Source organism: Drosophila santomea, chromosome 2L (genome assembly GCF_016746245.2).
Source record: "Drosophila santomea strain STO CAGO 1482 chromosome 2L, Prin_Dsan_1.1, whole genome shotgun sequence".
Lineage (NCBI taxonomy): Eukaryota > Metazoa > Arthropoda > Insecta > Diptera > Drosophilidae > Drosophila > Drosophila santomea.
Window position 1 is genome coordinate 15131969 of NC_053016.2, and position 70757 is coordinate 15202725.

The 70757-nt window shown below is 40.7% G+C and overlaps 5 protein-coding genes across 10 annotated transcripts; 1 reads left to right on the top strand and 4 right to left on the bottom strand.

Annotated features, from left to right (window-relative positions):
* Positions 1 to 10956: 10956 nt before the first annotated feature.
* On the top strand, positions 10957 to 12095 carry LOC120443691. Its single transcript, XM_039622931.2, has 2 exons — positions 10957 to 11071; positions 11317 to 12095. Exons 1-2 carry the CDS (start codon positions 10996 to 10998, stop codon positions 11904 to 11906), a joined length of 666 nt encoding a protein of 221 aa, XP_039478865.1. The 5' UTR covers positions 10957 to 10995; the 3' UTR covers positions 11907 to 12095.
* A 1694-nt stretch (positions 12096 to 13789) lies between these two features.
* LOC120458115 (sodium-dependent nutrient amino acid transporter 1) lies at positions 13790 to 20640 on the bottom strand. 2 transcript variants are annotated; one of them, XM_039645648.1, is made up of 7 exons: positions 20105 to 20640; positions 17862 to 17964; positions 17497 to 17800; positions 15620 to 15887; positions 14562 to 15303; positions 14224 to 14500; positions 13790 to 14157 (listed from the first exon to the last, which is right to left on the bottom strand). In XM_039645648.1, exons 2-7 carry the CDS (start codon positions 17943 to 17945, stop codon positions 13913 to 13915), a joined length of 1920 nt encoding a protein of 639 aa, XP_039501582.1. In that variant the 5' UTR covers positions 17946 to 17964; positions 20105 to 20640; the 3' UTR covers positions 13790 to 13912. The 2 variants fall into 2 exon arrangements, with proteins under 2 accessions (XP_039501582.1, XP_039501583.1); XM_039645649.1 differs by lacking the exons at positions 15620 to 15887; positions 20105 to 20640 and adding an exon at positions 16862 to 17108 and having other exon boundaries at positions 17862 to 18013.
* A 17052-nt stretch (positions 20641 to 37692) lies between these two features.
* On the bottom strand, positions 37693 to 41765 carry LOC120458817 (protein rolling stone). 3 transcript variants are annotated; one of them, XR_005617227.2, is made up of 5 exons: positions 41567 to 41765; positions 41296 to 41509; positions 40928 to 41231; positions 40596 to 40875; positions 37693 to 37838 (listed from the first exon to the last, which is right to left on the bottom strand). XR_005617227.2 is itself a non-coding variant. In XM_039646626.2 (4 exons), the coding sequence occupies exons 1-4, from the start codon at positions 41702 to 41704 to the stop codon at positions 40710 to 40712; spliced, it is 822 nt and encodes a 273-aa protein (XP_039502560.1). In that variant the 5' UTR covers positions 41705 to 41765; the 3' UTR covers positions 40354 to 40709. The 3 variants fall into 3 exon arrangements, 1 of the variants encoding a protein (XP_039502560.1); XR_005617228.2 differs by lacking the exon at positions 37693 to 37838 and adding an exon at positions 40354 to 40535; XM_039646626.2 differs by lacking the exon at positions 37693 to 37838 and having other exon boundaries at positions 40354 to 40875.
* Positions 41766 to 45548: 3783 nt separating this feature from the next.
* Positions 45549 to 46633, bottom strand: LOC120451943. Of its 3 annotated transcripts, none has more exons than XM_039635966.2 (5): positions 46461 to 46632; positions 46306 to 46402; positions 46055 to 46245; positions 45804 to 45995; positions 45549 to 45722 (listed from the first exon to the last, which is right to left on the bottom strand). In XM_039635966.2, the coding sequence occupies exons 1-5, from the start codon at positions 46524 to 46526 to the stop codon at positions 45690 to 45692; spliced, it is 579 nt and encodes a 192-aa protein (XP_039491900.1). In that variant the 5' UTR covers positions 46527 to 46632; the 3' UTR covers positions 45549 to 45689. The 3 variants fall into 3 exon arrangements, with proteins under 3 accessions (XP_039491900.1, XP_039491908.1, XP_039491915.1); XM_039635974.2 differs by having other exon boundaries at positions 45549 to 45727; positions 46461 to 46630; XM_039635981.1 differs by lacking the exon at positions 45549 to 45722 and having other exon boundaries at positions 45864 to 45995; positions 46048 to 46245; positions 46461 to 46633.
* A 2749-nt stretch (positions 46634 to 49382) lies between these two features.
* LOC120458709 (protamine-like protein 99C) lies at positions 49383 to 52190 on the bottom strand. Its single transcript, XM_039646455.1, has 3 exons — positions 52038 to 52190; positions 49595 to 50247; positions 49383 to 49534 (listed from the first exon to the last, which is right to left on the bottom strand). Exons 2-3 carry the CDS (start codon positions 50186 to 50188, stop codon positions 49475 to 49477), a joined length of 654 nt encoding a protein of 217 aa, XP_039502389.1. The 5' UTR covers positions 50189 to 50247; positions 52038 to 52190; the 3' UTR covers positions 49383 to 49474.
* Positions 52191 to 70757: the final 18567 nt, after the last annotated feature.

Genomic DNA, 70757 nt, shown 5'->3' on the forward strand with positions numbered 1-70757 from the left:
TGCACCAAATACTGAATTATTGTCTAACGCGTGGATTAGGAATCGATAACTATTCATAAAAATGATCTTAAATACTGCATCCCGTAGTTCATAACTTGTTTACTGTGTTTCTGGCTTTTAGTTCAACTGTATGCAGACACATTCGGAAGAAGTAGTGACACTCAATCGTATACATAGTATGTCCAATCACTTTGGTGACCTCTCAAGCGACACTTTCACCCCGAGACAAGAGTTGATCCTGGCCGAGGCACTCGATTATTCCCAGTGAGTACTTCACGCAGGAAACACATAACCTCCGAGGCAGAGAGCAGCCACTAAATCGTTTCGGACACTTTAACCATCCGCTGGGATGACCCCCAAAAAATTCTCCGGAAGAAGGAAGAAGGAAGGTGAAGTCGTGCGCTCTGTACGTATTAATACGATGGTGAAGGGGATGTTTAGGTGGGGGTGCTGGTCGCAATTCCACGTATCCGATTCTCCAATTCTATTCCATATGTTTGCACAGACAAGTCGGACGAGTGAGCCTGGCAGAAGAGAGGGGATGATGTCCTGCAAATTCGATACCCCCGAAATTGAAACCGGGGAGACTAGTTGGAACTTTTTTCTCCACCCAACCATCTAACACTCTCTGCCAAATAAACTACTTGTTTAGAAGCACGTGGATGCAATGCAAGCCTTGCGGTTCGACTGCAAATGTACTTAAAATCGGTAAAATGTTATACAAGTAAAAAACTTAAATTGTGTGACCACAAAAAATATTCCTTTACAATAGAAAACATCCAGAGGGTAATTATGACTTTCTAAAAGCTTTCAAAATACGGACCTATTATACATATTTTGTAATGAAAAGTGTAAAATTTTTATGTATCTAAAGCCCCACGGCTTATATATTATTTTCCTTGCGACACAATAGCTCATATACCCTCGTTGGATACAAAAAACGCTACAAGAACAGGCATACAGATGGCTGCTATTTTCATTTGACCAAAACGTGTTCGGAAAATTAAAACTTTCTCTTAAGGGGATGATAGTGGGGGTATTGAAAATGAAAGTACAGCAACTTTTTGCTGTCTCGGGTTGGGTTACGTTGCCGAAATAAATATTTCGGTTTGGGGTTTCTGTGAATGCAACTCGTATTGTTTGTTTATCATAAGCAATAAAACTTATTTGACAAGTTTGAAAAATGAAACCAGAGCAAGAACAAGACGGTACTCAAAAGAACGCAACTTGAACTTGTTACTTTCATTAGTTGGTTTGTTTCCGGACCGCTTTCAATAATATCACGCATACGACTAGTTGAACGTGAGTGTGTTTGGGACGGGCATAAAAGTTTCATAATTTGCATGACATGCATGCTGGCGCCATCTGCCGTCGCCGTTTGTCATAATGCTGCTGTCCAAACAACTCCAAAGTGCCGACCGTGATTAATTTTGCATCGTGAAGCAGCGAAACAGATGGTCCATCGTCAGCAAGACAAAAATAAACCAGGGACAAAACAAAAACTAATATTTAACTTGCTGCTCTTCTACAAGTTCTATTATTTCAAAATCTATTATTTTTCCTTTGGACTCAATTTGATATATTGACATATAAAGCAGGAAACCCGGTTTTTCACAACGTGATAACTTTACAAAATGTAGATATTTAATAACCCTTGCATATCATGGTGACTAAAATCTTGTCATAAATGACAGTAAGATGCTAACTAGTAGGCTTTCATTTCCTTACAAATTACTATATCTTAGCCAGTAAAAAATGCATTCCAAAAATAGTTTTTATCACCTTGCCCTAAAAGAACAAAAAGTAACATAGAATGCAGAATAATATTTTCATTAACAGGTCCCTTTACTTTTGCATTCATTCCCCCATTCTCCCCTTCGAGCACTGCTCCCTTTGAGGGCAATTTGTGGAGCCCTCCCAGTATTTTTTCGCCATATTTGCGAAGTGGGAAAGGACCTGGCATGGGCACGTTGGCGACTCAACGACCACTCAGTGAGAGAATTATTCACGCAATGCACGCGGGTCCTCCGCCTCGTAAATTTTTTAGGCAAATATTGAATGGATGTCGCGGAGCAAAAAATGTATAAAGAACGACTGTTTTTTGGTGGGCATGTAAGAGAAAGTGTGCAATACAAAAGCTGGTTATATTTAATATTTTACTTTGGGCTGTGAATACCCTAACCGTAGGTGTTTGGTAACTTAGTTGTGATGTAGTCATAACCCGTTTTGATATTAGTTATCTATCTGTTTCAATTTGTTAACTAGCATGATAAATTTAAAGTTTAACCCTAAATTTAAAAATTTACATTTATCGTAAGAAAGGATAGGCCTCGAAAAAAGGGCATATTATATGCATTCATCATCGAATTCAAACCTCTTTTATTATTATAAATTCGGTTAAAAAAATGTTTGTTGTGCACTTTTTTCGCACATTTTTTTATTACGAAGTTGCAAGTATAATTAATAGCGCCAGCTGGCTACGGCTACGAACATATACGAGTAGTAAATAATATAAAAATTGTTCTACTCTTTAAAGGTTCAACAATATTGATCCTCCTGCCCTCAGCTCTCAATGTGCGAACCGTTCATTTATGGCATCTTTTCACGCTCGATAAATGCATTTGTGCATATAAATTGCTTATTTATTGTTTGGCGACAGCGAATTTTCCCAATACCGCCCAACGATCAGAAGGGGCAGCCATTTTTTTTAATTGCCCTGGAAAATGGCGCCGAATAGAGCGTCGATTCGAATGAAACCTGGATGGCTTAGGCTCGGAGTCACGCAGTCACAGGAAATTGTATCTAAATTCAATTTGTGACTACCCCACGCACATGTGTGTCAGTGTGCCGTTGGTACTGGATTCTCTGCTCAGCGTCCTGGATGCTCGCTCCTGGGTCCTGGGTCCTGGGTCCTCAAACTGGGGTCCTGGCATTAGGCGGCGAGTGCCGAGGGCATAGAGCCCCACATTAAAAGTACGTGTCAAATTAAATTCTCCGGCTGCAAAAACAATTGAATATCGTGCCGGGTTCCGTCATCAGAGGTTTTCCCAGCCCTCGAACACACACAATCCGTAACGTTTAGACGGTTAGTGGGCTTGTGTGCTGCTGCATGATTTTATTTTAGCCCGAGCTAAATGCCAGAGATTTATGTTTACGGTTGCGGCACGTCAGTTTCTGCTCCTCCCATGTGCGTGGATGTATTTACTTTCGATGTGGGTGACGGAGCAAAACTCCTGGGTCTGTCATATTCAATTCCCATTTGGTCGCAATTTTCCTCGAAAACATGCTGCATAATACCAATTAATTTTATTTGAATGGTTTAAAGCGAACATTTTGAAATATTAAGTTATAATGATTAAGATAATTTGTTTATAATATATTGAACCAAGCTTTATGCAAATAAACAAGCCTATACCAGCCGTGCCAGTATCGGAGAATATTTATGGGTATCATTAAAGAGATAATATCTCACAGGATGGTTAAGAATCACACGTGTGTACTTTAATGTCCCAAAACGTTGAATGCTTCTCAAGCTGACCTCCGAACTGTCCTCCGAACGTTTTCAAATTTGATTTCCAATTTAAAGGGCAGGCACTTGAGATGTCGCAACCCTTGAGTCTCCCAACATTTTCGAATCTCAGCCGGGTACTCTCTTTAAGCGATCTGAAGTGGCCAAAGTGAATGTATTTTTGACAAGTTCTTGCTGCAGAATACGTTGGCCGATTCCCGATTGTATGGAAGGACGGGGTTTTTGCCTGCACCTCCTCGCAGCCTGTCACTCCGTCTGCGGCGTACGTGCCCAACTTTTGTTCGAGAAGTTGTTGATAGATAGTAAACGGGGCCAAGGGTCAGCAGTCGGGAGTCGGGAGTCGGGAGTCGGCGGCGCCACACCAGGGGACATGGGTAATTATCGAGACAATGCTCGCGTCCTTTCTCCACCTTCCCAGATCCGCTCCCCGTTCCCTGGGCTCCCAGATGGAGCCTTCTGGCTCTGGTGTACGATGTTTTTTTCTGTTTGCCCGGGCCAGGAAGTGCAGTAAATTGTGCGACACAAAAATAGTACCTCCAGCAGGACAATGGCGTCGCAAAATGCGCCATGCAGTGCAGTGGGTGGGGTGGAGCTGGTGGCTCTAGTGGGAGTTTAATGGTCAGGAGCCGGAGGGAGCGCCAAGGAGATGTCCTGGAAAGGAGGCCAGAGGACATTCAATATGGGGTGTACTGTGCACAACAGACGCTTGTCAACAGCAGACGTGACTAGACGACAACAACAACGGCGACAAGAACAACAGGAACAGCAAGACAAAACCCACATATGTGGACAACGGGACATGGGCGGGAGCTATGAGATGGCATGGTTAGGGGGGCCTTCATGGGTTAAGCCAGGGCAATTGCGCATTAAAGGGCTCTAATTTTGAATCAAAGAGAGCTCAACATTATTTTTTATTTAGCTAAGAGCAAACTTCACTATTAAAACGATTTTTAAGATGGAAAAAAGTTAAGAGCTTCTAAGGTCACGATTTAAAATGGTAACTTAATGGGTTTAAAAGAAATGTTGGAGACCTTTTCTTTCATTTGGCATCATAAAGATTAACATGAAAAAAATTCAAGTTATGAGTAGATTTAAGTTCTAATTTAATTAATATATTTATGCTTTATACAAGCGTACTACTTACATTACATTTTACACAAGACATCTCTTGGTTCTTCAGTAAGAAATTAAACAAATTCCATGCTCTTCTTCATTACGTAAAATTAAATAAAAGTTAATTAATGTGTATGTACTAAACAAATAACTTGACAAATTGGATGTGAACTATAGTTATATTTACAAATTTAATTAAGACTAAAATATCACCGCTTAGGACACAACTATGCCTAATTAATCCGAGTTCAACTCCAATTTGACTTTACTAACCTGCCTTTCTGTCTTACCTAGTGCAGCTCAATTTGATAATTTTCTCTGAAAGTGGGAATGTAGGTAGGGGTGGCATTGCAATGTAATTAAAGACAAATGCTGAAACTGAAAGAAAATATTTAATTAGTTTGAATGGGGGATGAAAGGATAATACAAATGAAGTAAGAGTTGAACAAAGTAATTACTTAGAAGCGTTCAATTACAAGAAGCCCTAAACTAGTTGTAAACTAAACTGGGCTCAAAATCAGTCATTCATAAGTTAAAACCTCTTAAAGCCAACGAAAGTAATTGAATCCATTAAAGTTCGTTAATGCAGCAATCATAAATCCTTGTAGGAGAATTGGTTATCAATAAATTTCTAATAATCAAATAACTGAAGCATGAATAATGCATTCGTTTGGGATACTGAATGGCTTGTTGTTTCAATGGGGCGGGAAGGGCGATTCCGGCTTTTATGTTAGCGCGTTGATGCAGAAGATGAAGAAAGACAAATAGTCCGGATTTGGCTAGTTCTTTCGCGAATTTTCTTGATTTTTCATTAAAGTTGATTGTCATAATTTAATCTTTATTTTGCATATCAAAGTACAGCTAGAAAAATGCATTATTGGCGCTATAAGTAGTTCGAAATATTACTTGTTCGACTTTCTAGATCATTAATATATCTCGTACTGATTATTAAATAAAGGTCCGTAAAAAACGCAAATAAATTTAAAACAAGGCTTCGGTATTTCAAGGATGTTTATACTGTATGTACTTAGTACACATATTTTAAATTGATTGCGTAGGAAAACGAATTTAAGCTTGTTCGTGTACTGGTATTTCTCCGATGTGCCCATATCAAAATCGTAAGCCGATTATAAAGGCAATTGCTATATCATACACGTGTCCCTGTGGAGTATGTGCTTATATACATATATGTATGTTTATGTTGTGTGTTGGCTTTCACGTATGAACTCTGCCTGCTGTCAATTTGATTTTATTATTTTTGAATGCGGCATGCGACCAATGGTGAATGCATAGCTTCAAGCTCTTTAGTTGCCTTGTTAACATGCTAAATACTTTTTAATGCCAATTTATGAACCATTGGAAAATAGATTGAAGAAATGTCACTTATTGTTAGATAGGTACTTCATAAGTTCAGGGACTTAGGAAAAACGAAACAAAATTTTTCTTTTACAGGATTCATTTCCTGTATTAACTTGCAGCCTTTCTCCTTTAACGAGTAAAATAGAAATTTCTTACAAGAACAAGCCATTTGATGGTTTAGCTTAAAAACGTATTTAGATTATGAACAATGTATGCACTGTACAATGTATTCATAATTACAGAGATCCCAAAATATGACAAATAGCTCTCTTTGCGTATAACTCCTCCAGAAAATTTCGCTGTTGGCTATGTCAATGGCACCACAAATTTTGCAGTTTGGACTGATAAGCGGCGAAAATACCGAAAAGACGACTTCTGGACTACAAGCAGTGAAGGAACTAGGACGAGGACCATTTATAACAAAGCAAGCTGACAGAAAGTGTGTGAGGCAGAGGAGCCTTCCTCCTCCCATTCTCATGCTGCTATTGTGATGCAAGAATTAATGCACCAGACGTGTCGCAGCAGGGGAAGAAGGATGAAGGGCTGAATTGGAGCTCCTGTCACACACAAAGGACACTGGCTGGCGGAGGAGTGGGGCTGCTCACACAAAACAAACGATGTGGTTGCAAATTAGTAGTAAACCACCAACTACATCAAGCGTGAGAGATCCAGGGCTGCAGTGGCTCGGATCCCAGGATTCCAGGATTCCAGGATCCCAGGAGGGAAGTGGAATAAGTCAGGCAGCCAGGCAGTCAGCCAGTCGGACGGGGGGAACAGTGCAACTGGGATCATCAGCGCCCACGCCCGTTGAAAGCACGCATACCCAGGACCAAAGGATGCCAGGACCAGGACCAGGACGTCGGGTAGGGGGCCCGCACACACAAATGGAATTATTCCGTGCGTCCTGCAAACGGATGCATGACAGACAAGAGACGAGGAGCGGCTCCAGCAGCTAACTTCAAGAAGTAAGCCGTAAATATCAAATCGCACTTAGCAAGTCTCACCTTATACACTCTTTTTGTAAGACTTGGAACATGTAAACAGATCTGATATATCCATCCTGATATATGCTTACCTTCCTGATTCTTATATTTTCATACAGCATGAAAAATAAGAAACATTCATTAGTTACGTGCAAAAGTAAAGAATCAGCTGCTCATAAATATAAAAACGTTAATCTATTATAGCGGACCGTGCATCAATTAGTTAGTTTTAAATTACTTCATCCTGCAAGACGTTAGGGCATCCCAAACTGCATAAGTAGGCCAGACTCTTGGTTCCCAGTAAAGTGAGATGGCTGGTGTTCGACGGCCGCATTCACGAGAGAGTAGTTGGTGGGCAGGATAACGTGTGACAAGGCCGCAGGAACGCTGTGGCCCAGTATCCTTGCTCAGTGAGTGCGACGGAGGCAGAACAGTGCGGAGTGTGCAGAACAGGAAGTACCGGATGTCACCGGATGTGGACCTAGCTGCATGTGTGTGTGAGTTCCATGTCGTGTGACTTTGGTCATGGTTATGACTCCTGACTCCTTCTCAGGTGTGTGCCTCCGGTCTCCTGCCCTTCACCTCTCCCTACTCTTCTCCCATTACATCCTATTCCCACACTCGGCTCACATCGGCCACGCATTGTCCCTTTGTTCAGCCGCGCTGTCAGTTAAACAGTCAGCAGGATGTGCGAAAGTATCATAATTTGTAAACTTAGTTCACTTATATTGTAGCTGATATTTATTTATTTATTTCGAACGAATTATTTTAAACTACACGTTAATCCCAGCATTCAAATTTTGAAGAGCTTATAGAGCACCTCTACGATCACATTTTTTACGTCGCATAAATCGTATACTGTTTAAAGGCAATCAGCACGACTCAAAGCAATAATTAATTTATTGCAGGAAATGAAATGCCGCAAAGTTTCTCACCTAGCGAGCGAATTTCGAAAATTCCAATTTCCCACGCCCCGCAAAAATTTTGGGCAAATTGCCAAGTGCCACCTGTGTGGCATCTCCGACTGCTCCCCAGCTTTCTCTATTCTCTATTATTTTGTCAAACGTATATTTATTACCGGAAATGTAAAACAACATGGTCGGGCGGATGGGGAAGGGTATCGGGAAGTTTCAGTGGCGGAGACACGTGAATTGCGACCAAAATGACAACGGTGCCAAATGAGCTGGGCTGCTCGGCTGGTGGCTCTATCTGCAGGATAACCAGTCCTGCCACCCACTGGTGGATGAGCGTCCTGCCCTGCAATGGACAATTTTAATGGGAAATGAATTTAATTGATTTTCGCGTGGCATTTTGTTATTACAACCTAAATGAGATTTCCGTCTCTGAACAAATAAATGTCCTTGTATTCAATGGCTTCAAATATTAAAAAATGTATGCGCTTAAATTGGATTGGGTGAGAAAAAATGTTCTGATTTTTTTGTTCTGATTGAAAAAAAAACACACACTTAAAGCTAAAATAACTTTACCACGATTGAGATAAGGCATGCGTAATAAAGCTTGTTCTTTAATTTAATTCTGTATTTCTAAAATGTTTTCAATGCTTTCAAACAGGCAAGCGAAATTTTTGTATTTTTATTTTTTGTGTGTATTCTAACTACCTAATATTGGTTTGTCCTTTTAAAATGAAAGTGTGCTTTAGGGTCTGTCTCCTGAAATTTGAGAACAGTTTCAAAATGAGCGCGGTGCGGAAAGCGCCGAATTACATTTCCGTGTTCTGCTTATTTGTTCAAACAGATGTTGCAGTAAACCAGTTGCCGATTGTTGCTGGCCCCATTATATGTTTCACTGTGGTCGCCATTGGATTGCTTTAGTTTTGTTGTGAAATGCTTATTTCGCCGAAGTTTCTGATTGTGTAGTCTGGTGGTCCATTTCGAAGCAAACGGGCAACTCAGAGAATATTATTCAATATTATTGAACATTAATCAGTGATGGTTTTAATTTTAAATTAAAAGTAGTTCTTGGGCAGGAATTTATGTACATTCTCTGAATATATAATAATGTTGTAGATAGAAACGTATCCCAGTATATCTAAAATTATGTGATATTCGAATTTTTAAAATTGCACTCTACATTAATAAGTTGCCATTTTAGTAAAATTTACCTTAATGTGGTATGCGAATAAGAGAACATATGCAAACTATGTGTAACTAAAACCAAACAATTTGGAATAAATGAACACTCAACCACGAGAGACTCACCACTGCCAAAAGTGGTTTATGCGCCACCGAATGGAGCTGCTATCACTGTTAAATTTCGACGGCTACCGCAGCCTATTTATAAACATTTACCCCAGTTTAACGCACATCCTGCGAGGCAAGGGATATAAATGTGTATGTGTGCGGAGTGAAATGGCTATTGGCATTTTGGCCAAAGGCCGCATATCCGCTTGTGGTGGACCACAAACGCTGCGGCTTCTTGGTAGTGCCGCGAATTTCTACCACACCAGCGGCAATACAGCTAGATTGTCATTGTCATTGTTCCCTGCTGGGGTCACCAAAAAACAAAGAAAAACGTAAATGTCAATAATCACGTGAGTGACATTTAAAACCATCATTTTTACAGGCTTCCTGCTGTTTGTTGCGTAATTAAAAGTTGGTTAATCCCGTATAGAAAAGCGGCTTAAATGTCACTTCAATCAGTTAACCATGCTGAAAGTTAAAACAAAGAAATAAAAAATTACCACCGCGTAATTTTGGTCTTGTACTTTTTCATATATATAATATTACCGTTGATTGTATAAGCGCTCCCACAATCGAATTTAGTTAACTAGTTTTATCAGGGCATTTTGTTGTTTCAATAAGACAATCAGCGCATTAAAAGTAGCAAGTGCCGTCCACGTGCAGACAACAACCGAGGCTGCAAGTTTGGTGTGCTCTGAGCACAATGAAAATTCAATTACTTTATTTTTCTGTATCCTCATCCGGTTTTCTCCACCCGCCCATATGTTTCATCGCCATGTGCCGGCCACAAAACAAACACACCCCCACGTTTTCCACCTCCGCCCACCGGACAAACACACAAACGCGATGCACCTGTCAGTTACTCTAAACACCAAACATTTTCCACCCTTTTTTACTCGCGAAATTACATAGAAATTTTCACCCGAATCCGGCAAAAAGTGCATTTGAAAAAGCCAGAAAAAAAGGGGAAAAGGATGCCCCTCTGGCCCACCTCTCAGTTTGTGCCCACTGCACACATTTGCGGCTCTTCGCATGAGCGAGCAACTTTACTTGCCAAATCTCCAAAGAACACACCGAACTTCTTCCAGTATCCTTTTTTTTCGCTCTGCTCCTCTTTTCTCTATTTCTATGCTGGCTTTCTTTTGGCTAGGCTATTTTTTTGGCCACGTTATCTGCGAGCTGGAGTGCGAATGAGTTGGAGATGTGAGCGTGACTGCAAGTATTATTATTATTACTTACCGATTTTGCTGGCCAAATTACATTCATATATTTCTTAATCTGGAAAGGGTGTAACAAACTGAATAACTTGACATTTTATAATATCAAAATATATTTAAAAGAAGCTTTCAGCATTCATCGTTCTATGCCATCGCTAATAGGTGATTAGTTTTTGGATCCCGAATCTCCCTTTTCCAGCATGTCTGCGGGTTTTTGGGCAAGACAGATGCATTTGTGAGCGTAGGCAAGGAAATTTTAGTTTGCGGACTGGCTTCTGTCGGTGCATTTTAGCTTTTAGTTAAATAGCACTCCGTTTTGTGTCTGCCATGCTGCTACTATGTACCATTCTGCGAATAGTAGTCTTAGTCTGCAGTTTGCCCAAGTTTTTGGCACTCGGTTTGATTGGCAACATGTCAGTCCTCGGATCGCAACTAAACAAGATGGGGCTACTGTGGCAAAGAAAGACATTCGGAAATCGTTTCGACTTGGTGCGGAATTGGCTTAACTAATTGCATTTGAACGGAAAAGACTTTTACAATTTCCACACATTTTTATTTTCATTGGTGGATTGGCACATCTGCATTGCACAGTTATGCTTGATGACATGTTCCTAGTGTTAATAATTCTTCGTCTGATGATTTTTGCGGAAGCGAATAACCTTGATCCAAGTAAGTCGAAGCTATTGTATAAAATACATAGCTCCCGCCCATTAACAACCTTTTAGTTGGAAGTCTTCTGCCATGCTAATTGAATATAAATATGAAAGGAAAATGATATTCTCAAAAAGTACCATTTAAAATAAAAAATGATTTATTGCACATCTTAAACATTCAAATGAATTAATTTTGATACTTGTAAATGAGGCTGATAAATGTAATAAAATATATTATTAAAGCTATATCAATTTTTTTAGGTTATTGCAATAGACGTTTTAATGTCGATTGCAAAATACGAAAACTGAAATGGTTTCATAACCCAAGGATGGGGGTTTGTCTGCGCAAACTGACTTGTCACAGCGGATTTGAATATCGAGCCGACTGCGCACGCACTTGCATTATCTCTGCAAAAAAGAAGCAAAACGAGTCAGCTAAAATTCTTGATTTGATAAACAGAATGTTGATTAAATACAGGGAAAGTGAATGGAAAAAAAAGCAGAAAGTAACGAAGCCTTCAAAGCCAGTCACTACGGAAATACCGCCCTTGCCGACTACATCAATGGTTACATCGTCTGCTTTATTATCAGTAACCATTCCAGAAACTACTTCTGCCGGTGAGGATGAGCCAGATCTGGAAACCACTACCCCATATCCGGAGGATCTTACGGTAGACGACACTTTTGAAAAATATTCGAACACTACAGCACTAACAAAGAGAACAACACAAATGAGGACTACAACACGCAGTACTACCACTACAAAGAAGAAAATTGGTAAAATTGTCTTGGGGACAGTGAAAGTTGGTTTAATTTCTAAAATAATAGGATGGGGTAAAGGAAAGGGATAAACTATTCATTTATTAAAAGTCATCTCGCGTGTTCTCTTTATGGATTGCAAACGTATATTTTATTGTATTGCTTTATTTCATCAACTAGAGCATCTTAGGCCTTACGGACTGTTAGTTAATCACTTGTATTTCTAGAAAAACTACTTTGCATACAATACGTACAAAGGTAATAAAGAAATAAGAAAATGACTTATTTTCTCGTTTTGAAGAGCCACAAAAACTTAATTATGAAGCATTTATAGCGGGAAATAAACCTCCTGTTGCCTCTCAGGATAATTACGGAACACGAAACAACAACAACATTATGAACAAAACAACACAGGGAACAAAAAATGTCACCCAACAACAACAAATAACCGCAACTACTTAGCAACATTATACACTTCCGTGCCAGCATCAGGATCTGCAAGCCCCACCCCAAACGTAATTATTGTTGCGGTAAATGCCACACCCCCACACCCACGCCCCCCGCCGGCGACCTGGTCGACCACAGAACAGGCTTTTAAATTTTTCTATATACAAGAAGAAAATAGTTTTTAGACTATTTAATACCGCAAACTTAAAGATACTTATTCCCTGTATAAAGTAATGTAGAATGTAATGTAAAATTTAATGTAGGATGTAAGGTAAGATAATGAAATAAGAGGGAACTACTTTCTAAGATAACGCATGGATGTTTTGACACTCCAAGTAAAAATAGCTTAATAGCATAGCATGATTGGAAATTACAAGAGGTATGAACGACCAGCTATCGCAGAACGCATATACCCCAACAGTAAGCGGTACGAAAGAAGAGTCGGAAAAACAAACGGACAGAGTGGGTGCTAAAGAGTGAGCGCGAAAGAGAGGTATATATGTCAGCGTGCCGCGAAAATTAATCCATTTGCTGTGACAATGACTTTTATGCGGTTTCCAGAAACGCGACGGTGGCCACCACCATCCGGAATCGCCGACGCTGGCCAGGAAGCCACTGCGCCCAGTCCGTTGGCAAAGTCAAGCCGCGGCCGATGCGGGTGAAGCCAGGGTGAAACTTGGTGGAAATAGGCAAAGGTAGCCTGGGAAAAATTCGACTGGGCGGCTTCCCAAAGCTGCGACATGTAAATATTTGGCGACATTTATAAAAAATGTTTTTGGACAGCCCCGAGCTCCTTTTTTCGACCGAACGCGAAGCCTTATCAAAGCAATTATCTCTAAGATGCCTCGTCGGCGACCTGCCCGCCCATTCTGGTTAGCAAAAGAGAGAGCTCTAGCGCACAGTGGAACAAAGTCGTATCCAACAGATACGCTCTATTTAAAGTCTTACAGTCTATTCTCAGGAAAACACATTAATATAACGTTTTATCATTAAACCTAAAAAAACACTTCTGGGTGTTAACTGAGATGCCTGTTTGGTATCCATTTGGTATCTATTTTCTTTAATCAAATGTTACCTTTCTGAAACCACTGTGATTCGCTGACAATGACAGTGACCGTCGTCTGCTTTTGTGAATTGGACCCTCCGGTTGCCTTTGCCGCCTTTGTTTGATTTGGAACAGTAACGGAGACAAAGTACACAACATTTCTCTTGATTTGCTCTATCTCTTTCCCGGACCACCATTTTTGCGGCGGATTTGGCAAATGCCGAAAATTGTCAAATGTTGCGGTCAATTTGTGGGGTCAATGGGAAGTGGAGCGAGGCGAGGTTATTTAATGGCCTTTAAAGGAGACCAGGAAAACCAATTCCCTACTCTTCGGGATAGCTCACACTACGCTTGAGCTGGGTTAGAAGTTAATCAAGGTGATAAGATAGGTAACTAGCGTTTAATTTATTGGATTACAAAAATGAAAAGACAACTTATAAAAAATAGCATTGCGGAGCGGTTGCTTCAAAAGACACCACACAATTTGCTACATACTTATCAAGTTTATTGGCAGACTTAAGATTTATACAAGATCTTTTAAATTCTTTTCTCTTAAAATGCGATTATTTACATGAGCGGTTATTGTTTGTCCTCTCTGATGATGGATCAACCAAAGATGTTTTGCTTGATGGCAGCCCAAATTCCCTGACCCCGTTTCGGGGTCAACTCGTTCTCGATTTCCTTGTGATACTGTTCCCGGAGAAGGGGGTCACTGGGTCCCCAATTCTTCTTCGGCGTAAAGGCTCCACGGATTTTGGCACCCAAAGTCTGACCTGGATCTCGAACAATGGCCACAATCATCCATATGGGCAGCTGAAGAATTCCGAAGGCCGTTATCAGCCAGCCAATAGCTAAAGAAAAAGTGTATTAATTATTAATTAATATTAATATGTATTCAATGAACAACCACTACTTACTGTAAGCCCAATTTGGATAGATAATATTGTTGTAAGTTAGAGGTTGGTAGGTCGCATAGAAGTAGATGAGAATAACAGTCATGATCAAGGGAGTAATGATGCTCCAGCAGAGCCTCCAGTACAGGCCCACTTTGCGACCCAGCATGAACTCAATGTCCTTGCACAGGCGGTCTGTGCCATAGATCCATCCAATGGTGTACAGCTCGGCGATTCCCAGTACCAGAGCAATCATCGAGGCGCCAAAGAAGTCCACAAGAGTCAGCATATATTGACCGCCCTGAAATACACAGGAAATATTTATACAACTTGATACAAATACTCATGTATTTAGTACTTACCGGTGTTATATACAACAATCCAATAAAGAAGCTGACAACCGCTATGAGCAGCGAGCACTGCCACTGCCCAAAGTTGGGAAACCGATCCCGAATGGCGGTCACCGAGCAGGAGGTCATGGCAATATTCGATCCTATGCCCAAAACGAAGAGCATGAGGAAGAACAGCACTGAGAAGATCTGTGGCAGCTGCTTGAACTTGGCAATGGCATCGGGATATGAGATGAAGGCCAATCCGGCACCACCCTTCACCACTGAACCGATGTCATCGGTTCCGATTTCGTGGGCCAGATGACCGAGGATACCGAAAATCGTGAATCCAGCCAACAGAGAGGTCATGGTGTCCAGACCCGTCACAATCGCCGCGTCCCTATGTACGTTGTGGCCGAACTTGTTGAACGAGGAGTACATGATGATGTTGCCAAAACAAACGGACAGCGAGTAGAAACACTGGGTTACAGCTGCATACCAGACCTTGGGGTCCAAAATCTTTCCCCATTGCGGCTTAATGAAGTAGTATATACCGTCTATAGATCCGGGCAGAGTTACAGCTCGCACCAAAAGGACACCCATGATGACGTACGGGAAGAGGGCCAGGAAGTAGGATGCCTTTCCAGAACTCTTCACTCCGCGACGAATAATGCAGAATACACAGGCCCAGGCGATGAAGAGCCCAATGACCAACTCCCAGTTTGGCAGGCCAATTCCATCCTCGATATTTGGCTTCTCGTGGAGCACTTCCGTACTACAGGGAATAGTATTTAGTCAGCGCAAATGTCATTAAATTTGGACCACCACCAAGTATTAAAATTTAAAAAAAAAAAACATTAACATTAAACTAGTATTTGCATGCGGCTATTATGCTTTACTCAAAGTTCACTAAATGACCATCACTTGTGTGGGTAACCTAAAATTATACCCTTTTTTAAAGAAGTTTTTGAAAGCTGATTATCCAAAGTAGAATGTTTTAAGCTATAGTAAACTGGGAAGAGGATATTAGTCATAGAAATAGTCACTTTGTGAATTTCTAAACCGTATTGTCCCCGACACTTAGAACTTACACAAAGTACCATTCCGAACTGGTGATGACCCGATCGTTCAGTGATTTCATTGTGTAATTTTGTGGGCTCTGATCATCGCCTTCCACTCGAGACCAATTACTCGCATCGGGGGCTGAGTTAATGCAGTGGACACCCCATTCCGCACGGCATGTGGACCAGGGCAATGGGTTGCGAAATGATTCAATGAAATATCGGCCAATTATCGCTACCAGGGCGGCATAGTAAGTGCTGAGCATGAACACCTGGAAAGCCTGGCCAGCTCCGACACCTTTATCCATTTGATTACAAACGAGTTACGAAACGAAAAGAAAGAGTTTAAACACAAGTCAAATGGGATAGAAGAGAGTTTTGGGTGCATTTGGACTCGGGTGTGATGGTTAAATGATTAGGAAAAGAAGCTTAATACATAAATGAGTTAGTGAGGAGCAGCCATTGTTTTCTTCCATGGCAAGGGTTCTCTGTCATAGTTAAGAGTCAGTTTTCGTTATTCCCTTAGTACAATATTAAATACAATACTAACAATAGGGATTATATACTCAAATGTCCTTATGATCAGCTTAGTAAGTTAAGAAATTGTCTTGAGCATTAGAACATTTAAATGTTAAAGATTTCTCCTTTTAATTAATATCGTAGTTAATGTAAAAATATCTTTTTGTCGTTCCAATTATGTGCTTATTACACTTAAAAATATAGTTCAAGTATTTATGTTAGGATCGCGACTTTTGAGAGAGTTCAAGGAGCGGGGAATTGTATCCCATCGCGTGTTTATAATATTTCAAGTTTGGGTCACGGCCATACATTGTTGTGATTGAGTTATTCAATCTGAAATTGGATGCATATCTGATGCAGATATTGTCGATAGTGATGGCCGTCAATTGAACTGCCAGTGGATGGTATCGCAGTCTGTTTGGCTGTTGCAATCGCATCGGTCTATTGCAGAGCCAGTGCAGCACAATTGATGGCAATGGGTGCCATAATTGTCGCCAGAGGGATGCGGGTACTCATTCAATTAGTCGCGTAATAAAGCGGACATTCCGCGCCTTTGTCGGCCGGACCATAAACTTGAGTATGCCGTTGTGATTGCGAGTTCCGAGCCGCGATAAGATTACCCACAGTGCACAGTCACCCACACATACCCGTAACACCATCGAAAAACATGCCACTGCAACACCACCAACCAATCCACAATGACACAGGCAATCGGAGGGCAACAACCACAGGGAGAGAGAACAAACCACTTACAGAAAATACAGCTCCGCGGATGCCACGGGCTGCTGCTGGGGCAACCTATCCATGTCCATGGGGCTGGCCAGCTGGGAGGTGTTACCCAGACTGGACGCCACGCAGAAGGATTCCCATTCCGGTCGGCACTCAGACCAGGGCAACGGCGACCGGAACGATTCGTACAGATAGCGCAGGGTTATGCCCATTATGGCCACATAGTAGGTGGTCACCATGGATATAGATATCACCTGGCCGATTCCGACACCTATAGATGTGGTCGCGTATTTGGGACACGAGCGGGCGAGTTGATGAACAGAATGACGATGTTTTTTCTGTAGTTCTCTATTGTCATGCTCTTGCTTATGAGGGGTAGTTTTAAATTCGCACATTTATATTTTAATTTAATGGTTCATATAGAGCTTTTCATATTTTTAAGAAAATTTGTGATATTAAGATAACGAGTTTTTGAGAAAAAATATATATGGAAACAAATTACAATTATATATTCGACTTTTCAATGCATACATTTAACCGATTCTTAACGAGCTTGCCTTGACTTTAAACAGGTTTTCAATTGAATTTTTCCGGAATTGTGTATCCCCACAAGAGTATGACATCTTCGAACTGACTGCACTGAAATATGGTACGCTTACCTTTCATCGCCGGGCACAAATCGAACACTTTAACCGAACCGCGACTGGAAAACTGGCCAATTACCATTTCCAGATAGTAAATCGGTTTGCCAATCAGGAACAGGACAATGAGATATGGTATGAGGAAGGCGCCGCCGCCATTATCGAGGGCAGTGAATGGGAATCGCCACACATTTCCCAGACCCACGGACATGGCGATGCAGGACATCAGGAACTCCACGCCTTTGCCCCAGGTGGCACGCTCCTCTGGCACTTTGGCTGCCTCCTGGTCATCGGAATTAATGCGCAGGGCTGGACTGTTGGTCTATAGAACGATGATTAGTTGGCTCGTGGATTATGTTCCAACCGTTTCACGGGAAGCCTACCGAAATCTCCACTGTGCTGGCCGTACTGCGTCCGTCGTCGCCCACGAAGCCTTGATTTTGGTGGTTCCTTTGCGACGTATCCATATTGCAAGTGGAAATCTAACTGAAATTATTCGCTCCGTTAGCAACGAGATGTGGACTAGAACTAAGGTAGATCGTTTTCGGGATGTTCTTTGTTGAAGCTGTATAACTGACAATCAGATTAACCCACTGATCTTGTAGATTAGATATGATGTCACTGTCACGAGCCAGATAAACTTAGATGGTTAATAGGATACAAAGAAAGACCCGCTGCATTGCCCTTTAGATACTGAGTTATGGCACTTGTCTGGCCGTGATAAGACATTTAAGAAGTTAATCTTCTGAAAAGTTTACAAATTCTAAACGAGATTTCAAAAAATGTCGATTGGATATCGGCCTCTTCAGTTATAAATGTTTTCCCTTAAGGTCACATAAATTACTTAGCTATACTTATCATTTCATTACAACTCGTGTAAGTTATGGGCAACAATAAAATTATATGGCATTTTAGGCAATTGAAGTATTCTAAATGTGTAGTAAATTTGCTATTTTTCGGAGGTAATCAATCAGTTTGGACATTTGCTAAATATTGCGTTTGTTTAATAAATAAATATTTATAATGCCTAGTGGCAGAGCTTGAACAATTTTGTATACGAACTAAAGATAACGTCTTTTATTTACCGAATCACTTAAGCAATTTACACCTTGCTGGATTTACGACAGGAATCTGTTAATTGGTGTGGGAGATATACAAATTTATATGCATTTGTATGCACACAAAATATAGGTATAGTTGACTTGATGAACCGGTTGACTGTTGCAAAAATATTGACACGTATTGTTTGCATTAATTTACAATTATTAATTTGCCGTAAAGGAGCACGTTTTTTAATTGAAATTTCGCATGATAATTAAAGTTTATTTTATTGTACTCAATATTGTGTCGGAATTGTTCAATTCTCTAGGGATTTTGTAAAGAATGTTAATGTAAACGTTTGTTCTGCGTAAGTAAACGAAGAATATGAAAGTTTAAATTATTTATTATATAGTTCCGATGCATTGAGAACATAAAAAAAATTTTTAGATATTGTGAAAAGGCTGGAATGACATTATGGTACGCAAATGTATATATATACATATATGTATATTAGTCTAATATAACAGGTTGTTACCATAACGATAAATTACGAGCTTTTGTAAATTAAATCAAGCAAAAGTTACTAAAACAACTTTTGTATAAATTATAAATTGAAAGAATATCAATTAAACCTTAAAAGCAGACAATTTGGTAAGGGGTCAGAAACCTTACACGTCTATTTTCAATACTTATTTGCACACACTGAGAACCTGGACCAATTATTTATGATTGACGTCTAAATCCGCAATAAAACATTTGCATTTTTTATTTTTGTTGGTCTCATTATAAAACTAGTTTTGAATTCTGCTTAAAAATGTTTACTTCTAAGTGGTCGACGTCGCGACAAAAAGTGATTTCCCCGCGTCGTGAGTCAGAGCCATCAGAAGTATATTTTTTTTGTTATTTTTGTTCTTTGTATAAAATTTAGAGAATGGGTAAAGTGACGTCATTAATTTCAGCGAATCGTGACCGGTGGTAAGAAGCAGTTATTTCTGGTTTGATCTTAAATCAAGAGTTTTAAGGCAAACTACAGAGCTTTAAGGAAATGAAATGCTTACATAAATGCCAAAATGTTTCGGTTATTTTCCTCTAAACAAGCTACCATTTCATTTTATTTATTTCTTTGTATTTTCCTGCATTGCAAACTGTTTTACACCTACATATATTCAAATGAATGGTTCAATAAAACGCATTCAAATTTGCTCAGTTTGGATTCCAAACACTTCAATCGGCTACCGTCTGGGCATTAGCATGCAAAAACGTGTTTTTGTATGGGCAACTTGTTGCGCTCAGTTCCAAAACAAACGGATGATAACGACTTATAGACGAACCACTATTTATTACGAATGCATTCAGTGCTATGATTTTGTTACCCACGTTGCGTATACGTCACTCTCGTCATTATTTCCTAAGTGGTAACGGTGGAAAAGGTCAAATCATACTGAACGATTCGAAATACGCAAGCAAGTATACGGTGCAAAACCTTTTTTGAAAATACAGATGTCTTACAATTCACGTTTAACTGTCCGAGGGCGTCTTAATTTTGAACTATGTATAAAACTTGTAATTAGTAGGAAGTACTTACTCCTAAATCCCGAGCCTCAAGGACACGCCTGGTGCAGCTTGATTCGATCTGTGCTTTCTTGAGCTGATTTATGGGGTCTTACCCGGTTTGTTTTAGCCACTTCTTACACTCGATATTCTTTGTGCACTATAGGTAATTACACCTTCACTTCGGCTCAATTCGCAGTGCGACAATTGGGCTTATGCTGATTTGCAGGTGTTGTTGCCTGTAGTAGTTGTTAATGTAGGTAAGGTACCAGTACCAGTTGGTGTAAACAGCTTTGAACCGGCTGAAGTTTTGTTCACTTAAAACTCTTTGCCCAAGCCAAGGCTACAAGATTTAAAAATCTTTAAAGTTATATTGCTTTTAATGTTATTGTTTTGATGATTGCAGGGTTTAAGTGATTGGCACACACGATATTGGCTATTTTAGAAAAGCTTCCGAATCGAGAGTGTCGCATCCGAGAAACCCGTTATTATTGCAAGAGCCTTTGCCGCGAAACGCGTTTTCCGATCACGTGAATCGAAAAGTTAAAAAGCCAAAAAGCCAAGCCGAGCGCCAGCAGCCAACTGAATGAGCCAGGGCAAGGTTTCCGTGGTTTTATTGTGAACTTGACTCTAGAGCCGTCGTTCGAGCCATCGTTACTGCCAGTAATATAGGTGAAAGCTCAACCTACAGTTTGATGGTTACTGGGTTGGTGTCTATGACGACTGATCTTCTTCACGTTGGTGGATAACTTGGCTAACTGCCGTATAAGATACTTGATCTATGCTAGAATGTGTAACTAAGAATATACTTTGCTATATTTAAACAGTTTATAAATATTATTATTAAATATATATTATAAATTATAAATATATATTTATTATAATATTGAGATTTAATTTTTGAGCCATCATTTATGTTAAATTGTTACTTACCTGAAGAGAGATAAATTCTTAGTTTCAAATCGTTTTGATTAAAAGTACCAAATTGGTTTATTTTTGGGGGACTTTATGCTAGACCTAAAGTTGAATGCTTAAAGTGACGGGCTGTAGCTTGCCTAGAGCTCTGGGCTATGCACTTACACTTTTCTCATTACGCACACCAAATACACACATAGACCCATTGTTCTCGTTTGGGCAGCCGGAGCACGAGGAGCAGTAGCTAAGCAAAACAACACAAATTGTTATGATAAAAGTTTTTATCAAGTTTCGCTTCGTTTTTGTGTGTCGTCATCATCTTGAAATTGGTCTAGCTCCGCCGTAGATTTCCCCCATAAGATAGCAAAAACGCCGGAGAGCGAGCAAGTTCTTCGTCGGCTAGCTGGAAAAAGCATAAAACAAAGACCTCAGGGCATTTGGTCCGAGAAAGTGGTGTGTGTTGCTTGTGGGGTGGTTTGTCTCATAAAATGTTAACTACTTGCAAAAATACTGCTAACTGGTAAAACTTTAAGCCAAAAATCATTAAGTCTGCACAGAGCATTTTGCCGATGTTCTCGAGACCGAGACTATGGCCAAGGACAACGTGTTGGGGGTAAGGACTTGGCTTGTTTTATGCCAGAGAATCGGTTGCATGGCCATTTTGCGGTCCACTCCAAGCCACCGGGGATTTTCCAGACGCCCTTCTCAAATGCAACATTCAGGGTTCATCCTATATTGCCATTTCAGTGGGTCTCGGCTTTTGTCATTATGACTGGGACCTTCGGGGTGACAAAACTGGACCAACCGGCCAAACTGTGCACTTCTCAGAGCGCAGCCCTATGTGTGAGCTCCCTCCATCGCTCCCTGGTACACAACTTTTTGATTGCAATTAAAAACTAAGCAAAACTCTTGGTCAAGAAATTTTTAACTCCTCGGCTTAGTTGCTGGTGCGCTTACTGTTGTTGCTCTCAAATTAAATGACGCTTGCTGAGACCGAAGAAGTTACAGATTGCAATTTTTCCCCCACTTTACTTTAAATATTGCAGAGCCGATAAAGGTTGGTTTCAAGATGAGGTAAAGTTGTACATAGCCAAGCTGGTGAGATTAGCAGATAGCTCAAAAATGCCTCTATCTGTATGTGCGTTTTAAATGAACAAAACAAATTCAAAGGCGTACATTTGTTAAACAACATTACTTACAGAAATTACCCAAAATGTGGTGGCGATCGAGCAAGTCACGGCGAGGCTACGAACTATAATACAACTTTATATCATTTCATTCAAGCATGCTCGAGTAGATCCTTTTAGACCTCAATGTGGTTAAGGTTTAGTAGAAAAAAGGGGAATATAAGAAAATGTAGTTCAAAATTTTTGCGCATATATAAATGCCTATTCTATGAATGTGCCGCTTCAACTGTTCAACTTTCTTTTGCCAGGAGAAGCTGCAGAGTCCAGTATATCCATGTCCTGACCGCCTCAAAGGATCCCTTGGCTTTTGTGGCCAGGCCAGAAATCATTTCAGACCTTGCCCAATCCCTCTCCATCTCCGAATCCCCGAATCTCCGACTCGACTCCGGCTACTCACATGTTATGTGCACGGTAATCTCCTTTATTACTGCGGCAACTTTTGCGAGGAGCTGGGGAAGAGGCGTCGGGCATAAAACAGGATATCCAGGAGCTATGCCGGAGGACTCTTCGCCGTCCTTGTCGTTTACAACTTTTGCATAAAAGGCAATGGGACAAACTGTGAGCATTACGCAAATGTTTATTTGCGGGTTCAAAAAGCCACGGAACCATAAAACAAAGTTTTCCTCAAATTATATATTTGACAAATCCCATAAATGTTCCAAGCTGAGCGCTAATTGAAAATGATTCTGGGCCACTTATTTGTGTTTTTTTTTCTGGTGCCTAGTAAACGTAGATAACCGCACGGGGTATGATGGTTTCGTATATTGTTATAAATATTTCGGTAGATAAATCATCTGATCAAGAGGAAGAAAAGCACAATTCTGTCTGCCAAACAGGGAATCTATTTAGAGCAACATTCTTTATTGACTAATTTCTGGGGTTTCCTCAAGTCTTCTTTTATATATGGTTTTTTTTTACTTTTACCGGCATATCCTTTTTCCACCTCTTTGTGGGCAAATTCCAAATGGGTATTAGTAGTAATTCATTTTTTTGTATTTGTATTTTGTCAGAGGTATTAAAAAATTATTAAATTAATATGTAGTCACCGAATTCGCCGGAAACAATGTCATATTTCAGACAGCCCTGGCCAGTTTAGTACAAAGAAAATATTACAGAATAATAAGAGCTGCATTAAAAGCGCCCTCGGCATCCGGAGGAGCAGTAAAATTTGCAGGAGGAGATGCAGCAGAAAGCCGCCATTTTTCTGGCTTGTTTGACAATTGTTGTGGTTGGTGCATGGAGCATGGAACTTGGAACATGGCCGCTATTCATCGTCCGTTCGTGCGGAGCGCCGGCCGGAAGCAGCACCAGATGCTGAACGTGACCATGACAACGATTCCTCTCGTACACTGATGAAAAATAATTTTCAACTTTGAATTTTTACCATTTTAGTGATACTCTCATTTTTCCCTCTTAATCATTTTTTAGTTCATGTCATGTCCTTAGGAACTTAAGCATAAACGTTTTAAGCTTTTGATTCATATGCTATTAATCATACGAACTGTTGTCCTTAGTACGTTACCTGGTTTTATAAATTATGTTTTTTTAAAAATGTTTGGCCAACATGATTATGCAAAATATGATAATGCTAAAGGAGAAAGACGGTAACTTTCTCCAATAATAATGGAAAGTCCCTCAGTGCAACGGTGAATGGATACAGGACCCGCCGAACCACTAATGCTGTGCTAGTTGTGTTGGCTGTTGTTCGACTCAAAGAGCCATGCAATGCAAGTTGTTATAGTTAGCTGACTCTTGTGGTGCGTGCAGTTCGCAAGTTTCCCGCTGCAAGTTGGGTGTTCTTCAAATTCTTGGACAGTGGCTCTATCAAACGAATTGGCCCGACTTCTAGGCGATTTCTAGACGAAAGTGCAAACTTGGATATCGAGAAATTTCGGAGTATACACACCAATAACTTGCTGCGTCGTTAAGGCCCTTACCTTTCGTCGATCCCTCGGCACTGAAAGGGAGAAGTATTCCCTAAGACAAAGCCATCGTTTTTTTGTTGTATTCTTTTGACTGCTTCCTTTTTAAGGCTTCTTTGCGCTTAATTGTTTTCGGCACGTTGAGTGTGAAAATGGAAATGTGTCTGAAAGGCGTTCAAGTTGTCAAGGGTTAAGGCGCTGGGCGAAATCCGAGCTCGCTTCGATGCATCGCCAGACTTTTGTCTTCTGCTGTCTTTGATGGGGCGCGCCTAATTAGCAACGGGCCGAAACAAATTGCTTGTTAATTAAATAACGCCAAAACATGAAAAGGATTTCGCCTTTTTGTCGTTTCTTTCATGCAAACTGCTTCAAGTGGCATCGAACCCATTGACAGGCACTTTAGAGTCCGTTGGAGAGGGCATGAAATCAGGTTGAAGCAGTCGAAATGATTGGAATCCGTCTTAAGAATGTCGTAATGAAAAGGAGAAAAAAGTTAAATAGGTTACCTTAAGTTATTTTTAGGATTCTTCGAATTCTGAAAGAGAAAAAGAGAACGGAAGAAATCAACCATTAATGTCATACCACACCCTTGCAATATTAGCCACACAAAAATCAAGTATACCATACGTTTTGTGAACTTGAAAGACTGTCCTGTTTCACGATACTTATCCTCGTGCAGAACTAAAAATAGCTATGAAAACTTAAACTGAGGAATAAAGAGACTTTACTTAAGGGGTTCTAATTATATTTTCACCAAGTTGAGCTCAAAACTTTTGCCACTCGACTGAAAAAGACACCGACGTCTGCGTTTGAGTGACCAACTTCCGCTGCCCCCATAGAAAATTAGAACTGCGAACCGATAAACTGCAATGACCGTCTGTATACTGGCTTTTGAATGCGCCATCGAGTGGCTTGGTGTTTTGCCCGTACTGCGATGGCAATTTTATGTCAGCTGCAGTGCAATATGCAAAAGGAGGCGGTGGCCCGAAATTTCGTAAGCGTCCATTGTCGCGGGTCATTAGAGACACGCGATGCCTGCAACTAGTGCGAGAAAATCGTAGAATCGGAACCAAAAAGGGACTGGCTGGCGGGAACGTGAACAAGGGCCAAATTGGAGCACAATGCGAAAAGCAAACCGCAATTGATGGTCAGGAAAGTGCGTAGGAAAAGCTGAAGTGAGGGCGAACCGAAAATCGTTGTTCAAGTGCCACGAACTGAAGTCAAACATTAAACGCGCTGAATATGGTACTTCATACGGTATTTCCCTATTCTTAATGCGCAATTTTCATCGAATCACAATTTATGTTATTAAGTTCTGCCTTCCGTGGCTTATTGTTATTATAAACATTCGATCTCATTTCTATGACCCGAGAAAACTGCATTTCTTGAACCCCAATATAAGATTCCACCTTTGTAGTCCTATACCATTGTTATGACCACATCTGTCGTCGTCGCTGTCGATGTCGCTGTTGCTGTTGCTGTTGCTGTCGTTGCCATGAGGTCCTTTCTGTTATTGCCATTTGTGATGTTGTGGCTGTGAAGCAGCAGGTGCACGGATCTAAACGGTTTCCTATTCGCTTTGGCCTAATGCGTGCATGAATGTGTGTGGCGGGTGAACTCAATTCAAAAATACTTAACAAACATTTATTTGAATTTTTCCCTCCCCATCTTCTTTTATTATTTGCAGCTCCAACTGCGCTCGCAGTTGTTGTAATAAAAATGCAAATAACTCGAGCTCGAATGGGTTTTGGCTAGTCGTATGCAAAGTGCCAAAAGCTTCGCCCAAAAATATCTCCCTTATTTTTCTGTATATTTTCTCTTTCCTTCATAGCATGCATACGAGCATGCACATAATTTTAATGCCAATTCAATTTAATGGTTCATTTCATATGAAAATTGTAAAAAGTCATTGCTGCTGCGGCCGAGGAAAGGGGAGAATCCAGTTCAAAATTTCTTCGAAAACTTGGTTGCTGCTGCTGTAAATATCGTTGTTGGGGGCTCTTTGGCATTTTGTCATGCGTGATTTTAGGTAAGGGGTTTTTTTGGGGCGTAGTTTCTCTATTGTGTTGGTGCAACCTACGGCAGCAAGGGGTCCTTGCTTTCAAATATATTTTTCCTATTTATTTTTATTTAACTTATATTTTTGTGCGCTTGCTAGGGTGCAGTTGGGTACGAAGGTCGAAAGGATTTATAGATTAAAGACAGATTAAGACAAAATAAGTTGTGTTCAATGCAACTGGGAATACGGCGTATAAACAAATAACCAAAGCAAAATATTTTATATACAACTTAAACATTCAGGGTAGGTAATATTTCGATTCAGAAAATCGTGTTCCCTACTTTTTTATCGGTCACGTAATAAATATGCGGAAATGCATTTGCATTCTGATTTTCCCACAGCATACATATACACTGATGGTCTTTACATTGTGTAAATATAGCCCTTGTTATATAGATGTGAAATCACTTATTTCTAAATACATGGATGAATGAAAATTTCCCACCCATCTACATTTTTCTGCTGCTTTTTGACATATTTGATTTATTTTTTGCATTTATTTGATTTCCATACCAAATTATATTCAATTATTGTTGCCATGGCTGCATTCTTGACTCTGACATGTCAAACAGTTCTTGCTGCCGATGGGGAGCAACATGAGTAGCAAGGGGCATATATGTTTCTAGGCCTTTATGCAAATATTTATATGTCAATTATATGCCAAAAGACATAATACAAATATACACAATATGTACAACGTTAAATTAAAAAGAAAACTTTATACTTTGTAATTATTTTTGATATAAAAGGTTTGGATTGTCATTATTAAATAATATTGATAACTTCTTTTTTGTCTTAAAACTTTTCATCTTACCACAAATCTACTCCCTTGGTTTGTCGGCACTTAATTTCCCTTGAAAAAATAATTTATAAAATAATTTCTTTACATGAAACCATGTTGGGTTGAATTTTCCAATTTGTTGCAGCCAAACAAGCGTTACTTACTTTTACTCGCATTCAACCACCCAACGCATGTTTTCCCAACGTTCTATTTTTTGTAAAGTCCCGGAATAATCCTGTTTCTGGAAGTCAGCACCGTAACTGCCGTTGCTGAGGTTTCTCGGCAATTTGTTCGTTGCATTCTTTTCGCTTTTTCTACTTGTGGGTCACGGGGAGCCCAGATCAAAGCCGCTGGCAACTACATTCCGCTAGTTTGATTGGAGCATCAGGTCTCGATTTCGTTCCCGATATGTCAAATTCGTCCAATCAAAATGACAAGTGAAGCCCGTTCGAGATGTTGTTTGATCTTCCTACTTCTCACATAATGTCCTATAGCGACCTACAGTTTTATTCTAATTTAAGTTTCTTTGTTGGGTTTCTGCCAACTGCGAACTACTTTAATAATCGAAATTTTATTTCATGAACATGACAGAAAAGTCTGCCTTTCAGAACAGGTACTGTACCTCATTGTACCTCTTTCAAGAGTTTCCCTCAATTAATTGATACTCTACCCCAAGGGCTTTAATCGCCAACATTTCAAATCCTTTTCATTTTCAGTTCGCTACACGAAATCCGATGCTCTGTTGCGGCCTTAAAACTTTAAATGGCCTAAGTAGGGAATGGCTGGGAAATATGCGCTTGGCTAATGGATTCTTTTTTTTATTTTCTTTTTTTTGGGCTAGCGGTATTGGGAGCTCGTTGTTGCTGTGGACTAATGGAAGCGCCGACGACGACCTTAAAAATGTAAATAAATGTTTCTCTCGTTTTGTTGTTCACGAGTTGGCTACCTTGTGCTTAACCCCTTGAAGCCCTCCAACACGTACACACACTTCTATTCGTTTTAACCCTGGGGGCGCTGGTAGTGGGTTTCGTTTGGCCGCTTTTAATGCCGCGTAAATTTTGCAGGATAATCCAATAAAGAGATTTTCGTTGTGGCTGTTGCCGTGGGGTGCACACACCCGGAACTCACTCAAAAATTGGGAAAACATTTTCGCTGGGACACCACATCCAAAAAAATCGCGTTTCTTTTTGTGGAAACAATTGATGTGACCCCCAACGACGGAATTTAGAAATGCTGGAGAAAGGCTGAAACACTATTCGCTAATATTATAAAAACTAATATTATAAAACTAACGAACGTTGACTTGATATGCTTTAATGTTAAATAACTCATCAATGTGCTTTAAAGCAGATATTTAAAAAAAAAAAATGTATTGAAATGACGCTTTAAGGTTTCAATTTTAAAATTGTCCTGAAAAGGCCCGTAAGTGTACTTCACGTCCACTCGAAACCCATATACTGCTAAAAACTGCTTTTAAAGTCCATATGTATAGCTAACCATGCATAAAACCATGGAACAACGAAAAAACGTATATAAAAAGCGAAAACATTTTCACACAAATTAATTACAACTGAAATCCATTAATGTGTAAGAATGCCAATATACATGTTACTCAGTTAAGAATAGACAAACTACTCAGCTTAGTTGTAAGCTTAGCTTAAAATATTGTAATTAGAAACCTCTGTTTTGCTGTTAGTTTTAATACTTAAAGATATTTCACTGACTCCGGTTTCCTTAATTAACGAAAATGGCCCTTAAATTAAACTTATTATTACATCTAATTTATATTTTTCCGGTCGTGTGTGTATTGGCTTCAAGGTAACTGACAGTCACAAATTGCACCAAGGCTGCTGCTCAGTCACACCTAAACTAAAGTCAAACGCCAAAAGCAAAACTCACTCGCTTTTTCCATTACATTTCAAATTTCCTCTGGCTGAAGGATTCGTACAGTTGCCGATTTCCAAGACAAAACAAATAGCAAACGAAGCGTGTTGAGCGAAAATTCCTAGCGTTCTCCAAGGGTAGAGCGAAAGAAATCAATAAATTTCAAAGGAAATAATTAAGCAAGTAATTGACTTGGATTTCTTTTAGGAATTCCTCCATAAATCTCCTCCAGCTAAGCTAGCTCAGAGCGTATAGAACCTAAAATACGAGAAGGGAGCCATCCTCGCCGACGTCTCCTCCTTGTTAGTTATATGGTGTTTGTGTGAGCAGGCCAAAAAGGATTTCCAGATTAAGTATGTGGGAGAGTGGTACACTATGTTTCAGCAGCATAAGAATCTTTCAAATCTTTTTCAAATGAAATCAAGAACAAAGGATAATTAATTTGCTAGCACTACAACTTATGTATATGTGTAACTTGTTTTAGCAAATTAACGTTCTCTTGCTTTACGAAATTGTATGAAAAAGGGGAAACTGAAGCTATTTCTACTCTGACACAATTAAAAATGTATTCACACAGTTGAAGAGATTGTTATTATTTTAATGCTGAACTTCAATTAACCAGATTTCGTACTTGGTATTATGAAACGCACTGTAATTATCTGACGCCGTTCGTATATAACCAGCTGCAATTGCATCTTGGGTGGGCGGCGGAAACGGGGATGGCAGCATCTATTTTACAGTTTCAACACGCCCGGAATGCGCCACACTTACACTTGCCACTAGCTGCTGGCATTCCTCGTGTATCTGTGTGTGGGATCTGTGTCTGGGATGCGGGAAATAGGATACATATGGGCGGGAACTTGGGATATAAATAGACAGAATAAGACCAGCGCCTCCAATGCCAAAGACGTCGCCCGAAATTAAAGCCAAAGGCATTTCGGATTTCGGCAAATATGTTTGTTTGGTCAAAGCCGAAAGCCATGGAATATTTGCACACACTTGCCTTCGAACGGGCGAGTGTAACAGTTCCTGACAAGTGTTGATTGTTTGGTCAGAAAGAATTTCCGCTGCAGTCACCGAAAGCGTTTGACTTTCTTGATCGTGCTTTAATTGCCACAATTAAGTTTTCCAGGGAAAAACACAAGGCAGTTTAATCCATTTTACAATTCGAATTGTACACTAGAAAATTGCAAGCTTGGGATGTCTATCTTTTTAACCTTGTTAATATAAAATTACTTTATTAAATATGAATCAAATCACGTTAACTAATGACAATAACCGAACTCCTGGCCGTAATTAACCTATTACAATTAACTTTAACACTTGTTATTCCAAAAGGCTTCAAAAATGAAAATGTTCCGGTGTTTGTTTGAGTTATTCCTCTCCACTTATCGCCGACACAAGTGCACTATAAATATTTCAAGTCTGACAAAGGCTAAGTGGCTTTATAGTATGCCATATTTATATGTATATGCTTTATTTATATTTTTTAGTTTTAAAGCCTTTAAAAGGTGCGCAAGCTTTGCAATATAATTATACTGCGTTTAATTGCGCTCATAAAAGCTTATGACTGCGATGGGCAACCCGCATGAATACAGCCCTGCGCGACTCGTTCCCATATCTTGGCTTCTCTGTCAAATTGTAATTTATACTGGAGCACAGCACATGCCCCGCCGTCTGGAGCTTAACTTTTACAGTACATCAATAAATTACATTATCCTTAATTTCCCGCGTTTTTCCTGGTCAACACAGCACAAGCGACAGCCACGACATTCAACCCGCCCGCAGCCTTCTGGTCAATGGCTCCTCCTGCTGAGCCAGCAGATTGCAGCCACCTCGGGTGTGGGAGAAATGGGTCCTTAGGGGAGTTGAAAAATCAACGAAAATAGGTTTTATTTAACAGAAATTTAAGGAATATAATTGCGAATGATGAAAATTCAATTGGAGAAAGAAAATATTCATTAAAGGCCTGAAACAAATTGGGATTGTACTGAAGAATTCGCGGCAAGAAGAAAACACTTCAATTTTTGTTAAATATAAATATACGAGTATGTAACTTGTGTATTTCGGCCTGAATTTGGATTGTTGATCTCATTTGGCTAGTGGCAAACATGTCTGCGAACACGAGGATGTGTGCATAAGTCCGTTCAATTGAATTGGGGATTCCGGACGAATAGTGCGGATTGAGGTGCATGAAGGGAGGATAGACTAACAAGCCTTAATTAAGCAACGATGAATTGCGATTATCTGATATTGAGCTGGCCAGTGGCCACTCACTCAGTGGAGCAATATTGAATACTCAAGCAGTTTAGTAATCCCTTGAACACTACGACTTCACCCGCTTTAATAAGGTAAGGTCTGGTTTGTGTAATTCAGCTCATGTTTGCTAACCTGTATTCACGAAGTGGTCCATGCGATTGCAACCAAATTTAAGCTCATCTGTAGTGTGGTTCACACAAATCTATACCTGCAACCAGGTGTAAAGCTTAAATTGGAAACAGTGTAATACGTAGAGTTATGTTACAAATAGTTATAGCTTAGACGAATTATACTATTAAAATGTTGCCTTTATTCAAGCTGTTCATTATATATTTTTCGTGTATTGTATTTACCGACACGGCCTTCTAATAGTTGGTTTTCCTGCAAATTGTTTAATGTCACGCAAAACTAAAATTAATACCCCCGCTTTGTATTGGTAGCTTGTTATTGAAAATTCCTTTTCTAAATATAGAGAGCCAAGACAAAGTTAACTATTTTGTTTGCAGTTTTTGCGTACAGCAGTGTAGTTGAGAGGTATTATTTCGGCGAAAAGTACAGTAAAGTTATATTGCTTTCTTGAATGCTTTCTGGGTAAAGGAAAAGGCTTGATTGTGTCCTTTGTCCCCGTGAATTTGATTTTTTTTCTTAATGTCCACAGCGAAATCAAAATCAACTTGTTGTCGATGTCCGCTGTTGGGGCTCATTTCTTGAGGGTGGGCTGGATGGAATTGTTTGTGAGTTTGTCGTCCTTTCTGTCGTTGTCATTCGTCAACGTTTCGCGTGGTTGAGTTTTCGGGTTAAATTAATTAAGCGTGTGCGTTTTTATTGTTGATTGAATACACCGACGTGGGCGAGGTCATTTAAACCGGCCTGAACGATAAGCTGTTTGTATTTTTATGTACCAAATGTATTGACTATTTCACTAAGTTGCCTACAATTTGGCGGGATTTTGGGCGATGCTTCATTCATTCAATGCTTATTATAAAATGGGTAAATGATTATTATTTTGTGTATAATAAAGTGTGAAATATATATCGCATTCTTTAGTATTAAATATGTAATACAATCTTCGTTACATAGGTTACTAGTAACTTTTCCATTCAACGTGCCATGCCATCTCTATATGTTAGTTTAGAATTAATAAAATTACCCTAAACAGAACAGTATCGGCTCACAGCCGAAAATGGGAAATACAACAAAACCACACCGAACTGCAAATTGCGAAATTAAAACAAGAGAGAACGCTATAGTCGAGTTCCCCGACTATATGATACCCGTTACTCAGCTAGTGTAAGTGCGAAGGACAGTTTTTGGCGGTTTGTGGGCGTTAGAGTGGGCGTGGCCAAAAGTTTTTTGGCAAATAGATAGAAATTTACAAGACTAATACAAAACTGAAAAAATATCAAAACATTTTTCAAAAGTGTGGGCGTGGCAGCTTGGGGCGGTTTGTGGGCGTTAGAGTGGGCGTGGCCAAAAGTTTTTTGGCAAATAAATAGAAATTTACAAGTCTAATACAAAACTGAAAAAATATCAAAACATTTTTCAAAAGTGTGGGCGTGGCAGCTTTGGGCGGTTTGTGGGCGTTAGAGTGGGCGTGGCCAAAAGTTTTTTGGCAAATAGATAGAAATTTACAACACCAATACAAAAATGAAAAAATATCAAAACATTTTTCAAAAGTGTGGGCGTGGCAGCTTTGGGCGGTTTGTGGGCGTTAGAGTGGGCGTGGCAAAAAGTTTTTTTGCAAATCGATAGAAATTTACAAGACCAATACAAAAATGAAAAAATATTAAAACATTTTTCAAAAATGTGGGCGTGGCAGTTTTGGGCGGTTTGTGGGCGTAAGAGTGGGCGTGGCAACCTGAATCGACAAACTTGCGCTGCGTCTATGTCCCTGGAGTCTGTATACTTAATCTCAACTTTCTAGCTTGTGTACTTCCTGAGATCTCGACGTTCATACGGACAGACGGACAGACGGACAGACGGACAGACGGACAGACGGACAGACGGACAGACAGACGGACGGACAGACGGACATGGCCAGATCGACTCGGCTACTGATCCTGATCAAGAATATATATACTTTATATGGTCGGAAACGCTTCCTTCTGCCTGTTACATACTTTTCAACGAATCTAGTATACCCTTTTACTCTACGAGTAACGGGTATAACTACCGCATCGCAGGCGGAAAGGACAGCCGAACTGCGTTGGCGTTTGTTTTTCAGTACGAATATTTTGACTGCAGCAGAAGTTTGGCATAAAATTTACTAATTTTATAATGTGGCAGGCAGACATTTATTTCGACGCTAATTACAAACATTTAAACTTTTAATTAGTTTTCAAACAAGCAGCGCAAAAATGCAAAACGAACGCAGCGAAGGGGCTTGGCTAAAGAAAATTCACCATCGAAAGCGGAAAGAGGTATTATATACATACTCGTATATACATATACATATGCAAGCGAAGTTCTGCAGATCTCTGAACTTATTATGGTTGTTGCTTGTGATTGGGGAACGTGGGGTATGCAAATTGCAATGTATTTCTATGGCAAATGGAGAGCCAGTTCACTGCTCATTTATGGTAGCACGAGCAAAACAAACAAATAAAGGGAAGATAATGGAAATAAAAATAAGCATGAAAATACCATAAACAAATCCCAGCTCAAATTGCCACTCAAACTAACATGGAAATTGGCTACAAGCAAATGGCCATAAGCAGCTTCCAAAATGTTGAAGAGATCCCAGGCAAATGGAGCAATGAAATATAGGGGGGAGTGCGATAGCAAAACTTTTGAATTTTTTAGCCGTCAAAAGTCAAAGTATCTGATTCCCCATTTGCTGCTGGCTCAGCTCCCCTATTTCCCACTGCCCATCAAACTAATTGAACATGTAAATTGATACAGATGTCAAATTAGTTTCTAAAATAAAGCCCGTATTGGGGAAATGGACTCTTTCCTGTGAATGCAGGAAGGATTTACTACTGACCAAATTCTTTAAAAATGTTCTAAACAGACGATCCATGAATTGCAATAAAACAGTTGTGAGTAGACGTACAGTTTGGCACCAGTTAATCTGAGTAAAGGATAATTGAACAAAAGTTACATTTGTAATGTACTTCATTAAATTACCAAAATTAATTTCTAATTTAATATCCCCTCAGTTCATTACACATGCTGGCCAATTACACGTATAAATTCAAGTGAACCTGCGCAAAATCTCGAATGAAATGGATATGAATATTTCATGGGGATATTTGGTGGCACCACCTGACCGCAGATTCCCAGGGCCACAAGTCATAAAAGTATTAATGCCGTTTTAAGTACTTCCGTACCGAGCACTAAATACACCACGCCACATACAGAATGTACATAGTACATACATATGCATATGCATATGGATGTGAACAAGTAAGCGAGATAGCGAAAAATGCAAAGCGCACTAATTCTAACTGCAGCATAAATTAAAGCTCTCATGAATAATAATTCAAGGCAGTCGGGCAAGGGAAATACCCTGCAACAACAACAGCAGTAGCAGCAGCAAAAACAACTGGAAAAGCAGACGCACAGTATCAAAGAGCCACTTGAGTAAATGCGTTAGTTGTGCGTTCTCGAATCTGTAATTCGACCCCAAAACTCATTAATTCGCAGCAGAAAGGGGTCTTATAAATTAAATTACTTTCCAATCAATGCAATATTAAAAACGCTCTACTCAAAACTATTTCCAAATGTATACATGGATGGATTTTATTATCTGGAATACGTGATTGTGAAAAATTACATTCCGAAATAGTTTGTAATTGTACATTCTTTGGATATCCGAAAATGTAATTGGAAAGCATATTAGATTCGATTTTCCTCTAACTTTGAAGTGTACTTGATGGTCATGTGCTAAATTTTGTATATGCAATTCCAGTTTCAGGAACATTGCTCACTTTTGCCACTCTGCTTGTGTCGCAAAAAGCCAACAAAATTTTATAGCTGTTGTCATTATTTCATGTGCAGAGCCACATAGTCACGCCCCGCCACAACCCTTACCGCCCACTTTTCGTCCTGCCAGAAGCACCCACACAGCCACACACACCCACACACACCCACACACACGTTGATCATACGCAGCGTTGTGCTTAAAAATTTCAAATGCATGGCACTTTGCTTCAGAGACAGCCGCATCGCATCTCGTGCTCCCTCAGACAGCAAGTGGAAAAACATTAACAACACCAACAAGGACAATTTTTCGTGTCTGCAGCTATTGTTGGTGTTGGTGTTGGTGTTGGTGCTGCTGTTGGTTTTCCTATGCGATTTTCATTTTCATATTTATTTATATGTTTTTACGCTGGCTAAACTATGAGTACAAGTGCACACTTGTCTGGCGCCAAAAACGGCTCCTGTGTCCCCAACCTTTTTGTGCGGGTTGAGGTGGAATTGGGTTTAACGCTCCGCTTGCAACTGGCTTCGGGCACTAGTGCCAGTAACCCCAATCTCCGCCAGCTCTCTGGCTAAAAACGCTCTGCGATTGTCTGTGCATTAATTTAAATGCACTGTTTGGCTAGCCAATTTAATGGCAAGTCATTAGTTCCTGTCTGCAGCCAGTTGGGCTCTGGATAAAATGTTTTAAAACCAAACTAATGTCCTTTTAAGAGGTGCTTTATTCATGCAGCATGACTGAGGGAATTATTTAAAGTGTCACAAAAATGTATATTTTACTTCAAAATTCGTTATTCTTTTGGTAAGTAACATTTCTTAAAATTTATATGATAACTTCAATGAATTTATTGAAATACTTACTTTAAACAATTAGCGTTGCTGAGAAGCACAATTCGAACTGAATCCAGTGGACGTGAAAGCTTTTATCTGCCATTGTTCCCTCTTCCAGCCGTAAACTTAATCATACGGCTCTTAAAATTACAAATCACCGCCATCAGCGAGGCGCCAAGGACACTGCGAGGCTGGGCGGCTGGGCGGCTAGGCGGCTGCAAGGATAATAACAGACAACCTGCTGCACAAGATTGAATTCCCTCTTTTGCCGCGCAAGTGTCCTTAACAGTGACCATTTAACGGTAATTATTGCAACACTGTGGCACATTTTAAGTGCTCTCCCAGCGAACTTTTCGTTCGGCCCTTCCAATTTGATGGTCAACACCTGGCCAACAGTCAATTGGCCCACCTGGGCTGCATAAATTTCCGGCTCAGCATTTTACTTAATCCCGTCTATTTTGCGAAAGGATTATCAAGCAACTTTTTAATTCGCCGGCCAAGTGGACGGGCAACATCGCCGCCGTGATCACATCGGCAGTGATGTCAGCAGTTTTGTGCGGTGGCCTTTTAATGGGCCTTCGACTCCCATACCCTTCCATCCATCACCAGCCGGATTTGCAGGTAGATGGTAGAATCGCCAGGGCTCCTTTTAATGCCCATTGAGGGGCCCATTTGATGCGTGGCCAACTGAGCGTGCTCGGGAAGTTGCCAACTTGGCCAGCAGGCGAGAAGATAATAATTTGAAATGATGGATTAAAGTAGCCGTTAAATTGAAGGAGGTGAGCTAAACAGAAGGGGACTTTTGCGGTGCTTTGCAATTGAAAAGCGTGAATAACGGCGAAAATGGTATGACTTGTATGTGTTTTATAATATTTATATTTATTTAAAATATTCAAGCAAATATTCAAGCGCCAGCTGACGAGGTGCTGAAGTATTTGTCAGCAATCTTCAGTGGCGAAATTCTTTCAGGAGAATTTAATGAATGGTCTAACAATCCATCTTTGGTATGCCATTTAAAGGACATACCGTCATCCTCGAGCACTTGCCAAGGAAACAAATAAAAAAATGACAAATATTTGCACACATATCTGCATCGCAATTGACTTCAGCCCGAATTCCTCTCGGTATACAGCATTATTCAAAATGATGGACTTAAGTAGCCGTTAAATTGAAGTGGGTAAGAGAAAATAACAAAAATAACAAAGCCAAAAGGGGGAAAGATAAATGTTTGCTTATGCCAGCGCGTGTGTTTGTGTGGCTTAAGTTTAATACGCCATTCAATCAATTTCTGCACCGCAACCCCGATCCACTGAAGCCTGTGTGCCGAGTAGCCGGGCAGCCGGGCAGCCTGTCGATGTCCTTCCTTTTCAATATTGTAGTTTGCATTTGCAGGGGAAGAGAATCCAGCGGAAAACGAACGCGTCATTATCCTTTCAAGCAAACAAAAGCGTGGCTGCTGCCCAGGACCTCATTCTCGCACTTCTTCAGTCGTCGTGATTCACATTCTGCATCTTGGATAGCCGTATCCTGGCCAGCCACTCCTCCTTTTAAGTCTTTTGTCTGGCCATTTATTTATTTATTTATTTATTGTCATGCTTGTTTATTGTTTCGCCTGTGATTGCCTTTGGCTTCGCTCCTTGATTTCTAGCCGCACACTCCAGTTTCCTTATTTCAGACCGTTCATATGCATACGCTGCGACTTTACGAAGTTTATTAGCTTTGTGGCAAATGAGTGTCATTTCGAGATAAGGACGAACTCATTTCTTTGACTGCAAAAGCAAAAACAAAAACCTGAAAGGGCAAATGACCGCATGTAATAAAAGATATTTACCAATAATTTTGGCCTGAAACAAGTCCCAGTTAACTGCATTACAGCGTAATTTGTGTAAATTTCCGAATTTTAACTTTGTGCTTTCCTTAAAGGATTCTGATTTTTGCCTTTTCCAAACTTATGCTCAAACAATTGTTAATTGCAATTTCAACTAAGCCCCTCTAGCGCTGATATATGACTAAAATAATGAATCCAAAATGAAAATCACGCAAAAGATGAATGTTTTATAACATAAACTCTTCAGAAGAACTAATTTGATTAGATAATTTCCTTAGTTAATTATTTGTACATTTTCCAGACTGCACAAAATTCTTTTGAATTTAAAACAAATTTGTATACAACTCCGGAAATCACATATTTCCGGTGAGCTCTCGGCCATTCGACGTGCTTTTAATGAGCAGCACAATTAAATTTCACTCTCAAAATTACTCAAAAGGATGAACAACAATAGTACATTTGGAAAGTTGACTAGTCAATGCTCTTTTTGTAATTTTAAATAATACAAATAAGTATAGCAATTTGTTACACATTTTCCGGTTAGTTTTGATGGATATTTTCAATTTATACCTTTCTAAATTTACAAATATTATCTTTTTGAATTTACGAATTGCCCCTGCAATACCACTCATTGTGTATACATTAAATGAAAGTTATGCAAAATTGGGAATGTACCTATGTGAGCGGATGTTTGTCTGTGTGTGAGTGTGTGTGTTGTCCTTTATTTTCCCATGGCATAATATAAAACATCCTGTTGTTGGCCCTCACATGCCTATTGTCATAAATAACCCGTCCTGAAGGTATGTTTATGTTTGCGTTTGACAGTGTGTGAGCTTGTCTGAGTGGGTTTTGTACATTTTTGTGACTGGCTTAAATTTGTTGCGTTATTTGCGTCATTTCCGAAGCAAATCAAAAAAGGGGTGAAATGCGAGGGCCAGACAATGTGCGGCAGAAAATAAATAATGGCAGGATAAAAAATACCTACTATGTGCGGGAGGTTTGTGTAAAGTGTGTGCTTAATCAGCCAATCAATTTCATATACATATTTTAACACTCCAATGCGTTGGTAAAGAATAAAATTCCGATGCCGCTTGAGTTGAGCCTCGGGCCACAACAAAATGCCTACTGAAACATTCCAGAGAATTCAATACGCACAATGCAAAATAGTTCAGCATTATATTGCTATTTGGCCAGGCAATTGTGTTGAATATTTACGTTTTAATTTTTAATTATCGGCAAGAAAAATAGTGCTTTCATAACTAAATGGGACTGCACACTTGGTAGCTTTTTCCAAACTAATTGGTATTCAACAATAATGGGAACGCAAACTCTACAGTTTTATATTCTGAACACACATTTGATATTTTGAAGTTTCTCATAGACTTTGATGGAGGCATTACTTCACTTAAACTGTCGGGCAACAAATCACCAAGGAGAATTGCAAAATCTTCCGTGACATCATCGAGTCACTTAAATAATTTCACGTCCTGGAAGTTCACAGTGTTTCGCAGCAATCTAATGCACCTATAGAGTTATTGGTACCCACACAAGTGAGCAGTAAAAAAGCACATCCCCATAAAGTCTCCTTGCTTAGTGGCATGTCGAAAGGACCCTGTGGGAACTGCTAAAGTGCAGCCACTTAGCAGGGCTCTGTAGTTGCAGCTGGCATCGCCTAACACATCGAACGTTAACGTATTTATGGCTGCACTCAGCCTGACATCCACCAACTGCATTGGCATACAAAGTGGGTGGCGATGGCAGTTTGGGGCAACATAACTTAAACGGACGACCGACTTAAATTTCACGTCACCATAGCATCCATTTGGGGCAATTATAACGTTTCCTGACTTTGCAGCCAACAAGGCGAAAATACATTTGTATTCAATGTTTGTTTCTTTCGCCCGCTCTTTTTTTTTTCCATCTTTTTTTTTCACAATTTTCGTAACATTTCCGCCTTTTTGCATTCAATTTAATTTAACATAAACATGTATATGCTTATGTTATTATCCAACGCACACGCTGGCAGCGCAGCTGCTGTTGTGCACTGTGCAGAAGGGTTTCATGCTTCAAGTGAGCATACGTAGCGTATACGTAATGTGCAATTTTGTAACGGACTGAAGGGGTTAATGCAGTTAAAGGGGTGGCCCCAGTTTATGAGGGGAAAAGTATTCACTATAAATTTTGTGTGCGCACCGCTTGCAACAACAACGGGCGACGGGAACGAGGACGGGAACAACTGCAACAACAACTTAAATCTTAAGTAGCTCAACTTGTTTATTTATCGAAGCAGAAGTTAATGCGATGGTGGTGCGAGCGGGTGGCACGTTGGTCGGTTGGTCGCTTGGTTGGATGAAAAATGCTGCAATGAGTCAACTCATTGTTGCTGTCGTGCCCACATTATTTACAACTGTAATTGCAGGTGCAGTTCGTAGGTAGGCATGGGTTGGCTGTACACTTAAACGGCACAGGGTATTTGTTTCTTATTTAAAGGCAACTTTGCCGCACTTAGTTCAAATACAAAATTAATTTAAAGAAAAATGTAGCGACTACCATTAACATAAATCCATAAGCTGCAGACGAATGCGGTACCACATTCGAGATAGATACAAGCAGATACAGACACAGATACAAACACAGATAAAGATACTGATACGGGGACATGCTGTGGCCAACTCATGGGAATAAAAGGATAGATGCAGCAGCAGAAGCAGAGCTTTTAATTTTCCAGACACGTGCAAGCGGCGTAAACAACAAAACAAGTCCGACATATCAGAGGACAAATAAGCAAAATTTGTTTTGATATCTCCGCTTGTTCTGTGGTTCGCATAGTACCCAGTGCCAGTGGGCAAGCGAAGTATATAAGTATATTGTCTTTAGGCTAGAGTAGTTGTATATAAAGATTATTTTTTAGAAATACAATACTTCTTTAAGGGGGTACCTCATTGTCGGAGCTTTTAATATTCTCTGCACACCAGCTATTTGTCTGTCTGCTTATTTCTAAAGATTCGGCACGCATCACTTTAATGCAGTTTCGGGAAGAGCAGCATAACCATCACAAAAGTTTGCCCAGCTTGCGTGCTATGAAATTGCGTAGTCGATAGACTCCATACTGCAGACTGGACAGGGACACCAACATTATACTGAGCCATGATACGGTTCTCAAAACTATCTTTGGCTTAGCAAAATTTAAAAAAGGATATATATAGTGTTTTCCGTCTCTGAAAGAACAGTAATAAATAAAAGAAGGTGAATGCCTAATACGTCTCTTACAAATTACGACCGCCCCGGGCATAAAATATTATTGCAAAAATTCCGTACAAATGAAGGAATGCCAGTGGATAGACAAAGTGAAGAAGACGGGCTGGTTGCGCCACCAGAAAGTTATCGATGGTGAAGAAAATAGGTGGCAGCAAGTGAGTCCATATGTTAAACAAATCTGAAACCCGAGTCGGATTAGTTATCACACGATCCTTGGGATATATGGCTGTCCAATAGACAACTGCGATCAAGCACGCCAATGAGATGTTGATCCAATAGCAGGCCCAATAGATCTTTATCCAGCAAGACGGGGGAACTAAGAACAATGATGTATTAATAATTAGCTATTATTTAATAAATGAATTCATGTAATTTCTTACCCCAGCTTTCCGGCTTGTAGTGATAGATTGTCACAAGTATGGCTCCGGCAATACTGGTAATGCCGCACAATACGAATCCCCAGTTGGTCAAAAAAATAAAAAAGTTTCCGTGTTGGTAGTACTGATAGATACAACTGACCACGCCCGTGCCAAAGAATCCGCCTAAAAGCCATCTATAAACCAGGAAAATAGAAGACTTTGGCCCACGCTGCCACTAGAAGTACAACATAGAACGTGTAGATGTCGATGGAAAAATTTAAGGAGAACCAACTTGCGATCGCAGGAAGTCCGTAGGCATATGATGGTGTAAGCCCAGTCCACTGAAGCGGAGCTCATCCCGTAAACTTAAGGGCTCTTGGAGATGGCCGGATGATGATTCTGGCTCAGTTCCGGACAGCAAACGAAACATTTACGTACACTAATAATTTGTTTATATGTTTCGAATCGTCTGTAAATCAGCAGAGAAGTGACTTTAAGTTCAAGGCCCGCATGGCATCGACTTCTCGGCACCAATTATCCCATCGCATATTCCCAGGACTCCTTATCTCATGGAGCACGCGGCCTGCCCTGCATAATTAACAGATACATGCGATTCAGTTGGGGTCTACAGTGCGTGCGATTCGGCCGGGGTTCCGTGGTTCGTGGAATCCCGCACCTCTCGTTCCACGCGAATTACGACATGTGGCTGACATCATTTTCCTTCCTCAGCCATTCAAAGATTACGGTGGGCGGAAGTGGATGGAAGTGGGTGGAAGTGGGCGGAAGTGGGCGGAAGTGGGCGGAAGTGGGCGGAAGTGGGCTCCGAGAAGAATGGGACAGGATGTCGTTTTGAGCCAGGCAGACACTTTTAATTGAGAGACACTTGGCTGAGCTGTAACGTGCAATTAAAATGCCATTACATGTCAAAATAAAGCATCACCTGCACAGTGGTCCAGAATGCTCTAAAGCCCATTATTTATTTTAAAAAAAATATCACAGCCACTTACTGAATTCAAATTTGAACCAAAAAAATATATATCTATTTTTAATAGTAATTAAAATAGGCATCTTAAGTTTTGTGTCACCTATGCACCACAGTGCCACTTTTCCCAGTAAGTTCCGATAGGAATGTCTTACAATTCTTTCCAGCTTCTGGCGTTGTTGGTCCCCGGGTGATTCTCGTGTGTGAAAAAACTTGGTTTGCCAGAAAGTCTAAGTACTTAACACCCCTGGAGATTCCTGGAGGCGAAATCCTTCTTGCTGTCCTTCAGACTCTTTGCTCAACTCTTTTATTCTCTACAATGCTTCCTCGTACACTAGTCTGCATATTCCAAACAATTCACGTCCAGTCACATAGTTGAAGGTATTGGAATAAACATCTAACGTCCTTGTCCACCTTGGGATCATTTAATATGCAAATTTGTTCCCAACATTCACTCGGTTGATTTTGCCGGAATATTACATTGTTTACGTCCTTAGCTGCGCTGTGAATTTATTTTCCTAGTTTTCGTTTTTCCAATTGATTGGCTGATTTTTACATCAATCAAAAAATATATTTTTTTATGTGGCAGGAAGTTTTACCAGATCAAAGACAAGTTTAAATTCGACAATTGCTGCGGAAATTATTGAGTGGTCTGGAATTTTACAGACGCTTTGATAGTTGAAATTGTATTGATATTGCACAAAAAGTATGCAAAGTGCAATCAAATTTAATTAAGTACCCACGGTTATTTTATAACTATGTCGACGCTGCAAGCTATTGGGGTGGAAAAAGTACTGAGATTTCGATCGAGAACTTATTCAGTTCAAACTGGGGAAGTGAGGGTTCAACTGAGCCCCGTGAGCCTGGGGAAAAATTAAATTTGCCAGCGGCAAGCCCATTGGCGTGCCCTACTTTCTCCCGCCCAAGGAAGTCAACTCTTTGGCAGTTTGCCATCGAGTTGCGCTTTAAAAGTGCGTGCTGCCATTAGGGTGCTTTCATGTAGCAGGGCGAAGTCAAGGGTTAAGTGTTTTAAAGTGAGACGCCATTCAGGCCATTTCTATGTTATCGCAATTTACCAACCACTCCTGGCGCCCCATGAGGCGATACCTCACGTGTCATTATCTTAATATAAGGCAGTCCTTGCCCCGATCGTCCTTTCCACTTGCCTCCCGGTCGATAGAGCTTCTTTCAGCTCCCATATCTCTTACTTGAACACACAATTAAGTGGCAGGGCGTTTGCCAGAGTGAGGTTCGCATGTGGGGTGGCTTAAAATTAAATTTCTCATGCTTTGAGTGCGAGGACCTGTGCCGTTGCTCATTATTATATAGTCACGTGGCTGGGGTTCTCAAGAAGATACGGATACGGATACGGATACGGACACGGTATGTGGATCGTTACTGCGCGGCTATATCACAACTTGAGATTCGTCGAGAGCTCTTGCAGTTCTAGTACATCACTCGAGCTGGGTAAACTAACTATGCGATAAAGAGCAAAAAACCAAAGGGGCGCAAAAAATACCTAGGAAGAAATAAACTTGCGAAAATGTAACACACAGCAATTAAAGAGTAAAAATACCCTAACTACAATGAAATTAAATTAACCTGTATATTTCAGTAAAAGCAGGAAGTTATATATAAAGAATGTTCGTTATATCAGTCACCTCAAAATAATGAATACCTAAAAATATAATTTAACAGCGCTGAAATGAGTCACATTTCATAGGGTATATCGATTTCCCTACGGCAGATTTCTACACCTTTTTTGCATTGTTTTGATTTATTAGTCTCTTGGGAATTTCACATGCAATTTTCAATCTTTGCTTCTTGCCACTACAGTTTGTATATTTTTAGTGTATAAATCAAATGAGCACATGAGAACATCTATATATACTTGATAGCTTGTGTGTGTGTGGTGGCATAATTAGAAAGGTTTCTTGTGCTTAAGTGGCAGCTCTTGTAAATAATATCAACTTGTTATTGCATTTGAATTTAAAACGTTGTGAGTTCTGCAAGAGAAATCAATAAAAGTGTCACAACTTATTTGTCACGTTCATGTCAACTCATATGAAGTGCTTTATAAATATATTAATAATCTGTTTGTTTTTGATTTAATATTTGTCATTTTTTATACACTTAGTTTTCCACAGTTAGATTCAACATGGAGAGGCATTATTATATTACAATAATTTTGAATCGGTAAGCGATCAGCCATATTCCAACAATAAATCGTTAAAAAATTGTAATATTTTAAATCTCTGAAAAAAAGGATTTAATTCAAGTAGCATCATCTCAAATAAATGGCGAATAAAGGAATAATATCAACAAAACTTGTTGATTTTCTCAGAAGTGCATTTAAAAGTTCCGTAATTTAATTATTACCAAAGAAAGCGCAAACACAACACGCCAACTTGTCAATGCCCTCCTCTGGCCCTCTGCGGAAATCAATGCATGCCCTGCTGCATCTGGATCTGAATGCATATTGAAAATGTGCATAAAGGCTGGCTGGATGGCTGACTGGCTGGATGGCGGAATAAAGGGGGTGGTGACAATGCCGTCTGCTCGGTATTTATGCAACTCGCACACCCACAATCAATTATGCAATATGAAAAGCCAAGGCTTGTCCGAGGAAAACGAAAAATCGAAAAGCATTTGCGGCAATTTCTCAATTCGGGGTGAAGGCAGTTGGCATGGCATGTAGCTGGGGAGCAGGGGCTGAATTGTGACCCAGAGGCGCCGAAAAGGGGGGTGCCTTCCATGGGGCAAGAGATAGGGGCAGGGAGGTTGTGCTGTCAGGACAGACGGCATCGTAACCGGACCCCCGGGCTACGTCGACGTCTGCATTGCGCCATGCAAACTCGAGCTGCGGCAGCAACAACTCATTTTTTCCCATTTCGTATTATTGAGGAAGGGGGGGTAATGTCGACTGTCGACTGTCGACTGCCGATTTTCATTGAATATTTTTCGGCCAAACCGAGGCCCTCTTCAGGCCTGGAACGTGTGGAGCTCAGAGCGCCCCAGTCAGAGTCATGGCTCCCAGACTGTGTGTCGGGAGTTTGTGCCAAAGGCTAGCAAACAGTTTGAACCACCACCAACAGCAACAGCAACAGCAATAGCAACAATAAGGCTCGAGACTCCTCTACTCGACATTCTGCTGACCTCAATATTTGTTCAACTTTTCAGCAACAATTTTGTTATGCGATTTTGGCCCCCGTCTCACCACCGCCGCCCCCGTCGCATGGCTGTCATAAATGCCTGCAGTTTGGCAGTTTGTGCAGTGAAAGTGATTTTCGGATGGGTTCAGTTGGTTTATTGCTTTGATTTGCCGCTGCTTCTGCTCCTGCTGCTCCTGCTACTGCTGCTGTTGCTAAACTTCTGTGGCACTGATTACGATGGATGGGGGTGTGGCTTTTGGCCAGCAATCAGTGCCGGCAAATCAAATTTCATGCCTCAAACAAGAATCCACTGACTGAGCTAAAGGAAGGCGGCCGCATTAAAGAAAGGAAGAAAGGGGTTCCACTTCCAAAACATTTAACTCGGAGGCACTCACCCACATGCGCCCGAGCAGGCGGCACACCAGGACCACTTGGCAAACGGGGCCCAAACACAGGACTGTGAGGAGGCGCAGGCTGTGGGCGTGGCCATGGACCAACAGGAGCTGACAAATGGCTGAGGTGAAACAGACGAACAGCCCGAAGTTGGACAACAGAACCAGTGTGCTAATGAAGGCCAACTTGCAGCGCTGCAATGAAATCGAAGAAGTGCGCCGACCACAAAGACAAAGGTGTAATCACTTCTTACGGGCACCAGGAGAGCCAAATTAAATGGCAACAGCAGGGCCAGATGATGCCTAAAAAGGACCTCAAAGAAGTGCCATGTGGATGTCCTAAGGACCTCATGCCAACTCTGATGGCGTCCCGAAGCAATGCTTTCTTCATACACCAGTGGTACGTAGTAGAATGTGTTCACCGGTCCGTCCGAGTTAATCGATGCTGTCCAACAAGAAGTTTAGGAAGACTCTAGGTGAATCAAAAGTGTATGGAACAACGTACCCTGGGCCAAGTGCTTGAACATATTGATCACGTAGTAGAGCAAAAAGTTGTGCAAAATAAGCAACATAGCGTCCTTCTTTAAGGGGTGGATTGATCGCTAATCAGCAAAAGCAATTAATTAATAAATAGAAATATACAAGTATCGCTTAGCTTACGATAATCAAAGTAATTTGGTAGAGGAAAATAATGCACGTCACAATAAGCTCATGGAAATCGGCCATTATAGCTGACTTTATAACTGAGCCCTACAATTGTAACAATTTTGAACCGGGTTTCCAAAACAAAATTTAGTCAGCTAGACACTGAAATCAAATGATTTCAATGCCTGAACTTAAGATTATCCAACAAAATAATAAGTTTGAAATAGAAAACAGCAAACAGTAAACTTAGTTAAATACATTGCCCACAGTAAAAGGTAAATTACACTAGTACTGCTTGAATTAAACCAAAATACCTTAGCCTTGAGATATCTTGGCTAGCCTCTCAATTCTATCTCTTCCACTCTCGGGATCTCTGGCCACGCAATTCATCAAGATGCATCAACATCTCCTCCTCGAAGTCGCCTCAAATATTATGCCTACAATTAAGAGTGTTCGGCCGCAGGCCTGCAAGCCTAATGGTTTACAATTACCAATTAACAGATTATTCAATACCAAGGGCCTGATGAAGATGAAACATCAGAGCCAAGACTGTGCAATCGCAGAGGGCAAGGCAAAATAATGCAATTTAAATTTCCAGCCTGGGCAAATATTGTAAAACATTCCTGCACATTTTAAGTGCTGCTGCAAATTGACTGTCAGTCAGGCAAAGCGGCCACAAACATCAGAAATGGCAGCGACAACTGCAACAACTTTTGAACAACTACAGCAACAGCAATGAGAGTTACGAAAACAATAGCCACACAATGGCAATGCAGGGCAATATTCGCATATTAAACAAACAATAAACATTGTTAATTAATTTACTTCAACTCGAGCGGCAACTGCACTTCGGCCCACTCCAGCGAATGGATGATTTTAAGCGTGTAATGTGATCAACGTCAAATACTTTTAATACACATCTTGAAACCACAATGTTAAATAAAATATTAGGAACATTGAGAGCAACACATATCCACGATTTATTCTTTAAAGCGCCAAAACTCCATTGCCATGTCCACGAAATTACTTTCCAGAACAGTCATCGGAGCTCTCGTGGAATTCACTTATTAACGCTTATATGATATGGCGCTTACTTCGTGCTTTTGATAACTTGTGGCATATTTCGCGGGCACTGACTATAATGCCTCATGCAAGCGGAATCATTATAAATAATGACTCTGATTAAATATGATGTAATCCTTTGCCAGGGCTACCGACCGATTCGGGCATTTTTTAAATGCTGCAAACTTAATTAAGCATTAATCATAGGCGGCAAGCGGGAGGGGAGCAGTGCAGTGCAGGATGAGATAAGGCGATTGGAGGATGGAACAGACAAGTGCATTAATTAACGCTCTGCTGTGCCTGGTAACTGACCATAAAGGATTTGCGTTATTAATTGAACGATTTTCGGATCAATATTCTATAATTCGCAACGGGAGCTACGCACTCTCGGGCCACACCCTTCACATTGCATATACCTTTATACCTTTTATTTATAGTAATTTGTTCGTTTGGGCCATTTAAGAATAACTGTCACGTACGTCTGGCATGGCCCGCACACACTTACCATTTCATCAAAGTAAATCGAGCTTGAATTGATTTCGCACACATAAGCCGCTTCAGCCTCCTTTCCACAAAAACTACCTTGGCTTGGCCCTAATGTGTGTCATTTGGCCGGCAGTTATCTTTGGGCTAAATGCACAAAGGGGCGGTAATTTCCGAACATTTCCTTTTTGGCCAAAAACAAAGGACCACACTGTGTTTGTTTTTTATTTGATTTTCTTTTCTTGTTAGCTAAGTGAATTTTTATTTGCCATAGCTTTTCGAAATTGTCCATTATATTTATTCGATTGGGGACTCTACTTTGTGGCACGTATTTAATATAATTTCATACTTCATAAGAAATAAAAGTTTATGATTTTAATTTAAATAAGAATGCGGCCAGCGTTGAAATTCATATATCAGTCGCATTTTCAATCAGCAGGCGCAACAAGTTACAGCCGAAAAAGCCAAGCTCTTTTAACTCCATTTCTGCATTCATTTCAATTTCATTTGCATCCGAACTGAAAAACAGAACGGCGAAAACTGAGACTCATTTACACATTTATGCGGGAAAATGTCAGCTCCTGAGTAATTTATGCACACAACGGCATTTAAATGCCTTTTATTTCCTTTTTTCGAAACAAGGCCGCTTCAGTTCGTCACTGTTGCGGGTTCACTTTCATTTTTCACCGCGCAATGTCCCTCTGAGTAAGAGAAATGAGCTGTAATGGGTGCCAAAAGCCAACGACAGGGAAAAGGAGACCGGAGACGGAACACAGGAGACAGGAGGCCACCAGACAATTTATGCGAGCTTGGGGAATTGTTTCGAAAATTGACAAATTATGGTCGTAAGTGCTGCGATTAGTCCGTTCCATTCGCCTTTTCGTTTCTTACTTTCTCCAACTGTCCCAAGGTTGTCTCCTCAAAACCACAATGTGCATTACATGTACGGCGAGAACAGCTGCAGAAACGGGTTTATGGCATCCATAACATTGCGGGCACTGCGTGTTATTAATAATTCAATTTAGCTGTCTCACAACAGGCGCCGGTTCAGAGAACTCTGGAAAAGCTTTGGACACGCAACTGCAAACTGCGAACAACGATACCTTCGAATCCCCCATTACCGTGCCCATTTGCCGCTCACAGTTTTCCCCTTCCATTTCCATTTTCATGGCGCACAGCTCATTATCTATTCATGCAAGTTAAGTGCGAAAGCTCATATAGTGGAATAATAAATTGAATTGCGCCGGGCAGCTGGAACAACAGCAAATAGCTACACGTGCTATGCCAAGCGGCGGGAATCGAAATCTCGAAAGGGTTTCTTCGGCATCAAAAAGCAAACGGTTTTTTAATTTGTTTATATTCCCAAAATAAATTTTATTCCTACAAAATGGAAGTACTTGAATTTGGAACAAAACCCACAATTTGCAGACAAAATATGGCAGGAAATCGAAAAAAGGATGAATGAATCTTGACGATTCAGGATCTTAGCAGGAGTTGCAGATACGACGGCGCTTGTGGCGTTCGCTATTGGTGACCTTGCAAGCCTAAAAAGATACAAGCTTATTATCACCGTAATAGGAGGAATGTTTTAATAAAATTCATACCATGCGGCGGTATCGATCCTTTTTCTCCTCGGGTAGCTTGGCCCAGGCTTTCGCGGCCTCCGCGATCAATTCTTGGGGCTTGAGGTCACAGTGCTTCTTGCGGAATGCTCGCACGAAATTCAAATAGCCATTATTGGTGACTGGACCCGGCTTGCTGCACTTCGACCTGGAACACTTGTCCTTCTCCTTGGTGGGACAAGCGGATCGCCTGGGCTTCGCATACGCTGCCCGCGGCTTGGCACACGCGGCCTTTCGACGCGGTTTGGCACAGGACTTCTTTGGCTTCGCACAGGATTTCATGGACTTGCGCATGGAACGGCCCATTGGATGGTTGCACATTTCGCTGAGACCTTTGGGCTTTTCATCATCTATGCTCATGGAAATGACGCCCATTTGAGCATCGGGCATGTGGCGATAGTGGTTCTTTTCCTCCTCGCTCATATTCTTCCAGGACTTGGCGCCCTGCTCAGCGAACTCAATCCAACCCATATCGCCGTTTCGCTGAAGGAACTCACGCATGTAGTTTAAGAATCCGCTCTTTGCCCACGATCCATTACACATGCTCTGGCTTTCGTTTACTTTGTCTGAACTCATTGTATTACAAGTCTGTTAGTAAAAGGCCTTCGAAATGATATAGAAAAATTCCATAAATCCTGAAAAGAAATGGGAAGTTGTATAAGTCGGTTAATTGTACGGATTTATTACGATGTCCTGCATGTGAGTGTCGGCCCAGAAGCCGCTGAGTTGCGTCCTGGAGAAGTCACTTAATCAGTGAGGAACCCGAGTCCGAAACCAGAAGCAAAGCCCAAGCCCTGCTGACCATGATGAAGACCTGAACTGCAGGCAACATGCGGTTGCCACTGCAACAAAGCCCATAATTAATATCAGTTGCAAACTGCCTCTCCCGACAACCGACGTTTAGTCTCCAAGTGTGGGAGCCTAAGTGGCGGTTCTTGGCCAAGACCAATGGGTATTAGGACTGGTTATTTAATTGTCAGGGAAATTCGCAGCGGCTCGTGCGCAAAATGGGCAACAGTAAATAATATGTATATTTATTTACAGAGATAATTCAAGATTAGCCAAGTTTGCTGGTAAATCTGAGTAATTTGCCAACCAGCTGATATTTTGGGCTTGACAAATATTAATTCGAAATATTAATTAGAAATCGGTATGGATGTGCACAAATTACAATTTGTGACCAGCTGTGCCAACGCACCGCACTGCCTGCATATTGTCTGTTCAACTGTTCCAAACAGTTGGAATACAAAATTTCCATTTACTGGATCGCTCTATTTAGGGCTTTGCGTTCGAACTTAAAATGAATCATACGGATCAATATGAAAAACAGCAGGAGCTGACTGGGATATTACATATTATTCTCCGGGTTTAACCGAGAAGAGGTTCTTTAAACTTCGAATTAGTTTAATTTAATAACAGCATACCCTGATTGATTAAGTGCTAAAATGGCCATAAAAGCCAACGCGGGCAGGTAAAACTAAGTAGGAACCGACAGCAGCCGAGGGCGTCGAGTGATTATCATTAGCCGCCAGAGTAGTAGACCATTTAGCACGCACAACGAGATGAGCGCCAGCAACATCAGCAGCAGATGCAACAATGTTTGAGTAATTGTTTGCCGTTGCTGCAGCGTCAACAGCAGCAGCACAAGCAGCAGCAGCAGCAGCAACTGCAGATGCAACAAAATTTGCATGCAAACACACAAGTCCCTACCCCACCCAATCGCCACCACTCGTTGCCCCATTTGGCTGCACACGTAACTGAACGGTGGCAACAACTGCAGCAGTAATTGCAACAAACAATTAGCGTCACTTGGATTTATGTTTACGAGCGGCTGCCTGGACATTTTCGGCCACAATGACAGTGTGCCCCCTGTCCACTGCCCTTTTATGGTTGTCAACGAGCAAAAAGTTGATCAATCAGGACGTGTAATTTATTTACAATTGCACTCTGGCAACGAAAGAAAGAAGCAAGAGTTGTACTTCACATTAACTCGATCTTTCTTTCGGCCGCACCGCGTGCACTATGATTTATTTAATTGCCCGCCCTTGTTGCCCTTGTTGTAGCAGCATGTAAATGACGTCATTACAAGGCGTGGGGCGTGGCAAGGTGGTTGGCTGTCGACGGACTGCCCCCGGCATTAGTTTAAAGCCAGATAGGAGGGCCACATCCATCCGACATCTAGACAAACACGCGGGCCGCCAGAAAGGCGTGGCCGCCGAGTTTCCGCTTCGACTTGCAACACTTCAGTGCAACACGCCCCACAACCTTGCAGTCGACATTAATTTAAACAAATTTTGGGGAACTGAATTTCCCACAAGAGACTTTTACGGGGAAATCTTAACTGATTAGCAGGTCAAGGCATGCTTTCTGGACTATTACACGTTATTTTGTAAAAATAAATCGAAATCCGTTTCATTTCACTTACCCACTGAAGTTTCTACTTATAAAAACTGAACTCACAACTAATTTTAGAAAAAGGTTTGAAAGATATGATACAAATTTTTGGGAGAATTTTGTATGTGAACTGATTGTGTGCCACTCCAAGTAAGAACTGGTGTTCAAACGAGCAAACTGCCAGGTTGAGACGTTATACGGCAAAACCCACGCCAACTAGATGGAATAAAGTTAGATTTGATCGAAGCGACGCCGGCGGATACGCATCCTGGGAAACATCCTTCTGTTAGTTGGGTACGACCCCATGTTTCCCCTTTGCCGCTGGCGGTGTGTTAAGTTTTCCTCATAGGTGGCATAAATTATGTGAAACAATTTTTACATCCACTATTGCTCGTGCCAAACTCTCTGCGGCTTATTAAAATTTCTGGCCGCCGGGCTAACAAACTCGGTGTGGCTAAGAAATTTTGGGCGAAACGTCTTGGGGATTGCGATTGTTTGGACATGTGTGAGGTTTTCTATTATCTGTAAAATGTTATGATTTATTATGTGCGGGCTCAAGTTGATGGGGCGGCCATAAATTGCGACCCTTTGGAGCTTTGCCTTTGCTGTTGCCTTTGCCTGTGCCTTTGGCTTTACCGCTTTCTTTTCCGGCGGTTCATCTTTGGTCTCTGCCTTTGCCAGCAGCAGTTAAGTCAATTAATTGGCCCTAGATTTATTAGTTTTCACCCCGCCGTACCCCCGCGTCTTTAGCATAGGTGCCGTGATTTATTGTTGCAGGAATGCCAAAACAACAAAGGAAAATTCCTCGGCTTTGGCTTTGGCTTCGGCTTTGGCATTGGCACGCACACCGAGAGAGTATTCAAAGTCCAGGTGGCTGAAGAGGTGTGGCATTTGCATATAAATAGATATGTCAGCTAAAATATGAACCACATGAGTCGGGTCCTGTGTTCCATATTTTGTTATTTCCGCCTCGCGGCGAAAACGCTTCCATTGCGTGCCGCGATAAACACAAATTTCAAGTTCTCCACTCGGACATTTTCCATTAAATTAGCCTCAGTGTCAAATACTGACACCCAAACTGATGTGCCCACGGGCGGGCAGTACACTCATTGTAGCCTAATGCTACGCTACTAAATTATTAACTGGGTCAAAGCAGCAAAAAAAGTATCATTGTTCGCATCTTATGAAACAAACTGTCAGAAGGCCGACATTTAGCTTACAAGATGACAGGCACATTCGGGTGGGAAAATAAACAATTTCTATTAGGTATTAATATATTTGATCCTTAAAATAAAAGTAATTTAAAATTACATCAAGGATCGAACGCCGTATTAAATAAAACAGTTGTCTGATGATCTATATTTCTTCAGCTTCCATTAGAATGCAACTTTAAAAGTTTAAGAATCCAATCAATCAATACGGCACAAAAAGCAGAGAAAAGAGGAAGCTGCAAAACGTTAGGAACGAAAGACGAAATGATTTTCATCCAAATCATGCCGACAAATTCGACTGTAGGCCAAAAGGCATCATGTCATCGCGTCATCACACGGGCCAAGTCCTGGATTCAAGTGCAAGGAGTCGCATATGTGAGTGCTCGCAGTGGCGCCCGATTATCATCGCAGCTGAATGCTGCTTTCCCGCTCACCGAATGCCCCCGTTTTCCGTCGGGTTGCCGGTGTAATAACTTAAAATCCCATAATAAAGCTACTTACTGCCTTCGTCGTTGGCGATGCTGGCGATGTCCTCGTGGCTCTAACAATAACTATTTTTCTTTGGATTTGGCTTGCGATGTGGCTCGAATTGAGTTCCAGAGGCTTTCTGCCACCGCAAATGTGCAAGTCAAGTGCATACGTCACTGGTTCCATTCAGCAAAGCCATACCTAAGGTCTAAGTGCACAGTTTCCATTTGGTCCTGTTTTTTTGTCGTTGCTCTACTCTTGTTAGTTACTTTTCTGTCTATAAAAAATATCCTGCCGAGCGACTGGATTAAGATTGAATTTTTCTTGGTTTTGCTGCTATTTTTTTTTTTTATTTTTTATCAGTTTTCCTTGCCGAAGCAGAAATTTTTATCTGGTCGTTGTCAGGTGAAGAGTCGTTTAGATATCCCACACAAAAGGCTGCTAAAAATATTTTCATGTTGAAATAGAAATATTTTTCTATTGAAAATGGAAACGATTTTGCCATTGTGTTCGGAATTATATGTGTGTGTATATGTGTGTATGCAACCGGATGTTGTACAGTTATTGGAATGTCTCTTCATTTCCACTACCCATTCTCGAGAATCCCTGGAAACAGCATCGACAATGGACTATTAGTTGGCATTTTTCTAGTATTTTTGTCGTCCTCAAACTTCTTGTTGTAGTCGTCGACAGGAAATGGTAAACTGATTTCTCTTATTAATTTCAGTTGGCAATTTGTGCAGATAAATCAACGCAGTTGTTAGTGCCACATTGGCATTTCGCTCCAACCCGGCTTCTTTTGTACCCAAAGCCAATTCAATTCCCCTGAAAAGTAAGCTAAGCAATTGCTTGCATATTTGTTAAGAATAAGCATGCCGGAATTTTTCAAGTAAATTAACCTTTGCCTGCCACTCGTCCAACTGGAGAAATGAATGGGGATTTCACAGGAGAGGAATATTTGTCAGGATGCAATTGAAGTTTTAAGTGGAATTTTCAAGAAGTTGCCTTTAACTGGCCAAGAAATTACTTGTATGAATATTTTATGTAATAGGCAGCTTATTATCTCATGCTTTATGGGGCTTAAATATATCGTATGTATGCATTTTTTTCTTAATGAAACTCGTTTCTGATCATGTGGGCCTCAGAAGTATGCAACGTTCTGCCGATTGCAACGGTATTTTTAATGGTTTCAATTAAGCCGAATGGTCGATTCGAGGCATTATAACAACATTAACAATAATAACAGCAACGACGTGACTTTTGTGCAAATTGTTAACGTCGGCGCCCCCGCGACATTGTTGTTGTTGCTCCTGCTGTTGCGCTAAATATTTTAATTAAAGAAATAATTACATTAAATGCATTTCCTGCATAACACGCGGATCGCGCTGACATCGCCCACAAGCAGTTGGTATTTTTTAAAACTTCATTAAGCGAATTTATTGCAAGCAGGCACTGGCCATTGGACAGTTTCGAACAGAATGCAATTTAATCCAACTCTCTCACACACACACACACACGCGGAAAAAAACGAAAAAAAAATCGAATAAAAGTGCTACAAATGAATGTGCAAGTGTCACTTTTGGGTCATCAATGAATTGCGCACCTTCGGCATTTTCCGCGCTTAATTATTTCAATAAAATCAGCATACGAAAATAATCATCAGAGAAACAGGCATCGGACAAATTATAAGATTGAACTCGAAATGCGGTTAACACAATTATAATTTCAATTTGGTATCGTATGCAGTGGTATAATCGTAGCAAAGACTGTTTAAACTGTTTGCGTAATGTGGCTTTATGTCATTTGTTTATTTCCGTAATGGATGCCCAGATCGTAGCAAAAACTAAAAGGCTGTCTTATTAAAATATGTATCTTTGTATATACAATATCTCCAATCACATTTTTACAGCCATGCTCCAAAGTGAAAAAGGAGCCTAGACTTTCGCTTAGATTCAAGATTGTACAAATTTTACCTCGCTTCCTTGTTGCTGTTGCTGGTGTGTATTCCTCTTTCCATTTGCTGTGGCATATTTAATAACAGCGCATTAAGATGCGACACATTTGCAGTCAAGTCAACAAATTGCCGGCAGCAATGCCGCCCCACCTCGCACCACCCGCACCACCCGCACCACTCAACCACCGCCCCCGTTTTCGCAACACCCATTTGGCTCACACTCTAAATCTTGACGACGTGCGCGCTTTAATCTTGTTTAAAAATGCGCAGCTGTAACAACAACGACAGCAACGCGAAATGCGTGCTTGTGTGCTAAGGTGAGGCAACTGAGTCACATGCCGAAAAGGATATATGGGGAAGTCGAATGCGAAGTACTCTTAAAAATGTAGAGAATACTATGTACTCATATTTGAATATTGTTAAAAAAGAACATGACTCCTAAAAAGTATCAGTTTATTATTTATAAGTCATAAGTTCCAGACACAAATCTAAAATATTGTGTTAATCAAATCGTATATCACAGAATAAATACTAATTCTATGAGCCATACCAAACTAATCGTTACATTTTCAGGACCTTCAGAAAGGGTAAACTTGAAAATGAGGAAGGTGCGGTGTGGTTTTCGGTCGGGAAAATGCTAGCTGTATTTAGGCGGACGTCTTGTCAAATCTGCGCTGTGAAGCATTCTAATGAGAAGTGCTCTGCTCCAAGTTTTTCTGGCTCGTCTTCGCTACAAGGCCAAAACGAGGAAAGGAAAACAACAAAGCTGGGCTATCACAGCCACATAATCAAAGGGCAGCCACTTTGCCTGCCTTTTTATGCTCGCCGTGGAATTTCATGTTTCCTTTTCTTTCTGCACGGCGGTTTTTTCAGTCTTCGTTTTACGTGAGATATATAATTTCATATTTTTTAAGATAATTACGTCGATAAGTTGGAAAAAGGTAATGCATGCCGGTAAATAAACCAAAATGAGGATGCCTGGCCCAAGGGTGAAAGTTAAATCATAAAGAATTGGTAACGGAGCCAAAAAAATACGAAAAGGGACGAAAAAATCACGATTACATTATAATGCATATTTTCTTTTGAATGAACAATTACCACTCTAGATATGAGAAATTTACAACTAATTTTCAAATATATATTCTTATTGTTCAGCTTAAAGATAAACTATGGAAACTCATCGGCAGAGATTCATTTAAATGAAGTCCATTATGAAAGTTCTCGTTTGGTTATTTTAGGAAAATGTGTGTTCCTGTATGTTTCACAGAAAAGCCCTGTCATCATCCATCCAACTTAATTAGTCTGCCCGATGTCATTGGTGGCACGCACGCCCTCTGGTCGATTTAATCAATAGCTCCAATTATGCGTGCATCGAATATGGCAATTTAGAATGCGGAATAGTTGCCACTGGTCGCAGGATCAACGGGGAAAACCTCAGCAGCATTTAGCAGCGATGCATAAATCATAGCATACTTAACAGAGCAAACACGCACGGATGCACGGATGCATCCGGATGGAGGCTGTGCGTGTATAGTATGGCATGTATCCGCTTGGCAAAGCATCCAAATTTTCCAGCTGGCTCGCGGTTGTTTTGATATTGTTTGCAACCTTTAATTAGAAATATTGCCACATACTAAATGAGTCGAAAAGTGCGGCCGCGCAGCATCTGCAACAGGGGTAATCAATGGGGGGCGGCCGGAGCAACAAATTAAATATTGAAAAACGGAATAATAATTATGAGAATTGCATTGAGTGCTGAGTGAGAGAGAGAGTTATGGTGCATTAATACCAGGAAATGCAGTTAACCGCATTCGTACATTTATCTATGTGTTTATGCGCAAAATTAACTAGTTTAAGTGACATGAAATATTTTGGTTATCACTCGGTTTCCATTGACGAGCAGGCAAACAAAGCTTTATTATCACATTTATGATGCCTGGCACTGCATTGAATTAGCCACCAATCGAGTTATAATTGAGTTGGTCAGCAGTTCTAAATGGCATTGACAGGAAATTAGACGATTAAACTGATAAGGCAATTCAGGCAGATTGCAAAAATAATTAATCTAGCTGAGATATAATAATCGGGTTTGCTCTAAATAAAAGTTAGTTAATTGAATTGGGAAAGCGCAATACAGTTTAAGCTTTACTACTTTTTCTACTCGGATTGTCTTCTGTCGTGGAGCTCAGCACTTCACGCAAATTAAGAAGGAATTCCTTCATGAACCAAAATCTCCCGCAGGGATTCTAGGGTAAATCTCTTGAGTCTGGCAGTAAATCAAATACAAAATACTGGCACGTGCCGAACGTCTGCGCGATATCTAGTCAACTATAGGAAAATAGGAATAGAAATTCATTCTCAATAAACCTGAGACCCAAGTTGGCAAAGTTGCGAGTGCCAAAGGTTGGAGAACTTATGACAAAGCAGTTCGCAAATCCAATTGATAAATTTTTAAACTTAAATATTGTGCAGGTCCTGGGTGCGGTCACCAACTTCTTGGCCTAGTCCCCGCCACTCTCGCCCTCATCGAATGTCTTGTGGGTCAGCATCGATTATGGGTACGTGTATATCGGGCCATAAATCACAGGACAAGCAAGGCCAAGATCTCTCTACTCTTGGTCTTCCGTTGCTGTTGTCTGCCACTGTAATCGCATTAAAACCTAAACGGCAAAATCCTTACTACGTGTTCTTGTTAACTTTTCCTGGGGCTGGCACGGGCATCAAGCCATAAGACAACTGCTTGGATTGAATTGGAGCTGGGTGAATTATTCTCTGGGTGCTGACATTGGCTAAGCTATAAATACTTGAGAAACCGGTTACCGCTATTGTTATTTTACCTTCGGTAACATCATAAGTTGTGGGGAGGGGCATCTTAAGACACTCTGAGCTAAAGCATCAATTATTATCATAATAATGTCGATTGCTTCTAGCATACTTTAATATATTTACGACAAACCATAGAGGTTAACTTTTCAACTATTAAAAAAAAAACATGGAATTAAAGAGACTTAACACACTTTGAAGGTCCACTCTGCAATTAACTTCCATAATGTGTAAAAATAAAGTTTAAAAAGGGGAGAACTATAAACCAACTGGTGAACCGTATAAAGTTTTTTGCTGCCGAATAGGGCGAAAATTTAATTTAAATTTGTTTCGTTCTCATCGCATTTGTCACAGTTTTGTCAGACAGTTGATGCGGATGTTGAATGGATTTCTTTTTCATTGCCGGCCATTTTGAGTCCTTGTTGCTGCTGTTGTTGTTTGGCCCGGGTTTTGTTACCAAACTCTCTGTTCATTTTTTCGATTTTGGGACAGAGCAGGGTGCCTTGTGGGTTAAGAACTTTGAACTTGTGCTGTAACTTTTTCGTCGCTGGGGCTGGATGTGACAACATTTGATTGCTCATGAAATCGATCGATTGTGGAAACGTGTTGATTGTATTGTTGTGAGCTCAAACCCAAAGGTCAAAAGTTTTCAATTCTCTCGTAAAAGTTGCTCGGTCTCCTTTACTGTGGCATATAAAATGAAGTGTCCTCGTTACTGTTGGCTTTTCTGGAAATCATTTAAATACATCTCCGTTTCCGCAACACATTAAAATTGCATGCCGATGTCCCAAAAGTCGAAAGATGAACATCGGAAGGCAATGGCAATCTCTCTTCCGTCTGAATAGGTATCAGCTTAAAATTCGGACACTTTGATTAATATGTCAATATAGATGCAGAAAGAGAGTTGACTCTGCCATCCAAATCATATTGATATTCGACCCGACACATGATGGATTTGAGTGACCAATCATTTGGCCAGCACCGCACTTCCATTCCCCCTAATTAGACTGATATGCGAACGGATATTGGGATAGCTTTTGTCACATTTTAGATAGAGCTGATTGATCGCTTGATCGATTATTTAACTTTAGGATTCCTCACTTATGGTGCTGCTTCTTTCGCGCAGCTCATCGCTCATAGGGTTCAGATTTGTAATTTCGCTTAGGAGATATAATACAAATGTCTTGTATACATTTATGCTCTTTTTAATACCATACTTAAGTCGTTTTTACCAGCAGAGCAATACAAGTTCATAAAATAAGTTATCAAAACGTTTTAAAAAGTAAAGCTTATTTAGGATAAAAACATAGCTGAATGCCACTATGGCGCACACACAATTTGCGACTTAATTAACTGTTGTGTTGCAATTCTTTCTGGAAATAACTTTTATTTTAATTTGGCTGCCAAGCCATAAATCGTAAATGAGGAAAACAATTTTTGCAACTGTCGTAGTCGTAATATGCAAATAATTCGGTTAACATGTTATTCTATTTGATTGCACATATTTTAATTTGCATAAACATGGGCAATTGGCGGGGCACCATCCACTCGTTTATCGTGCCACGTTGAGGTGCCCATACTGCTATCTTATTACTGCCTCACTGCTCCGCTGCCCGATGCTGCGTGACACGCAAATCCGACACGTAAAATAATAAGCGGAAATGTTGAAAAATTCAAAGCGTTTCCGTTCTTCCGCCAGCTGTCCTGGTTCCTGGTCGTGGCCAAAATGAGCACCTGAAGTCTGGGTGCCATTATCGCATTGATGTTTTCCACGGGAAGTCAAGATTTGTGCGCATTAATGGCAAACGATTGAATTTTCAATATCTCAGGAACGTGACTGTCGCGGTCGCATCGATTTCATTGAATCCTGACGTGCCCAACATGTTTAATTGCATCTGGGGAACGAATGCTGATGGGTGATGGGTGATGGCTAAATGGCATATGGATGGGTATGAAAAGGGAAGCTAATGCCCATATTGAAGCTACGCTGAAATCGCGAATATTCCGATCCTGAATAGAGGTTGTGTAGACAGCCAATCGGTGGGCCATAAATTCGCAGAGCAATAACAGACCAAAAGTCGAGATACCATAAGTGTTTTTTATAGGCTAATATGTGACGTACATATACGCTTCTTTTCAAATTTAAGGGGAAACGATTTAGATCTACAAAGCACATAAAATTCTAGTTCAAAATCACAACAATTTTTAAGCTTTTGCACACAACTAAAACATGCATATTACCTTTTTTCTTTATAGCGCATAAGTTCATACGTTGTGTAGGCTGCCAGAGTGTATTCAATATATTTTGCTAAATATTTTAGGGATATAGAGCTTTTGTCCTGCATCCACTTTGTAGTAATTCCCCAAGCGTCCGGATCTCTTTTCAGTGCCAAGCTGGGCCTTTGCACATCATACATTTGGCGGAGATTAATAGCCGCACTGAGTGCTTGGCACCTATCAAATTCAATCAGGGGTATTCATCAATTTTCAATTTGGCATTTGCTGCTGGAACGACGCAGGACGCAGGACGCAGGACACAGGACAACGGACGGCGGAGTGAACTGAGGAAAAACTACGGAAACAGAAAGTTGGCTCTGGCGGCTTGGGTTCGATTCTCTGTTCATGTTGGCGGTATCGAGGCCAGACATCAAAGCAAGTCCGAAGAAGCGCAAAAAAGGTGCTGGAAAATATGAAAAATCGTCGCTGACCGCAGAGCAAACACACTCAGGCACAGACCTACAAGCACACACACACACACACACTCACGCACACTCACACCCAGAGTGGGAAAATTGATTCAATGTCATAAATTAGATTTGAAATACTGAAAAGCTTCGCCGGCGACGGGGACCATAAAAATGTTTGCGAAATTCACTTTTGCCGTTTGGCATTTCTGCTCGTTCATTGGCACTGAACATCGAGAAGCCGCCAAGATGGTGGGGTAAACGCAATGAAGCACCACAAAATAAAGTAAATTATATTTACGTATATTTTGCATAGCAATTGCGCTGTGATTTCAAGCTCCCTCCCAATCGAGGGCTTTTGTTTGTGTGTCTAGGCTTCTCCATGGGCCACGCGTCGTATGCGCAATATTTCCGTTCACACGACATTTCCAAAACAGTTCGATGGGTACGACGCCTGCCTAATAAATGATGTACAATCAATTAATTTGCGGCCTGTGTTTACATAGCAACTTAAAACGCTGTGGCGAAAGCCCTAGCAAACACAAAAGTAGCCTTCAAAAAATTATGCCCAATTTGGCAAGAAATGTTGGCGTCACTTGCTCTCGGCATTTATCACACTTGATAGGCAAAGTGTTTTTGCTAATGATGCCCAGCCGCTTGTCACTACGAGCAGAGCGATTTATTTCCTTTTCGGATTGGAAATTTTTTGGGAGTCCAAAGAAGATAAATTACCATATAATTTATTAAATAAATTTACCTAGAAAATGTGAGATTTAATCAACCACATAAAAGATTTCTATATAGTGTCACCAGTTTTATTTGAGCACCGTATTATTGAAGGGCTATGCAAACATATTTCTTATCAATAGAGGACATATGATTTACATTCCTTCTACACCAGCACGCATCAATCTAAGTACTTGGTCAACAAACAAAGCGATGAAGATGTCAAAGTGAAACGAGTTGAAGGATCTGCAGCCCCGTTTTCCGGCAGAAATGTACCTCTCACTCCATATCTCACGAGGCCCTCGCATAACCCAACGTTTTTATGACTGCAGTAACTTTGCGCCATAAAATAGGATTTCCTACTGAGCCTATTCACAACTTTTCGCATTAGACTTAAGCGCAAAGCCCGCTGCCAGTTCGCCACATCTCCTTCTGCCCTCAGATCTCCCCTTTCGACCCCCTTTTTTTTTGGCTTGAAAGCGCGAAGCGTTTGCCTCTTGGCCAACACAGCATTCATGGCAATAAAAAACCTATACACATGTGAAATGTGAAATTCTGGCGGGATTTATGGATGCGGCGCCTTCGCTTGGCTGTTTGTATTTTTTGTAATTTTCTGTTGCGCTTTTTCCCCATTTTTAATAACCAGTCAGACAAACCAACAAAGCCAAAAAACCAACACCCCGCTTCTGGCGTTCAGCTTTGCGGTTTTAAATAAAAGAAATTAAAACATTTATGAAATACAATTTTAAGGATTTAATATGTTGATACTCTCGACAAATATCGATTTGAAGTGTTTTTTAGCTAAGCAGCTCAGTTTTAATATTAAAATTATTATTCAGCACTTGCTATATCTAAATGATTGCGCTTATTGCATTTGAAGAAAAAATATCGTTTAGGAATTCAAATATTTGGTAAAAAAACTGGAGTCCGGAAATGATATTTTGCAAGCCCTCAAGCTAATGGACATACAGAAAATTAAAAAATTCGTTTTTTAGTGTGAAATAAGAATTACGGACGCATACTCACCTTTATGGAGGTCCGAAAACAACGCGGCATTTTAATTAAATAAAATTCGTGCGAAAACAATTCGAAGAAATAAATATTTTATGCTTCGAGGCGAGGAAAATAAAAACTCCAAACAGTTGAAACGTGTTGTGACCAGCAAATTGAGCGAAAGCCCGGTTAGGAAATCAAAGGCTTTAGCCCCAGATATCCTTTTATACATTACCAGCAGCAGAGATGGGCCAACAACAGCAACAATAACAGCGAACAGAAGAGGCAGGCAGGCAAATAAATCAATTCTGATAATATCGTGCGTGTGGCCCCCACCCGTTTTATAATAAAAATGCTTTATATGTTTTGATGCGAGGCCCTGGCGCTTGGCAACTTCCCCGCTTCCGCTTTCCCCTTTGCTGCTGATGGTCTTCAAGAAAATCCCAATAAATTGAAAAACAAAATCATTCAATTCAATGGCAGCAAATCAGGCGAGTAGGCTTGGCATCTAAAAAAAAAGGGTTTCAGTTGGGGAATTGGGCGTGGAGCAAATAAGACATCAGCATTTTAGGGTTTCTGGTTTGGTAATGCCAAGTGAAAAATGCGAGCATGTATGCAACATTTTATTTGGATATTAATAGAGCCATTATTAGTAAGTAGGTATTTGGTTTATAGCCCATAGGTTTTGGGTATTGAGAAAAATATTTGATTACTATTTCTTTTTTGATTCTGGTACAATATTTGTACACTGTACATATTTATTTTTGTGCACATGTTGTTAATGGTAATCCCTTTTTATACCATCTTCAACAGGTGCCTGAAAACTTTTCCCCTTTCTTTTGCGGATTTTCCATCATCGGGCCGCCGCTTTATGAGAGGTGTAGTCATAAATTAACGGCAAGCTCGAGAGGCTGTCACAACTTTGACCTTGGCAGGCTCCCCAGTTTTAATTTAGTTTTAAGCCCCAACGGGAGATGCTTCGGATGCAAAGGTCATTGTTGTTGCTATGCTTGTTGTTGGCATTGTGAAAGTTTTCAACTTTGCCATAAAGTTAAGTGGCGAACATTTTAGGCGCTGTCGAAAACAACAAAGAAACTAATTGACTTGGATTAACGCGTTGTGTGTGTGTTGCAATTTGGTGGTGTGAGTGTTGCTGCCACTTCTCCCATAAATCTTTCAACGGAAACTTTGGACACTAGACAATTTCGTCTCAAGGTTGTCGCGTGGTCGTTATCCTGGGAAATTCTCGATTCGTTGGCCTTGCTCGATAGTTTCCAGTATTGCGCATACGCCATGTGAGCAGAGCTTGAATTCCCCATGCAGATTCTCTGACTACGAGCTTTAACTTGATCCAAAGGCCGAAAATCAATAAGCAAACCAGCACACTGACCACGCCCCAAATTGGCAACGCCTTCCGGAAAGCGTCTTCCGTTGATTCCTGCTGGCGTTGGCAAAAATTTATTGTGTGTGAAAATGTGTTGACTTCACTCAAAAGTTGCTAGCCCAATGCCAAGTTGGATTTATGTATATACAACACCCCCTTTTCCCGTTTCCCAACCCCCCCCCCCCCCCCCCCATCTCCTCCATTTCCCCATGTGTCTGTGATGTTCGGTCAAGTTATCGTGTGCGCTTCTCTTTCGCTTCTCGAATACCCCAATCCGCCCCCCATATACATTGCAATCGCACTTTCCTTGGATTTATTGCCTTTGATGTTCCAACTCCTTTGGTAGGCTGTCTCCTTTCGCTGACTGGGCTTTACAAGAAACATCTCCTAGATATGATTTTCTATCAAACAAATGATGTAAATGGGAAACTTGAGCTGGGAAAATGTCGCCCGTCGGCTATTAAAAATCACTTTGAGCAGTCGGGCGCAAGGCAACAATTCACTCATGAAAAAATTATGATAAATTGTAGTTTAATCTGCGGAAAATTATGCAAATGTAAGAAATAAAACAAAAGGGCCATATGTATGGAAAAAACTAAACTGTGAATGCTCTTTAGCAAAACTTTATATGGAAACAAATATGAAACTCTCCGGCATAATTTGTTCTAGAGTTCATAACATTATATTGAGCAGCTTTACGACAAAATATTATAGGAAACTTTGCGTGCTTAGAATGGGTTTTTATACCCAGTATTTAGAAGAGTATTAATTCCGCCAAAATGGGCTTGGGTCAAACCTAAAAAAAAAAGAAAATTGCATAAAATGTCAGCGGCCTCCGAAAAGGGTTACCCAAAAACCGGGCTTACTCTCATTATTAGAATTTTTCATTTATCATCCTGGATTGATGTAAATGAAATGAAAGTGGGATTATGCCGTAATCATTAGGCTAGACCCGCTGCCATCAACTGGTATTTTTTTCCTAACAGCAAAAATAGGACATCAAATTAAAGACCCCTAGTTAAAGATGAATTTGCTGTAAAATATAGCGACATATCACATTTCGCAGATTTATGCGCTGCGCACAGGATGCTCCCAAGGAGTTTTTCTCGCGACTGGCCGGTCTGTCAATAAATCAAGCCCCCAAATGAGGACCCAAAACAGCCGACCAACTGTGAGGCGGGGTGAAAATCTAATTGTAAAGTTTTCGAAAGCTGGCCAAGAATTAGTAAGCTCCAACATGCCGCTCTGTCATTATAAGCGCAACGGGGTTTCCAGAACAAACTCACAACAAAACCGCCAGACATCGCCAGAGCCACAGAATTGCCAGGACCTTCTGCTCACGCTAATCCTGTCCACCGCACTGAAGTCCTTGCCCCATGTCTCCTCCTTGGACCCCTTGTTTGCTCGGCCGTTTCCCTGGCTGCCTTTGGTCTAATTTTAAAGCCATAAATTTGATGGCCTTTTGAGCGCTTAAAGTGTTCTCAGCAATGTCGAATATTTGATATAACAATTATATAAATGCCGGCTGCTTATATGCATCAATGGGCAAGCCAAAGTCCAAGTCAAGGCCCAACAAGGAGGAGAAGTCAATGCTCAGAGGGGCAGTCTCAAGAAGAGATGATAGCTGCAGGCAAAGGAAAACATGGCCAATTCCTTCAGAAAATTTTTATTATATTTTATAAGTCTATCAATGGGGGCGCGTAGAAGGAACGCATTTCAGGGCTGAGGAAAAACTCAGATAAAAGTACTTTTTGTAGATATTTACGATTTTTTAAACAACATTGAGGGTAAGAAATGATTGTTTTATATTTCGATGAAGTAATAATAATAACATGCAAAATCTATTATGGGATTATTTAAATCCAACATCTACAACTTACATGGAAACTTAAGTCAACAAAGTATGGCTGTTCATATTTTTCAAAATTCATCCATTCTAATTTGTGGGTGCACAGATTTCGTAGATGACTTTTATGTGATACCGATACGATTCTGCAGCCCTGAAATTGGGAGCGGGAATGCGTTAGTCGTGTCCTTGGTAACCGCCTGCTAAAAATGCGCAGCACAACAAATCCCCAAATCCCCGCCAGCAAATTTATTTTAATTCACTTTTGGACGCTGCCTGTCGCTCTGTTCTGTTCCGTTTCGGTTAGAATTCCCCTCTGTTTTTTTGGATCTTGTTATTTTTTTCTTTGGTTTTGGCATTGCCAATTTCCTGAGCCCCAACTTTCCACGGCCTGTGGTCCAATGCGAATGCTGCCCACATCTTGGCATGACACTGGGCGACATTGAAATGAGCACTTTAGGCAAATAAGCCGAGGGGGGATAGGGGGATAGGGGGAGTGTCTCCAGTATCGGGGATTAGGGAATTGCGGGGACTGGGTGCTGTGGGGACTCGAGAGGCCACACAACGAACTAAACACCGAAAACAGAAGTCGTCACTGTGTTATCAAATGTATTTTTATGCTCTTTTGATTTTTATGACCGCAGCGGAGCCGAAGCTCTCCGGGCACTGGATAAGTGAGCTGGGGAATTGGTTGTGCCCCCGGGCGATTATTTTGCCGGCCGCTTATGACCCAGTGGCAGTGGGAATAGTTTGTGCCAGGGGCTACTTAAAATTAAACAAATTACTGTGTCTGACGGTATTGTTTATCCAAGTGCTGTCGTCGATTTGTCCCCGCCATCGTCATCGTTGTCAACGTTGTTTTTTTGGGATATTCCATTGCCATTTCCCGTTGGCAGGCGCGTGCTGAAATTAAATGTGCCGTGAAATAAATCCAGCAACGACAGAGTCAGGCTCTCTCGGCCAAAAGCACTGCCAAATGTCCTTCACAGCCACTGAGTCTGAGTGCCATGCTATGTGTGTGTTTTAGGTCTGTGTGTATGTGTGTATGTGTGGTGGTTGTGTGTCTGTGTGTCATTAATAGAAACAAAAAGTGAATTGAATCCGAAACCAAACAAACCGGAGTCGGAGAATTGCTAACAAGCCGACGCTCCCGAGGGTAGAAAACAAAGATAGAAAACAAAGGCGATGTTCGTACAAGGAGATTTACAATTATGGCCGGCTTGAACATAACCGTTCTTTAATGGGGATTAAGTCCATCCAAATTATTCAACAGATGCTCCAGGATGTGCAGAAATACAAAACATTTTAATGACAAATAACCATTGTGCACTATAGCATTATTATCCCGCGAGGGCATCGGCTTCAATGAGAAATTGTTTTCAATACAACATTAAATATTTACTCTAAGGAAAGAACTTTATTTTCAATTAGCACGGATTCCGAAACATAGATATTCGTGCAAATTTTTTACTTATCCCATACATATTTGTAATATAAGATATGGAAGTCCATTTATCGCAATTAAAACATGAATGGTCTCATTAAATGGGAGCCTTTGTCAGTCGAAAAGTAAATAAATTGAATGGAGAACTACAACAACTACAGCTACAGCGGTAAGTTGTCTTGCCAACCACCAACCTACCGACCCTCCGTCTGCAATCGCCCACCATCCACTTAACCCTGAGTCTTGGCCAACCGCACTGAGAGCAGCTGGAAACCTTGGCAACAAATGCCAAGGAACTCGCCCGGCCACAAGGACAACAACATTTATGCGGTGGAAGAGTGTGCGTCTGTGTGTGTGTGTGTTTCCTGTGGGCCTCCTTCGCCTTATTTATCTCAACACAAAGATGACATTTGTGTTGAAACAGGCAAATTAGTATTTATTGCTTTTTGCTGCTGCTGACATATTATTTTATTTGTTTAATTAATTTACCAAAAAATGACCACAAAGCAAAACCCTCAGCATCCATGTGTGCTTAAGTGTATGTGTATCCGAGGGTCCTGCCCGCTTCGTTGTCTTCCTCCAACGCTGTTATGTCATATGGCATATGGCACATGGCATTCGTAATAAATAAGCAACAGATAACCGAAAAGCACAATTAAAAGAGAGCCAAAAACTTTGGGGCTCGTAAATTCTGTTGCCTTAGTTTGAGTTGATTTAATGGTTTTGCCCCCCTTCCTTCTTTCTCTCACTTCATCACCGTCACAATCCCCCCTCTCACTCACACACACAAACACACATAACACACACACACAGAGTGAGTTCACATAATTAAATCAACTAAATATTTAACGGGACATTTGTTTGGCACCCCTCGTTCATCGTCCTTTATCCATCGACTTTGGTTTTTATTACATTCCAGGAACATTAAGTGGGCTAGGGCGGCGGAATTCCAGCAGTTCCTGCCCATAAATTAACAATCGCAAGGACAAAATTATATTAAGTAAATCATGTGAGGACAAGGCTGCTTGGGCATTCAAGCTTTGTTTAAGAATTCAGTTTTTCTTTGCTTTTGTTTGTCTTGCACAGACCAAAATAATTAAGTGTGGACTTGGGACTCTTAAAGGTTGTTTACTCCATTAAATTTAATGATAAGTTTCCGAGAATTTGAAGAGAAGAATCAAGCTGTTAGATTTTTTCTGCATCCCCTATTTCGTAAGTGGATGGAAGTGCCAACTTTGTTCTAGACGCATTAAACATATTCCCAACCAATTACCTTCACATAATTGCATACTTTCTTCCAATTGACCAATTGCTTTATTAAAAACTTGATTTCTTTAAAACATGGCATACATTTGGATTCTGAGAAAAGTGACCTTTTCTCTGGGTACTCGTGTTTCTGGAACTCCCCTGGCAATTACTAATCGCATCTAAGTGAAAACGAGCATTTTATATAAGGCCGTAACTTTGGCTGGATTTCTGGGCGTGGTAGCAATGTCAATTCTCGGAAGCCACTTGCAACTTTGTCATTTTATGGGTCACAACCGTTTTGTTGCATTCGCTGGCGGGAATGAGCGGTAGTTGGTGGCTTGCTGCCTTCTGTTATTGTTATGGCTAGTGTTGCTTACAGCTTCGCGTTGTCCATAATAAAGCAAACATATGACAAGCAAGCAACGAGGGAATTCTTGGTGGAATCGCCAGTGTTTTGCCCGGCAGGCAAAAGTTGGATGAGCAGCCAATAAAGTCCAAGGAAGCCGAACAAAGTCATGAAAAATGTTGCCAAAAACACAAAAAAGAAAAGCAAACATCCGAAGAGTGGCAGCCAGAGAAAGGCAAGGATTTTGGTGGAAATGCCACAACGAGGCGGGAATGTATATCGGTGTTATTATTATTTTTACTGCAAGGCATTCGCATAAAGGACATAATCATATTTTTCATCAAAGTCAGCAGCAGCGATAAAAGCTACAAACATACTCAAATTCGCAGACATGCACACATACTCGTATATACATATGTATGTACATTCTGCTCATCCTTTTTCCTCCACCTCACACTCTCACTCAGCCGGAGCATATCTATTCTGCAGTTGCTGTCAACATTTTTCATATCATAAACACTTTTAGTGTTGATATTACCAACAATAACTTTCACGCTCCTCACACACACACACACACACACACAAGCTTCGCAGCAAGGATATTTGGCATGAGCGACACGCCCACCCGTCGTGTATTTGTGAAGGTTCATCCTTTCCCGGCTCGAATTTGGGTTTTTGTGCCCCTGACGCGACTCTTGCCCCAGATATTGCACAAGGAGAGAAACCACTCTTGTGGGTGACTTCACGCTTGCAACGTCCAGTGTCTTTAAGAGCTTTTGGGGCTTTGGAACACCTATAGATCTGCACTTGTTTTTTAAAAATATGAACAAATTTTAGGAAATTTTAAACGAAATAACTGAAAGTCCTTGTTATACAAAGGGTTTACACAACGTAATTTAATTTAATAGCATTATACAATTTGCGACACAAAGAGAATTGCAGAATAAGCGAAGTCGGTACAAATAACTAGATTTTGCAACACTTAAATGATAAACCCTTCAAGGAAAGACTCAGAATTGGGTTTATAGCAGTTATACCTCTTTATTCCTACTCTCGTACCTTTTTATTCTTATCCTTGGCTTAACGTGCAGTAATGCGGTAACTTTATTTCGTCCTTGTCCGCCAGAGTCAAAAAATTATACTCTATCATGGATACAGTAATGAACAGACACAATGAGTTCTTCAAGAGTATGAATTTGAGCAAAAGTATTACTCCTTCACATAAATATTACTTTTAACACTATTATTATATTGCTCCGTGTTTTAAAAATTATTTGTTTTGTATGTTTAGGATTTTGATTGAGTTAGAGCATTTCAGTTCAGCTTGGAAGCAGAAAATTTCCTTTTTATTTAGTGTTTGCTCGCGTACTTTTCATTGTTGTTCTCATTTTTTTGGTTTTAGAGAGATAATTACGAAAAATGTTTTGCGTGCCTCGTTCATTGCGCGATGGGCCGGGCATAATTATGACTCCTGCCGGGGCTTCCCCACAGGATTCGGGGGGGAGGGGGAAATGGCAATAAAGGGTTAGTGAGCGGCACTCTCCTTTCCCCTGCACAGTTGAACACAACTTTTATTTTTCGCCTTCACTGGCTTCGTTGCGTTTCTTTTCTTTTCGTTTCGCAG

Excerpts from the sequence above, each read along its gene's own strand:
- LOC120443691 (XM_039622931.2), top strand. The coding sequence starts at position 10,996 with ATGCTTGATGACATGTTCCTAGTGTTAATAATTCTTCGTCTGATGATT. Across the intron at positions 11,072-11,316 it reads AGCGAATAACCTTGATCCAA|GTTATTGCAATAGACGTTTT; the intron begins GTAAGTCGAAGC and ends CAATTTTTTTAG.
- LOC120458115 (XM_039645648.1), bottom strand. The coding sequence starts at position 17,945 with ATGGATACGTCGCAAAGGAACCACCAAAATCAAGGCTTCGTGGGCGAC. Across the intron at positions 17,801-17,861 it reads CCAGCACAGTGGAGATTTCG|ACCAACAGTCCAGCCCTGCG; the intron begins GTAGGCTTCCCG and ends ATCGTTCTATAG. Across the intron at positions 14,501-14,561 it reads GATTGTTGTATATAACACCG|GGCGGTCAATATATGCTGAC; the intron begins GTAAGTACTAAA and ends TGTGTATTTCAG.
- LOC120458817 (XM_039646626.2), bottom strand. The coding sequence starts at position 41,704 with ATGTTTCGTTTGCTGTCCGGAACTGAGCCAGAATCATCATCCGGCCAT. Across the intron at positions 41,232-41,295 it reads CTACAAGCCGGAAAGCTGGG|TTCCCCCGTCTTGCTGGATA; the intron begins GTAAGAAATTAC and ends CATTGTTCTTAG. Across the intron at positions 40,876-40,927 it reads GCCCGGGGCGGTCGTAATTT|AGACGGAAAACACTATATAT; the intron begins GTAAGAGACGTA and ends CTGTTCTTTCAG.
- LOC120451943 (XM_039635966.2), bottom strand. The coding sequence starts at position 46,526 with ATGGCCGATTTCCATGAGCTTATTGTGACGTGCATTATTTTCCTCTAC. Across the intron at positions 46,403-46,460 it reads ACCAAATTACTTTGATTATC|CGATCAATCCACCCCTTAAA; the intron begins GTAAGCTAAGCG and ends TTTGCTGATTAG. Across the intron at positions 46,246-46,305 it reads GTTCAAGCACTTGGCCCAGG|CATCGATTAACTCGGACGGA; the intron begins GTACGTTGTTCC and ends CTTGTTGGACAG.
- LOC120458709 (XM_039646455.1), bottom strand. The coding sequence starts at position 50,188 with ATGAGTTCAGACAAAGTAAACGAAAGCCAGAGCATGTGTAATGGATCG. Across the intron at positions 49,535-49,594 it reads AGGATCGATACCGCCGCATG|GCTTGCAAGGTCACCAATAG; the intron begins GTATGAATTTTA and ends GTATCTTTTTAG.